Source organism: Hibiscus syriacus, unplaced genomic scaffold, assembly GCF_006381635.1.
Source record: "Hibiscus syriacus cultivar Baekdansim isolate YM2019G1 unplaced genomic scaffold, ASM638163v2 tig00110114_pilon, whole genome shotgun sequence".
Lineage (NCBI taxonomy): Eukaryota > Viridiplantae > Streptophyta > Magnoliopsida > Malvales > Malvaceae > Hibiscus > Hibiscus syriacus.
Genome location: NW_024062594.1, coordinates 675,471 through 740,487, shown reverse-complemented (window position 1 = coordinate 740,487; position 65,017 = coordinate 675,471). Strand labels below are relative to the sequence as shown.

At 35.0% G+C, this 65,017-nt stretch overlaps 2 protein-coding genes and 5 pseudogenes across 2 annotated transcripts; 3 read left to right on the top strand and 4 right to left on the bottom strand.

Moving 5' to 3' along the window:
• Positions 1-8,376: 8,376 nt before the first annotated feature.
• LOC120215226 (probable protein phosphatase 2C 15) lies at positions 8,377-10,977 on the bottom strand. Its single transcript, XM_039212950.1, has 9 exons — positions 10,890-10,977; positions 10,422-10,751; positions 10,112-10,283; positions 9,853-10,006; positions 9,706-9,769; positions 9,506-9,613; positions 9,272-9,397; positions 8,947-9,179; positions 8,377-8,768 (listed from the first exon to the last, which is right to left on the bottom strand). Exons 2-9 carry the CDS (start codon positions 10,629-10,631, stop codon positions 8,549-8,551), a joined length of 1,287 nt encoding a protein of 428 aa, XP_039068881.1. The 5' UTR covers positions 10,632-10,751; positions 10,890-10,977; the 3' UTR covers positions 8,377-8,548.
• Positions 10,978-16,968: 5,991 nt separating this feature from the next.
• LOC120215222 lies at positions 16,969-24,444 on the top strand (annotated as a pseudogene).
• A 4,508-nt stretch (positions 24,445-28,952) lies between these two features.
• LOC120215224 lies at positions 28,953-30,836 on the top strand (annotated as a pseudogene).
• Positions 30,837-31,279: 443 nt separating this feature from the next.
• Positions 31,280-36,383, bottom strand: LOC120215223 (annotated as a pseudogene).
• Positions 36,384-43,669: 7,286 nt separating this feature from the next.
• Positions 43,670-46,762, top strand: LOC120215220 (receptor protein kinase-like protein ZAR1). Its single transcript, XM_039212949.1, has 3 exons — positions 43,670-45,496; positions 45,606-46,251; positions 46,689-46,762. The coding sequence occupies exons 1-3, from the start codon at positions 44,020-44,022 to the stop codon at positions 46,723-46,725; spliced, it is 2,160 nt and encodes a 719-aa protein (XP_039068880.1). The 5' UTR covers positions 43,670-44,019; the 3' UTR covers positions 46,726-46,762.
• Positions 46,763-56,127: 9,365 nt separating this feature from the next.
• Positions 56,128-57,958, bottom strand: LOC120215106 (annotated as a pseudogene).
• Positions 57,959-58,006: 48 nt separating this feature from the next.
• On the bottom strand, positions 58,007-61,466 carry LOC120215221 (annotated as a pseudogene).
• Positions 61,467-65,017: the final 3,551 nt, after the last annotated feature.

The window sequence follows — 65,017 nt, the reverse complement described above, 5'->3', positions numbered from 1 at the left end:
TCCTCCGGGGCTCTAAAAATAACGAAAAAATTTCTAAAAATTATTTTGAGCGATTTCGAAATACTTACAAAGATCGGTTCAAAATTTTGAACGGCGGAGAGCTCGATTTCGACTTGGCCGAATCTTTGACTGATCCACCTCCTCACACGCCGCCGTCAACGGAGATCGAGGATGACACCGGCGGACTCGGAACGGCACAAGGAACACGATGGTGCGGGAGGTGTCGTAAACGGAGCAACGATCGACGATGAATTTAGGATTTTCTAAGCGATTGAGCTTAAAAAAACGTCGATGCTTTGACTTGAAATTCACGACGTTTGGCAGCGTTTCGCTTCAATTAAATTGAAGGGTTTGTTCCTCGCTCTATGATGAACACGATGGTGGTTTTAAAATGACGATCGGAATTCGGACGGCGTCGGGATCGTCGTCGGAAGTTGAGGTTGGGAGAGGGAATTTGGGAGGAATTGGTTTCTGATTTTCAGAAACCAATTCACGTATATAACAACTCATACCTAACATTTTAGGGTAAATTCAGGGCTTGGTCCCTGAATTTTCTTTAACTCTAAAACAAGCTTCAAGTTTTAAAAACTTCCAATTTAGTTCCCAAAAATCCACCAATTTTCACAATTAAAACCTCAATTCTCAATTAAATATTATTTTAAAATTTTTGTGTTGTTACAATTCTCCCCCTCTACAAGAAATTTCGTCCTCGAAATTTACCTTATGAAAACAGATGAGGAAATTGAACCTCCATTGACTCCAATATCTCCCAAGTAGCTTCTGAGGGGCTACGATTACTCCACTGAACTTTGACCATTGGAATACGCCTATTCCGAAGAACTCGCTCATCCCTCTCTAAAACCTGAACGGGCTCCTCCTCATATGACAAATCAGGTCTCAGCTCTACCTCATCAACCTGAATGATGTGATCTGGATCTGGACGGTATCGCCTCAACATAGAAACATGAAAAACATCATGAATACGACTGAGCTGGGAAGGCAACTCAAGCTGATAAGCAACAGGTCCAACTTTCTTCAGAATACGATACGGCCCAATAAATCGCGGACTCAGTTTACCTTTACATCCAAATCTCAATACCTTCTTCCATGGAGATACCTTGAGAAAAACCTGATCTCCAACCTCAAACTCGATATCCTTACGTCGCTTATCTGCGTATGACTTCTGCCTATCAAATGCCTCTCTTAAGCGATCACAGATCAGTCTGACAATATCTTCAGTCTCTCGAATCAAGTCTGGACCCAAAGTTTTTCTATCATGCAACTCTGTCCAACATATAGGAGTACGACATCTACGTCCATACAGAGCCTCATACGGTGCCATGCGAATACTCGCATGATAACTATTATTGTAAGCAAACTCAGCTAACGGTAAGAAATCTTCCCAACTACCACGAAAATCAATCACACAACCCCGTAACATATCCTCCAACACCTGAATCACTCGCTCAGACTGTCCATCAGTTTGAGGATGAAAAGCTGTACTGAAATTCAAACGAGTACCCAGAGCCTCGTGCAAAGCTTTCCAGAACCTGGAGGTGATTCTCAGATCTCGATCAGATATGATAGACAACGGAACACCATGAAGTCTAACGATCTCAGAAATGTACAACTTAGCCAGTTTGCCCAGAGAATAATTAACCCGAATAGGAATAAAGTACGCTGACTTGGTGAGTCGATCAACAATCACCCAGATAGAATCCTTTTTGGAAGGAGTTAAAGGAAGACCAGTAACGAAGTCCATCGTAATCCGCTCCCATTTCCACTCAGGAATCTTAATTGACTGTAACAATCCAGACGGATGTTGGTGCTCTGCCTTAACCTGCTGACAAGTCAAACACCTTGCCACAAAATCTGAAATAGTTTTCTTCATACCAGTCCAAAAGTAGCGCTCTTTGAGATTATTGTACATTTTGTCCCCACCAGGATGCATAGCATAAGGACTACTATGAGCCTCTTGAAGAATAACCCGTTTCAACTCATCATCTTTAGGGACGCAGTAACGACCGTGAAAACACAAAATACCATCCTGGTCTACAGTATACTCCGATCTCGATCCTTGCTTAACTTGTTCAATAATGGGAAGCAACGAGTTATCAAGGAGTTGTTTAGCCTTAATCTCCTCGGCCAAAGTAGGTTTAACCTGTAACTCTGCTAACAAACTATTATCATCAAATAAGCTCAAGTTGGCAAATAAGGCTCTGAGATCTGATATCGCCTTACGGCTCAAGGCGTCTGCCACTACATTAGCCTTCTCTGGATGATATTCTATCTCAAAATCATAGTCCTTTAAAAGCTCCAACCAGCGACGCTGTCTCAAATTTAATTCTTTCTGAGTAAGCAGATACTTCAGACTCTTATATAGATATAACACTTTTCTCCGTAGAGGTAGTGTCTCCAGATCTTTAAAGCAAAAACCAAAGCAGCTAATTCCAGATCGTGAGTAGGATAGTTACGCTCATGCGGCCTTAACTGACGTGACGCATAAGCGACAACCTTCATATCTTGCATCAAAACACATCCTAATCCAGAATGAGAAGCATCACTGTAGACAGAAAAATCCTTCCCAGGTTCAGGCTGAATCAACACTGGGGCTTGAGTTAGAACAGTCTTCAATTTCTCAAAGCTAGCTTGTTGGTCCTCAGACCAGACAAATGGAACATCTTTCCTCAATAGTTTCGTCAGAGGAGCTGCAATAAGGGAGAACCCCTCAACGAAACGACGATAGTAACCAGCTAAGCCCAAGAAACTACGGATCTCAGAGACGTTTCTGGGTTGCTTCCAGTTCAGAATAGCCTCCACTTTGCTTGGATCCACCTGAATGCCATCAGCAGAGACGATATGTCCAAGAAATGTCACTTCGCTGAGCCAGAACTCACACTTGCTCAACTTAGCGTATATCTTATTCTCCCTTAGAGTCTGAAGAACAATCCTTAAATGCTCCTCATGTTCTGCTTCACTTCTAGAATACACCAGTATATCATCAATGAATACAACTACAAACTGGTCCAAATAAGGTCGAAACACCCTATGCATCAGATCCATAAAATTAGCAGGGGCATTAGTTAACCCGAATGACATCACTAAAAACTCATAATGCCCATATCGAGTACGGAAAGCAGTCTTCGGAATATCCGAATCTTTCACTTTAAGTTGATAATAACCAGATCTTAAGTTTATCTTTGAAAAGATAGAAGCCCCTCGAAATTGGTTAAATAGATCGTCGATTCTGGGAAAAGGATATTTGTTTTTCACCGTGAGCTTGTTCAGTTTCCTATAATCGATACAGAGTCTCAACGTCCCATCTTTCTTCTTGACAAAGAGAACTGGGGCTCCCCACGGTGATACACTGGGTCAGATAAATCCCCTGTCCAATAACTGCTGGAGTTGGATTTTCAGTTCTTTAAGCTCTTTTGGGGCCATACGATAAGGAGCCATTGAAACATGGGTGGAACCAGAATAGAATTCAATCACAAACTCGACTTCTCTATCTGGAGGTAATCCAGGCAACTCCTCGGGAAAAACATCGGGAAATTCCTTGACAATTCGGATGCCTTCAATATCGGATTGCGATCTCCTAGTGTCCAAAATATAAGCAAGAAACGCCTCGAAACCCTTCCTGATCATCTTCTCCGCTACCAAAGCAGACACAACATTCGTCAGAAATCCACGTCGTTCCCCGATCATTACAATCTTTCGATTATCTGAGGTCTTCAGAACAGCTCTCTTAGTCTCAAAATCAATATTTACTCGATGTTTGTCCAACTAATCTACGCCAAGAATCAAATCGAACTCTTCAAAGGGTAACTCCATCAGGTCAGCCAGAAAAATCTCCCCATTGATCTCTATAGGGCACTCTCTAAAAATACGATCCAACACGATGGATTGGCCTAAGGGACTTTGAACTATCACTGAACGCTCAGTATTCTCAACAGGAATATTTAGACCCTAAAAAACGGAATGTGATACATAGGAATTTGTAGAGCCACTATCAAACAATGCAAAGTATAGAACTGAATGAATAGTAACAGTACCTGCAGTCACATTAGGCCCATCTCGATCTTGTCGAAGTCTAGCAGTGTAAACCAATGCAGGTTGTCTGGCCTCAGATCTGATTGGACCCCTACTCTGAGATGCTCGGCCTCTATTAGTCGACCCAGGTGCTCTCTCCTGAGTACGACCACCTACAGGAGTCTGAACAGTACTCTGAGTACGAGCGGGAGTACGAGCTGGCGTCTGAACTGTAGTAACTGATAATGGACAATCCCTTATAAAATGGTCACCAGAACCACATTTAAAACATGTACCAAATTTTCTCCTGCATTTCCCAAGATGAGGTTTTCCACAACAATTACATGGCTGCGAACCAGAATCAACAGGTCTAGAAGACTGAACAGCTGGAGAACCGGATGCTACAGGCCTGGCACTTGCACTACCTCTCTAAAAAGATTCACCCCTGCCCCTCTTGCTAGGATGTGCAGAAGAATTAACAGAACCAGAAGGCCTCCTGAATCGGGTTTGAGCTCGATCACTATCTCTCCGGTGCTCCATACCCAGTCGCTCTATTTCCTCAGCAGTCTTGGCTATCTCAACCAAATCATCAAAATTCCTCTCTCGGTGAGTAGCGACTCGACTTCTGATTTCATACCTGAGTCCATTCTCGAACCTCAAGCATCGATCTGTCTCAGTATCCACAAGTCCAGGAGCATATCGGCTCAATCGGATGAACTCCACCTCGTAATCCATAACAGACATATTACCTTGCTCCAGGTTCTGAAACTCCTGGCGTCGCTCCTGTATATATCTCTCTCCAATGTAGCGACTCCAGAAGCGCGTCTTGAAAAGATCCCATGTTAATTGGTTCCTCGGAATACTACCAGAAATGGATTGCCACCATCTGAAGCTTTCTTTCTTCAACATAGTTAGGGCCCCCTTTAACTTTTGCTCAGGTCTGAGGTCCATCTCATCCATAATCCTCTCTGTGTCCTCCAGCCAATACTCAGCGTCTGTCGGAGGTCCACAGTAATACCCTAAAATAGTACTACACCAGCAGCAACCAGAGAATTTGAAATCTCCACTGCAGTCATGTTACTAGGGGCTCTAGCAGCTCTCTGAAACATGCGGAAGATAGCTCTATTAATGGCGTCTTCATTCATCTCAGTATCCTCATCTTCAGTGACGGGAGGGTCTCTCATAGGAGTAAACTGATCATCATGAGAAAGAGTCGGATCTACTTGCGGAACATGAGGATCACGTGCTGACATCGGATCGTCTATCGTAACAGAAGGTCGAGTGACTCGCCCTCTACCACGTCCACGTCCTGTCCTACGACCTCTAGCAGCATTCATCGTTGGATCTATAAGGCTCTACAGAAGAATTTGAAACATATGTCAGATTAACATCAGGGATCTCGAGAAAACTTTAAATCATAACATAAGGTGACATTTTTTTTATTTCTTAAAAATTCAAAGTTTAGGACCCATATACAGTCCGAGTGTTTAAAACCGAAAGCTCTGATACCACCAAATGTAACCCCCCAGACCCGGTCTGTAAGATAGACCCAAACCTAAGCGGGTCACATATCCCATTCAGAGGTTTTTTTATCACTTATAGAACGTTAAATATAATATAGAACATAATATTAATAATACAGATATGTCCAAAACGATAATAAAATACATGTCACCAAACATAACCGAAAAACATATAGATATATATGTTCGTACAAAATAAAGTAGTTGATTTCTCCTGATGCCAAATATGCTAGCTTATGGTATGCTGTTATCTGAAAAAGGGTAAAAACTACAGAATGAGCTAAAAAGCCCAGTGTGTTCCATACAGTGTATATAAAAACATACTGATAAAAATATTCCAGTAAAGTCGGTTTATGCAATCATGTCGTTAAAAAAAAATATGAACACTACCCCCAGCCCATCATAACAGAATGTGTAGGTTCCCCAGAACCATACACCCAGCCCACATAACAAATAAGGCCCTGAGCACAAAGCAGAGGAACCTGCAGATATACTTCTTTCAACAATACCCCCCAATGATGGAGATGTTCATGAATGTATTTGAATGAAAACAATGATTAAATCTTTAAAACATAAAAGTGTTCATGCTTAACAATAATATACAGAAATACGGAAATCAGAAGACAAGTCAGTAGTATACAGAATTTCAGATATCGAATATTCAATATTCAGAAAATCGATATAAAATACCGTAACCAGAAATCATATCAGAAATATGTGGCAAATCAGATGTCATATACATAATGTTCAGATGTATATTTTAAAACAGAAATAATTAACACTGTCGGGAAACACACCTGTAACAGTCTGAGAAATCAGATAGGGAAGCCTATTACTGGGTCTGTCGATCACGTTCTGCTGCAGCGCTAGATCCTACGAATTGGAAAAATCCATATTGGAATCCTAATATAAATAATCTAAATATTATTTAAAAAAATAATATACGGAAACCTACGGGTAATTCTCGTAGTACGCGGTTCAGGCTGATCTAACGAACGGATAATACCGGACCTAATTGATCCTTGTTCAGGTGAAACAAGAGTACCTTCATAAAATATTTTATTGAATAAATCCTTGACCAAATCTCATTTAAATAATCAAAATATTAAAATATTAAGCATTTTGGGTTTACAAGCTCGATTCGGGAATTTTGGGTCAGAATTTGGCAAAACGGACTTCGGAATCAAATTCAGGACGTCAAAAAATATAAAGTATGACCTTCCAAAATTTCGAATTCTTGGTCAAAATTAAAGTCAACGGGGTTGACTGACGATTTGGAGACTTTCGAATTTGAATTTAGCAAAACAGACCCCAAAAACGGATTCGGGACGTCGAAAACTATCAGGATAGGTATTCTTGGTCGAAAACAAAGGTCGTTTAATAGTTGGTCAAAAGCCGGTCAAAGTTCTGGTCAAAGGAGGTCAACAAACTGTCAAACATTTTACACAAATAGCACTTTTTTAAATAATTACCAAAATAGCACCCTTTTCGAATTAATTCCCAAAATAGCACCAATTTCAAATTAATTCCCATAATTTCACTTTTTTAAAAAAAATTACCAAAATAGCACCCATTTCGAATTAATTCCCCGAATAGCACTAAACTGAATTAATTCCCAAAATAACACCGATCAACGGGTCGGGTCGGGTCAACGGGTAAACGGGGCGTGACCGGTCAAACCAGTTCAAAACCGGTTTCCAGCGTTCACTCGCCTGCGGCGGCGCGTGTGGCGCGTGCGACGTCCTCCGGGGCTCTAAAAATCACGGAAAAATTTCTAAAAATTATTTTGAGTGATTTCGAGATACTTACAAAGATCGGTTCAAATTTTTGAACGGCGGAGAGCTCGATTTCGACTTGGCCGAATCTTTGACTGATCCACCTCCCCACGCGCCGCCGTCAACGGAGATCGAGGATGACACCGGCGGACTCGGAACGGCACAAGGAACACGATGGTGCGGGAGGTGTCGTAAACGGAGCAACGATCGGCGATGAATTTAGGATTTTCTAAGCGATTGAGCTTAAAAGAACGTCGATGCTTTGACTTGAAATTCACGACGTTTGGCAGCGTTTCGCTTCAATTAAATTGAAGGGTTTGTTCCTCGCTCGATGATGAACACGATGGTGGTTTTAAAATGACGATCGGAATTTGGACGGCGTCGGGATCGTCGTCGGAAGTTGAGGTTGGGAGAGGGAATTTGGGAGGAATTTGTTTCTGATTTTCAGAAACCAATTCACGTATATAACAACCCATACCTAACATTTCTTTAACTCTAAAACAAGCTTCAAGTTTTAAAAATTTCTAATTTAGTCCCCAAAAATTCACCAATTTTCACAATTAAAATCTCAATTCCTAATTAAATATTATTTTAAAATTTTCGGGTTGTTACAGTTATAAGTTGCATAAACTGGGAAAAACAGGTTTTTCATCCATACCCGAAATCTTATGTAATATCGCAACTTAGATGGATGTTCATGTTCATGCCAATTGCCAAGGGTTAGACGGGAGAAACAGCATTGAGTGGACAAATCTTAAGAACTTCAGCTAGTACTATTTGACATCATTTTTATATTGGAAAATGCACGTTTCAGGAGATTAGGAACACTGAACCGACTAGAGAGAGTCTTCAATTTTGCTTGCTTGGTTTAGTCGTCTTCATCTCTTATACTTTAATTTGTTGGATTGTGCCAAAATTGCAGGCAAGTTAAGCAAGGGAAAGGCTATTCCAAAGCTCTTCAAATGAGAGATTGTTTTGAAACACAGAAATTTTATTACCAAAAGATATGTATTATTAGCATCACTGTCTGAAGGTTTTTGGAAATTTCATATTAGACACCATATATTATTAGATTTATAAATTATTGAGTGGGAATACATATACATTTGCACATCATAGTAGGATTGAAACAATTGCCTAACCTATTGGAAAAAGGACTGCTATCAAAAGAATTAGAATCTGAGGAACAAGGAGGCAAATACTATTACTATAGCTGAAAAGCTATGCCACTTTAACTCCACTGGGGCGTTTACCTTCCATGGCATCCTTTTTATTGCAGCAACCGGCACAAAGGAAGGGCCCTTGCCAAGGCTTTGAGCTGGTCGAGAATATGGAACCTGCATGAACTGAAATGCCTTCACTCGGAGCGAGGTCCACTTGGCATACGCCACATGTGAACATACCCGATGTCATTTTCCCCGCCCACTCATCGTTTCCTAGTCTGCAATAGTACATGAAAACAATACAGTATTTTACTTTCCAAAAATTTGTATCCAACACTCGCATCAGTTTCTTGTATTATATTTCATTTTTATCGATTGTGTTTTAGTCGCAAAGACGACTGTAGATAAGTTATTTGTTTGATCATTTGAGGTCTAGTGCTAGTGCTAAGTGCTAACCTTTCAGCAAGCATTGCGGAGCCTTCTTCAAACAGCTCTTCCACTATACCAACAGCTGAAAGCTTCTTTGCTAATTTATCGGCGGAATCACGAGACTTGCTCCGGAATAAAAAAGCTCTCAGTTTATTCGGCTTTTTGGGAAGAGGAGAAGGCAGCGGTGAATTTTCAGGGGGAATTATGTCGACAACGATGCAAGTCGTGTCATCCTTTAACCCTCGTGACCTTAATGCTTCCTAAACAAAATGATATTAGGAAAACGGGGAAAAGGCAGGTCTAAAACATGGGCAAGAAAAGAGAAACTTTATGACAATGAATTTTGAATCACCTTAACAACTTGTCTAGCGGCGAGTTCAGCCGGTAATCCACGACAAGATTTAGCAGCCATTTCTGATGATAAGGCATCCCAAATGCCATCCGAAGCAATTATAAGCCTCCCACCAGCCTTTGACAGCTTTAACAAACGATAAGATACATCAACAATTTCATTTACAAACTTTAAATGTGTGAGAAAGTGACCATATCATTGATAACAACATATCAAAAGGTCCGAGAAGCTTACCTTTACTTGCTTTACATATGGTACGGGAACTATGAACTCTCCAACATCCATATCTCCTATTGACCTAGAAAGGCATAAACCTCCCGGCCAACATCGAAGAGGACCAATCTGTCACAATCCGAAAAAAAGTTGCATAAACATCCGGTACATGTTATTAGGAGAGAAAAAAAAAACAAAGTTAAGCGTCTAGAAACACCAACCTCAGCACCACCAGCAATGCTAAGCCTCCCAACTTCACCCCCACTAGCAGTTACGCGTTCCCTCCTGCAATAACGAAAATACAGCACCAATTAAGAATTCTGTTCACCGAATTGGAACAAAGGAGATCTATTGAGATAAAGACACACTCTTCCGCGTTGTCTTCAAGTCTGTGATCAACGGTTAAGGTGGAAATTCCACCACCCTGGGTATCTAAAATACAACGAGAATCCCCAACGGAAGCAACAGTCACCGTCCACGCATCAACTATAACGAATGTAGCAGTAGTACCCGATGTTTCTCCTGCAGACAATTCAATAAGGATAGAGAACACCAGTGTTAGATAGAATCAAGTCTATGTATGAATTGGAAAACAGCACGAGACCAAAGAATGCCAAAGTTCCATGCCTCTACTCTGGAATTCCTTGTCGGTCTTCACAAATCCGGCAACTAATGCTCGAGGCAAAGCTTGAAACCACTCCTCCCTCCCAAGGCCACGAGGAACAGCACTCAATACATGATTCAAAAGGTGCTCCTTCGTATAAATCGCTGCAGCGTTACCATTGTGCCCATCGAAGATCTGAAGGCAGAAGACAACAGTTACTACAAATCATTTGAAAATGTTATACATCCTACCAGTCCCTAAGCTAGTCAACCTTGCAAATTATCTAAGAACACTGATCAGACATAGAAACTGCGAAGAGAAAAGATCAATTACCGCAAAAACCGAGAAGGTAGACGACGGATTGCCGGGTACTCGGTGACAATCCGTTTTAACCAAGAAATAATCTTCTCCTTTCCTAGACTGGGCCGAGTGGCCGTATCTCACACTCGGCCTCTCCATCTTCTCATTCTTCATCTCTCTGCTTATCAATGCTGCCAGAGGCACCAGTTCATGACCACGACGCCTGCCTTCTCTAGATGCCATATCCCTCCACTCCAAGATCAATCAATTACCCATTAAAGCTACTCAAATCACTAATTCACAAAGAACGAGATCCCTACAAATCTCAAAACAACAAGCCCCCTTCTTCCGATTCACTTAATTCTAAAATAAGAAAGGGAAAAATGTCAGCACAAGATCCAGTGAAAGCAACAACGCCACACGCAAATCGCAGATCATTAAGCAGAAATAAAGACACTTAAGTTTTCCCAAAACAATGTTGTTAAAAGATGCCAAAGTTACCAGCAAAGAATGTTTGGTTTTGCGTTTCGTACAAACCCAAAATGCAGATCTGGTTGCTACACTAAGCAAGCAAACAAACAAAAAAACAATGAAGAAGAAATAAATCTAACTCTGGAAACTCGACGCGTTTTCGGTGACAAGGCAATGAACTGTCGTATATCCCATTAATCTAAAAACCAAACCCTCATTAAAAAAATATTAGTTTTAGTTATCAAAGAGAGGAAGGCAATTTGTATTTTTAATAATATTTTTTTTAAATAATGCTTGGGATTTGATTATTATGAGACAGAAGAAAGAAGCCAACCCCATGTCAGCGAAAAAAAATGGACAGCTTTCTTCCACAAAGAAAGCACAGAAAGTGGGGTTTGCTGACGATAAAGCAATCTGCCGGCAAAGCCACATTCTGTTTCGGTTGAGAGTCGGTTTCAACAAGCAAATTAGCTGTTTTCATCTTTGTCAGAAAAACCAATCCTTTTCTGGTTTAACACTGAAATCCAGCTTCAACGAGTCTAGGAAAAATCATGTATTAGTACCATAAAACTAAAGAATCTCTGCAAAGCTTGCCTTCTGTTTGTCCTAGATTCCTCCCTCGGTAGATCTGGTTTTTCTTTTTTACCAAAATATACTGTTTCTAAAAATTAAATATTTGGCATAATGCGAAAAAAAATCCTCAACATTATCATGTTAACTGATTTTCCTTTTTATTATAAGTATTTTGACTTTTAATATTTTTTTAAGGTAAAAAGACAATTAACTTTGATTGAATAATCTATTTGACTCTTATTTTTTTTAAAATATTTTAATCCTTAATTTTTATTTTAAAGTAAAAACGAGTCTATTTTAGAGCGTTAAATGCTTATTAACTAAAAAAAATTTATCTAAAGATGAGCATTTTTGCCATAAAATGAAATGTTGCGGATCAAATTGTTCTAAGAAAATAATAGCCAAAAATATCATTTTAATAAACGTTAGAGTGTTAATTTTATCATTATACCTAAATTTTTTATACAATTAGAAATAATTGATTTTATTGAAAACTATTTATAAAATTATAATCAACATATAATTATAACATATTCATATAACTATTAACGTAAAAAACTAACTATTTGAGTCCTTATAAGATATAAAAAAATATTAAAAATCATTTAAAAAACCTCAAACAAAAGTTAAATATAAATAAATTTGACTATATTGATAAATAAACCGCAACATATAATCAAATTATTTTAAAAATATTGACAATCGAAAAAAAAAAGTATCAAAAATACTAATTTGTTGAGTTCAATTTGAAGATTTTTCTTTCAAGGGGAAAAAAGTGAAAAAAAAGAAAATTCTAAACATATATTATAGGACAGTGCATTTAATTTTAAATTCGATTTTGACTCGAATTTAAAATTTTCTTCAAATATTTTAAATTCAAATTTTAAAATAATAATAATAATTTTATTGAGGTTAGCCGTAACTAGTCATATTTAGTTTTTTTTAACATCTTAACACTAAATTAATTGCAATAATTGTATATAATTTTTAGTGTCATATATATTTTCAATATTTTGATTATTATTTTGTTTTGTTTTAGTTATATAGTTATTATTACTTTTAAAACCATATATAATGTTATGTTTCATTTGGTCATCGGTTATTAAAAATTTAACAGGATTGTTGATGTGATATTTTTAAGAAATAATTAATTATGATGTGATATTATCTTACGGTGATACGTCATCATCACTGTTAATTTTTTAACGGTGAGTGATCAAAATGAAACCGAAACATAACATTAAGCATGATTTTAGAACAAAAAATAATTGATTAACCATAATAGAATAAAAATGATAGTTAAAATATTAAACGTGTAGTTTTAAGTTAAAATGGAATCCAAATGCTTAGCACACTACTAAGATACCTAACCTCAGTTGATCCAGATCCAACTTTTTTTTCTTTTCTTTTTTTATCATTGGCATATAAAAGTTTGGAGGAAGACTTGCAATAAGATCGTTACAATTGGGGAGTACAAGTTTTGAAATTGCGATTGCAAATTCGTTTGAAATACTCCCAAAGTCACTAGGATAAAATTAATTTCTAAAACGACCCTTTTACTCAAATACGAGATAATATTTGTTTAAAGATAACTCTGAATCATTTAACATTCACACCCTTGACATTCATGGTGTTTGAACTCAGGACTTCAAAAAATAACAATAATTCATTGACCATCGAAGTCGTTTGGTTACTCTTCTTTCATCTCGATAGAAATGAGAACTTACCTAAATATAAATAGTTTATTCATACATTACATATATGTTTACTTATTTATATTTATGATTATATGAACTATTTGAAATCCTTGTGTATTATTAGAATAGTAAGGTTTGGTGTTCGATTATTTCCCTCCTTTTCAAGATAGTAGATTGTTGATCAAGGGAGCATTGTAAACCCATCATTGTAACAAATCGGATTTAGAGGGTTATAATCGGTATGTTGAATGGTGAAATTTAACATTCGTGTGCCTAAAATAGAAAATTAATTTTTTTAAACTTTAATAAGTAAAATAAAAATAAGAAAAAAATGGAGTGATAAATTTATAATAATAATAATAATAATAAGGCCGAAAGCGCTGGACTAAACAACAATAATGAACATTGGCTCATATGAAAACGAAATAAAATCCAACTAAAAGAGATGAAATTGTACTTGAATTTTAAAACAGGCCCAATGAGAAATTTAATTAAAAGGGCCCAATAATTCAAGATTTTCAAGAATCAATTGTATTTCTAACCAAATGAACAGATGGGTGGCATCATCAAAATAGGAGATGAACTGAAAAGAATATGATTTTATTCCTGCAATGCTCTTTTGTTTATCAAGTTGCCCGTGTTGATGTTCAGAATTTGCACTCTGCTCCTGCTGTAACGTAATTTTTTTAATAGTACGAGATTATTGTAAGATAATATTTATTAAAAAAAAAAATAGATATTAATAACATATATACTACATATGTAATTGTTTGAACCCAAGACATCAAGAAATAATAATATTCCTTTTAATGTAAATTCAAAATATATTGAATCGGGATTAGAGTAAGTAATAAATTTTCTGGAGGTATGAACATATAATAATAATTTTAAATACATCTTATAATTGTAGTTGTTCGAACTTAAATTCTTTAAGAACAACATTCATTACTTTCCTTTATTTCTTTATATTGTATATTTGCTTCTTTTATGGTTTTTTAGTTTTTAATAACTTTATCTTTATGAACCTTTTTTCTCTATCTTTTGATACATTTTCAAATTTCTTTGTCGGTTGTTTAATTGTTATTTTTTTACTTTTTTTTCTTAGGGTTGAATTTGGCATCGTCTCAAATGATTAAGATAACGTTTATTTGTTATCTTGTTGATTTTTCTTTCTTTGGATCCTCATATTATATTTAGATACAGTTTACGTTTGTGGATAGGGATGGAAACATGACTCAAATCCAACGGGTTCCGACCCACTCCACCCTATTGGATCAGATATTTAAAAAAAATCAGGCTTGAGTTGGTTCGGGTCAATTTTTTAGAGGTTATGTTCGAGTCTGGTCGTGTTCAGATTTAAGGTGAAAATATTAGACCTGACTCGACCCAAAAAAATATAATTTTACTTTATATATTTAGGGAAAATTGCAATAATACCCATCTATATATATATATATTTGTTTTTTCAATTAAATTCCTATTTTTATTGAATAAAAATATTTTTATAAATATATTATTTCAGGTTAGGTCGGGTTCGAATTTTATTTCAAAAAGGTAGGTTAGGTTTGGGTAAGGTGAAGGGTGTATATTTTTCAAGTTAGGTGAATGATGTATAATTTTCGGGTCGGATCGGGTTGAGTGGAAATGTAATGGTCAAGAACGACTCGAGTCAACCCTGGATATTGACCCGGATAAAGCAGTCAATAAGGGGTTAAATTGAGTCATTAGAAAATGTAGCTATATTTTCCTTTGAAGCACACATTATAAGCCAAAAAAAGGATGAGTGTATAAAAGCCATGAAGGGGAGGGACTTATAGAGAATTATTCCACTTTGTTAAAAAGGAGAGAAAAATATTTGAGTTTGCCGTGTAGAGTATGGAAGAAGCCAAGTATGAAATATAGTACTTTTACTTATTCCCTTAACCTTATAATTTTTAGCTCTCACTCCTCTCGTTAATCTTGATTTCCTTGTGTTATCGGAGCTTTGGAGAGAGAAAGAAGTCGGGGAAGCATCTAAATCCAAGGGCAAAGGAAAGGTTTAAAGGTTGAAGGAAGGAGCCTTCATCTTAACTATTTTGTGAAGGCAATAAACTTTCGTTCTTTGTGATACCATATAGTTATAAATAAGTAATGATAAGCTAAAGTAAGTGCTTTCTTTGAGGTAAGAATTCTTGAACTTTATCATGAGTAGTTGAAAACGTTTTAATCTTTAAAAAATAAAAAATCTGAGTTTATTATCGATATTATTAGAACAATATCGATACTAATAAGATTTTTATAAAACCTGAGTATACAATATCAAAGTAGTATCGATATTGTTCTTCTTTATATCGATACTAATGAGTGGATATCGATACCAAGACTAACGATATCGATACCCTACAGTAAATTGCAAAAGTTGTGAGATTCCAAAATACTAATTTAGTACCAATACCAGTCTCGATACCAATACTTGTATAAGTTTAGTACCAAAAACTCCCTTATTAGTACCGATACTGCAATATAGACGAATTCTCAGAATGAATCACATAATATTAATTTAGTATCGTTACTGCCTTTGGTATTGATACTTTGGTGGAAATAGTACCGACACTTCCATCTCACTATCGATACTATTTAGTTAAAAAAATCATTAAAAATTTATAAGTTATACAGAAGGAGTGGATATAAAGAAATGATGGTTATTAATGTAGTAATGGAAAAAGAGTAAACTATATGGTAATACAGGAGTGTCGAAGAATTAGAGTGACTTGCATGAGACCACCTAATCATATTTATTTCGGGTGACTTGCACGGGAACTCCGAAGGATTAGAGTGACTCGCATGAGAATATCTAATCATATTTATTCCGGGGTGACTTGCACGAAAACCCCGATGACTCGTACGGGAGTACCTAATCATGCTCACCATAGTGGAGAAGATGGAACAGTAAAGGTCTTAAATTTATAACATATGAATTCCCTAGAATCATTGTTCATTACTTTTAAGTAGGAAGCGCAGTGGAGGAGCGTCGTCATTGTGGGATCCCAACCTCGCTTTCAAATTACATTACTAGATTCTTGTATTTGGGCTATTGTATCCATGTAGATCGTACAGTAATGGTTTTTGTGTATTATTTTGATTGTATAGCGTGTCCTTAAATGTGGCCTTTGCTTTGATTAGAGGAGAAATATAATGGAGCTCCACTTTTGAGCATTTAGCTTTTTGTTGACTGCTTATTTATCCTTCTTATTTCTTTGTAACAATTATTTATCCGTTTTACCAAAACGGTAATTGTCGGGGCCCGGAAAAGTGACACTTGGGCCTGTATAGGCCCAGGGTATTAAGGAAACCGGCCCATGGTCATCCTTATTTGTGGATAGATTTCTCACTACGTTCGATTTTGATTTATAATTATCCGTAGTCTTTCAATGATTTGCATCTATTTTTGTGATTCATTTGTCGTTACAATCAGATTTGTTTGAGTTTTTGATTGATTTTTTAATATTTTCTATGTACGATCCTTGTATGATCTCAAATTACTAGTTTCTTATATCAATGATTATAAAAAAATGTCCTAATTATATGATTAATTTACTTTTATAATTATAAGCATTAATTCTGAATATTTTCCTCTTTTTAATTAAAATAATAATTTCTAAAAAACAACACTCAATTTTATCATTAAAACAACGATTTAATTATTTTTTAATACAACTAATCAGTTCAGTGGATTAATCAACTACTTAAATCGATAATTAGGGTTAACTAGTTTGACTTCTGGTTCGGTTTTTTAAACAGTGACCATTCCAAAACCGTGTCATAGGCGTGGGACCTACACGTCTGCAAATTCAATTCATCCTGCGGTTGTTCTCCTCGAAATTTCCTTTGCCAATAAGAAAACTCCACCCTTCTTTAGTTTCCTTAACTGCGGTTTCATCTTTCTTCTCATCGTCAATTCCGCTTCCCCCTTCGTTAACCAAACACTTGATCTCCACCGACATCGCCGTCGTTATGGCCGCCGCAACCTCATCGGCTACTGCCACCAATATCATGCTAGCAATCTATGAGAAGAAAACCAACTCGATCGATCTTTACCGCCCACTCCGCCAATACATCTCCTACACATACTCCGAACGCGAAGCCGTCAACCTCGAAGATGACCTTTCCACCGTTAAAGCCCTCCGCACCGACATTGAACGCGTTCCGGATCCATCCCCAACAACCCGACGCGACCTTCTCGTCTCTTACTTCAAAGTCCTATGCCTAATTGAAACCCGTTTCCCTATTTCCCCCGATCAAGATCACATAGATACAATCCAATTCACTTGGTTTGACGCATTTAAACAGAAACAAAAAGCGGTTCAACAAAATATCCATTTAGAAAAAGCCGCGATTTTGTTTAACCTCGGAGCGGTTTATAGTCAGCTTGGCTTGTCTTACGATAGGACTACGGTGGAAGGGAGACTGCGTCTCATGCGTTTATCGCGGCAGCGGGGGCGTTTGCTTTCCTTAGAGATAATGCATCGACAAAGGCGTCCATGGGGAACAGTACGACCGTGGATTTGTCGGTGGAGTGTGCTGGTATGTTGGAGAGGCTGATGTTGGCTGAAGCTCAAGAGTGTGTTTTTGAAAATACTATTGCTAAAGGAAGTACTCCTGGAGTTTGCTCTAAGATTTCTAGGCAGGTTGGTTATTATATTTCATTTTTATGCTTTGTTTGTACTTTATTTGACAATTGGAATCTGAATTTTCTGGGATGAATGGGTAGTGTTTTTTCTTTTTCTGGGAATCATTAGTTTATCGTTTTAAGATTAAATGTAGTTTACCTTTTACTGATTATTTATACTAAAATTGGTTTTGTATTTGATCATATGGTTTGGTTTTTGATTTTTTTTTCTTGCTGTACTCTATCTTTGTTGCCCTCTTTTGAAGTAAAACCAAACCCAAATTGGGAATCCCCTATAATTTTGTTCATCACTTTTCGAGTTCTGTATCATTATCATTTATAGGTGTAGAGAATACACATACCGATTGTGAAAACCATACTTGTGAATGGTGATTGATTGTGTATTAGAAGTAATGGAAGGGAGAGTACTCCCAGATGTAGTTTTTTAGTTATTTCACTTAAGGGATCATTTCAACTAGTAGAAAATTAAATACACAGGATTATGTTATTGTTCTTTCATGTTTACTTGTGGGAATTTGAATTAATTTATAGTTAGGATTAATGAGATTATTTTCAGGTTGGATTATACTATGAGGAAGCTTTAGCCGCACTAAATGCAGCTCCTTTGAAGGACCATTTTGAAAAAGCATGGATTGCACATGTGCAGCTTAAGGCAGCTCTTTTCTATGCAGAAGCTTGCTATAGGTATAGTTTAGAGCTACATGAGAAAGAGGAGATTGCAGAAGAAATTGCACGTTTGAAGGGTGGTGTTAGTGCTTTGGCTGAGGCAAAGAAATCATCGAAAGGGGCTCCTGTACAGATTCTGGATGCAATTAGCAAGTTAGAAGTTAATCTTAACCGCAATCTGGATAGGGCTATGAAGGAAAATGACAGGGTTTATCTTATGAGGGTTCCTTCTCCTAGTTCCTTAGCAGCTCTCCCTGCATTTTCTATGGTGAAGCCTATGCAGATGAATGATGTGTTAGATGCAAGCAAAGAGAAGATGTTTGCAAGTCTTGTTCCTGACAGTAGTGCAAAGGCTCTTCCAGGTATACTGAAATGGTTGACGATGTCATCAGGACACAGGCTGAGAAATTGCAGCAAGCAAGTGAGCTAACCCGAGTTAGGCTTAAGGAAATGGACTTGCCAGATTCAATTCTTGCTCTGGAAGGGAATTTTAGTCTTCCAGAAGATCTTAAGAATGAGGTAGAAATGGTGCAAGCTAGTGGCGGCCCTACTGGTCTGGAGGCTGAGTTACAACAACTTAAGGATCTAAGGAGGGTGAATCAGGAATTGCTGGTACAGACTGAGGAGCTTTTACAGAAAGAAGCTGCAGAGGATGCTCAATTTAGAAGTCAGTTTGGAACCCGATGGACTAGGCCACAGTCCAGCACTCTGACAAAGACTTTGCAGGAAAGGTTAAACAAATTTGCTACTAACTTAAAACAAGCTGGAGATAGTGATGCGCGAATTGAGCGTTCAGTGAGAGAGCATTCTGCACTGATGTCAATCCTTAATCACCGACCGGTATGTCGAATTGTTGTTAGTTGTTTCTGTGTTTATCGACTTACAGTTAATATAAGCTATTTTCCTGGTCTTTTAGGATGCATTTGTTGTTGGCATATTCTAATTTGGCTCTGTTTCTGTAAGGGGTGTTTTTCTTTGTTTTATTTCTTGTAACTTTCTTGTGATGAATAAAATCTTAAGGCACTATTTTCCTCCTTCCGCTGATTAAGGAGCTTCCCTACGAGCTCCATTAATCAAGAAGGGGGTTTCTAACGAGGCCTGCAATTCTTATAAAAAATTTTTTGGCTTGTATTGCCTTTTGCTATTGTTTTGCTTATGTATATATGAGTGTGGGATACCTTATTGCTAATTCTTTTTAATAACATACTTGGAAGTGATAAACTGACTATTCTTTTCTCTGTGCATCTTTTTTGCTTTCGTGTTCATATTGCTGTTATCAGATAGAGGCTGCCCTACCAAGTCTTTCGAGGCCAATAATGTCTTTGGATGCCAATGAAGATGCCATAGTCGGGGCCCTGAAGCAGAGCTTGGTAACTTATTTTCTAACCTAAATATCTTGAATATTTACTCTACATTTACCCCCTCAAGTTCCCTTACCCCAAGGCTAAAAAAACAGAAATGGAAAAAGTGGAAAGTGTTATTTTATTTGATATTACTTTTGCACCCTTAAGCTACTATGCAAGTCATTGAGTTGACTCATTGTCATTTTCCTGTTTTACAAGTCAAACAGAATTCTATTTTTATGTTTATAACATGTTTAATATCTACTATAATTTTCTTTGCAGAGGCAACTAGAGACTCTTGGTGCTCAGAGGGCAGGCCTTGAGGACATGCTTAAAGAGATGAAAAGAAAGGTGTAGTTATCTGTTTGTGATATGAATCTTCTGCATTTTTGTTTTATATACATCACCTTAACAAGTGCTATTAGGCATTCTGTTCTACTACTTTTTTCTCTAAATGGTGCCTGAAGGGTGTCTAACACAATATAATTCCATATGTAGACTTAACTTATAATCTTCTTTTTAGCCCTTTGAGCGTAAAATCTTCTTATATGTTTCCCAGGTTTTTGGGGGTTGGGGGGAGGGTGGAGAGAGGATCATTTAACTACATCTGTGATCTAGGATTATATCCATGCCTCCTGTCCTTGTCACTTTTGTTATGAAGATGGTAGAGAAAGATGTGCTGTCCCTGCCCCATCCCTGAAATTGAACCTGAACGCCTTTCTTGCCCTGCATTTCCAATTACAATTACTTTTGTAATTCTCCTATCTGTAACTTCACTAACTTGACAATTAGCGGGTACTTCTCTGCATAATTATATTAAATTTTGTTAGTTGAAAGAAAAGCTCAAGAGGCAGGCCCTTTGGCTTTACATTTTCTTTTTTAAAAAAAAAAACCTTTCAAGTGCCTTCCTTTCTCACAGTGTCTCTTTACCTCCAGCAGCTCACTACTTCCGTTCTCCATGGCATTTTTGCAATATCTTTTGGTTCGGTTCATCACTTGCCATGCCTTCCTATTTTCTTTTTTCTTCCCCCCCCCCCTCTGTGTGCCAACACTTTCATCAACAAGCCCCACTTGCTCTCACTCTCTAAAGTGTAAAGCTCATTTCTCAACTTTTTGTTTTTTCTTCTTTGGCCATTAGAAACACCCCTTTGATTTCACTTGGTCTTGCTATTTCTTTCAGGCTGCATTGTATGGGTAAACTTTGAATTGGTATTTTTTTCCTGTCCTTTTCTTGCTTTTTGGAACCAGAGAAGAAAAATGGAACATGTCACAAACAAGATCTAAACAAATGTCTAGACAAGTTGAGAGTTATTCACTGCTTGAAATTTGTGCAAGCAAGACATCTCCTTTTTCAAAGATGTAAATTTGCTTTATGTGATAAAATCTTGATTTGTGGTGGAATATTTGTTTTTTGGAACTAAACTTGAGTTTATGCGTGGCTAATGTGGGTCACATGATTCTGTGAAGGTGTTTGATGGAGTGTTTCTTTGAGAGAGATATAAGTTTCAAATGTGAGATTATTGGTATTTCAAATTGTGTTGTCGAGCTTATAGGCAAATGGCAAATGAGGTTTTCTGGTTTTATTTCACATTTTTTCTTTCCCTTCTATTTTTTAAAATAATTATTTTCTTTGAACCTATATTGGGGTTGAAACTCATGGTCTGGATGTCTGGCAATGATGTCTGATGGTTGTTATGATTCAACAATGATTGTTCTTGACTCACTAGTACCCATGTCTGCAGTGCAAGAGATTCTTCAAAAGAACGATCTCTAGGCCACCAGGCTTGCTGGGGACTAATGATGCATGTGAAAGCATCTGAAAAAGAGACTTGAAATTGAACAGAAAATGTTCCCCCCTGTTTTCGAGCTCCATCTTTTGTAATAATAATAAAATATTAATGTAATGAATTACAAAACACTGATTAACATCTCTTTCCATCTAGCAAGGTAACGACTGAGCTAATTGTTCCACACTCAGAAGGCATGTTAGATTCAAATTGGAAACATGAGGATTAAAATGAGATATTTTGATCTGTGAGGACGAAAACAATTTTTGGTTTTCTTAATGGACAGCCAGAGCAATTAACCAGGGAAAATAATTCAATGTTGATTTTCTCACTATTGTTCTATGTTTGCTGATTGTATTGTGGAAGGGGATTCATGTTGGTTTTGTTGTAATTTTGTTTTAGATTGATTGCATCAAATTTGTCTTTTCTGGCAATTTCCTTACCTCAAGCTTTCTCTTTGTTTGTTAGATCTTTCAGGCTCCATATTAGCATAGAAGTTATATTTAATGATCATAATAATGCTCATTTATGTAATCTCTTTTTTGTCTAGTTATTGATTTCTTTGCTGAATTGTCGGCATTTATCATAAACTTCAGTAGTCTTACATGATAAATTGGTTCAGGATGACATACTACCCAAGTTGATGACATCAACTGGCTCCTATGAGGATCTTTTCAGGAAGGAGATAGCGAAGTATGATCATATTTGTGAGGAAATCGCCCAAAACATTGAGGCACAAGAACAATTGTTGATGCAAATTCAGGTCTAATCATTTCTTCTTTTCCATTTTCGCTGCTCATTTGGATTTTCACAACATTAGCATTTAGTATTTTGAAACACCTGTGTAAATTGATGTAAAAACTAAGTTTAGTTTGCAATCAAGTGAATATCACATATCTCATTTTTCCTTGTCATTGCTTGGCACTCATAAGGCAATGGAACATATGGTTCAAAAGACATCGTGTCTTAGTTGTAATGGTAAAAGAAGTTGAGCCGTTCTTTCTGGGGGTGGCTGTGTTGTTTGCTCCGTGTGGCTGGTTGCATATAATAACTCCTTATCCTTCACACTGAATGATAAACTTATTTAAATGAGCTTTCATGCCTTATGAAATGAATTATTTCTCGTGAATATAAAAAACAGAAGGAAAAAGAGAACTTTGGTGAACATGAGTGCATTTATTGGAGAATTTTATAAATATGTCATCTTTTGGGTCTTCCATAAGCCTTTTTCTTTTATTTAAGAAAAATGATTGTAAATGAAAGATTCCTTCTTTCTCCCTCACTTTCTTCTTCTTCTCTCTTCCTCTAGTAAATATACAACGATAGAGAGAGTCTCACATGCATCAACTTTAGTCCTGACATAAAGTTAATATGCATGATATTGTAGTTTCTTTCAGCTTCTAACGCTATAATTTTTAGATTTTCATTTTTTATGATTATTAGGAAATGAACCCTGAATGATCGGCACTGGTAACTGGTTTTTATTTTATTGATTTGCCTTCTGCAGGCTCAGAATGAAGAATTCGGTGCTGTCTTTAATCTTGAAGATTATAAAGGTACATGTCTCTTTGCATGTATATTCGAGATTAATTAAACCTATTATTATTATCTTTATGAGGGAATCTCATATGCATGCATTGAACTTTTTGTACTTGACGTGTTTAGTACAACACTGAAGATGTTATATCTGTATTCTTATAGTTTGTCTAAATATGTAAATTCTAATTACATTGAAGTTTTTGATACACCGACATGTGCCCTTAATTATTTATTGAATATTAAGGACACATGGTGGTTAAATTCTAATTACATGTTCAATTTGTTATATCAGTTATGTTCATTGTTTAGTTCAATGGTTTGTATGGTTATTTCAGTCTTAAGTTTTGATGTTCGCACACTTTGTTTCTTTTTCTGACAAGATCTGTGGTTTAATGTTTTATTTCACTTTTTTGTTTCAGCATCGCGAGAGAAGTGTTACAAACAAATTCTAGCTGCTTTAGCAAAGTGTAAAGAAATCAAGGACAATATTAACGAGGGAATGAAATTTTATGTTACTCTTCAGGTAAAGATCTATTACTTTAGGCAACATTTTAAAGTCGGTTCAATAATGTGGCATATGTATTAAGTTGCTTTTGTTAAACAGGATGCAATCAATAATATCAAGCAGCAATGCAGCGATTTTGTGATGACTCGAAACATCCAGTGTCGAGAAATGATGGAAGATGTTCAAAGGCAAATGGCGGGTTTCAGCTTTCAAGAGCGTGAGAGCGCAGGTCCATACCCTTCAATTGGACAGCCCCGTCCGACTCCAAGATCCAGTCCTCAGCAGGTAACAGAACCTCAGACTATGCCCCATCCTTCACCACAAACTGCTTACTATAGACCCCCCGAGCAGCCAATGCATGGGTATGGTCATCCTCCTCCGCCTTATACTGTCCCACAGCAACCGCCTCCTTACCATGTTCCTCCATCTACCGCTGCTCCTTATCCTCCCCCACATGCCCAACAACGTGCACCAGTCGGACATGACTATGGCCAACCTGCCTATCCTGGGTGGCGTGGGCCGTATTATAATGCCCCTGCGGAGCAACCTGGGTCTCTTCCTCGACCTCCGTATACCGTTCCGAATCCATATAATCCCTACCAAAGTGGTTATTATAAGCAGTGATCATTCAGTCCAACCTTTTTTTTCGTAAAATAATTTTTTTTTATTATACATAATGATCTACTGTGTTTCTATTCTTCTCATCTGCTATTCAATGGAGTGGATTCAAGTAGATCTTCCTTGTTGTGTGGCATATTCATTGCGAGTATTTGACGACAGTTGGTTCCCCGAATAATTTGTGCGTGGGGCCTGGTTTTCTTTAATAATTTTCTATATGTAGTTAATGATCTTTCCCCTCTTACTGTAGAGATTCGTGTGAGATTAGCACCATCTACCACTTTATTTCTGGTTTATTTTGTTTCCATTGTTAGTAATGTATATTTGAAGTCATTATTTATGGTGATTTACATGTGAAAATATTATATCAATAATGCATTCATTACTAGTTAATTAATGATTTATACTGAAAAAGTCATTTTGATCAAAAATAAAAAATTGAGAATTAAAATGCTTTTAAAAAATAAAGATCAATAAATATTCGGACAAATATTATGAAATTATACCTATTTTTATTAATAATATCTTCTAAAATATGTTTTCAATGAAAGTTTCCGTTGTAAATAGTTTTTCTTTCCACGAAAATTTGTTGGTAGAAGAAATCTATCTCCTAAAACTACTTCACCCTTTCCGCCAAATTTATCCTCAATGATTTTACATTCGTTTCCATCTCCTTCTTCTAGCGACGGAGATAATACAAATAAATACTTCAAACTGTGACCGTTGCCCTTCTTTTTCTCGGCTGGAATGCCGATAAAACTCTACGGATACGGCATTTCCCTAGTGTTTGATGATTTCCGATTACCGGTACTGGTGAGGAGCATTCGCAATGTGGTTTTGGGGCGACGGAAGTTGACGAGGGGACTCGTCCTTGGACTTCTCGTTGGGCTATGGGTGACGCCACAGTGCGTCGCTAATAGGTTGAATTTCTGCAATGTCGTCATATTTGGTTCAAGGTACCTCCCTCTGTCTCTCTTCTTCTTTGGATGTTAGATATATGATGAGACGACGATTCAAGTGAAGTGATTGGGAGGGTTTGAAATTTGAAAGTTGGCAGAATGATTGAGAGGGTCGGTTTGCCTCAGAGCAAAAGAAAAGAATCTGATGCTGGAAATTTCTCTGTTTCTTCGGCATCTTTTTCATGCTTTTTTCTTTTTCCTACACTTTCAAAAGTGAGTCCTTTGAATGGAATTTTCTTTTCCCTTGGAAGAGATGAAAAGAGGCATCGGAGGGTGCATTTTCCCCAAAAAAATAAAATAAAATAAAACTACTTTGGAGATCTGGAAATGAGAAGCCCAATCACTTCTACAATTATTTTATACTACCAAGTAACCTTCTTTTAATGTATTTTATATAAAATTAATATATTTATTTTTAGGTTAAATTATAACTATGATCGTTTAGTTATTTATCCTTTTTATTTTGATTATTAATATTTCAATTTTATCAACCAAACTACTTAATTAATTAGATGTTGCCTGATTTAATTGAGGGATGAAGTGACTCTTAAAAAATCAATATAACTCATCCAATTGTGCATTGAGCGGGATTTAAACCTCTGGTAAGAGGAACCACTCAGTTAAGTCCACCCTTTAATAATATATTACAACATTTTATATATATATGTTATTTCAGTTAATGATGAAAAAGAAGAGAAAAAAAATGCTAATTGGGAGACTCAAACCTAAGATTCTTAGTAAGGATCAGATTACCTTAACTACTAAATCAAATCATATATAATTTTTTAATTTATAATATTTTTCATTTATTTTTAATTCTTATTAATAACCGAAATAATTCTATATATATTTTTATTTTTTATGGCTTCTGTTTCGAGAGGAATCTGAGAGCTCTTGCATATGAATACATGAAAAATGGTTCACTCGAAAAGTTCTTATTCGGTGAGGACAAGAAACTGGGATTCAACAGCTTCAGGCCATCGCAGTTGGCACTGCCAAAGGGATTGCTTACTTTGCATGAAGAATGCCAGCAGCGATTTATCCACTACGACATAAAATCAGGAAATATTCTTTTGGATGCCAATATCTTCCCTAAACTGGCCGATTTCGGATTGGCCATGCTTTGTAACAGGGATAACACTCACGTCACGTTGACCGGAGGAAGGGGTACTCCGGAATTCGCAGCACCAGAGCTTTAGATGCCATATCCTATCACTCATAAATGTGATGCAGGCCCGTCGAAATAGACTTGGAGGCGTTCTGCTACATTTTAAAATAAAAATCTTTAAAATATTTTATAATAAGATAAAATTTTAAAATATCAAAATTTATCATATTACAATTATTTTTTTTAAAAATAAAATAAAAATCTAAACATATGAAGCTAATAAAATATCACAAAACAATTTTATAATTGTGACATTTTATTTAAAAAATGTCATACTTCAAACGCTCTTAGAAATAAAATCAAGATATTTTTTAAAGTTTACAACTTTCAGATTTTAAACTCATGTGACGTATCACAATTTACACTTACCGATGGACGAGCCTGATGCGATGTTTACAGCTTTGGGACGCTACTGTTTGAGATCATTGGTAAGAGAATGAAGCTTGACCGAAGCCATCCTAAACCGGTTTTGGTTCCCTCTTCCAATTTTACACTTTTTGGTATATTATTATACAGCGTCATTCGTATTTTACAAGATGAATTATATCTCTCTTCCTTACGTTGCAAATTGTTTGTCTTGTGTCCCGGTTCCTATTTAATGCAAAAATGGCAAGCACAATCTAGCCATCTTTGTGTTTATATTAATAGTTTTTAAGTGAATCAGTTGCTTTTCTATAAAATATTATTTATGAACTTGAGTTGCTTCCATGGGAGATGAGCAGATACCTCAAGAAGACTTATCCAGTAATGAGGGTGAATCTGTCGATTGTCAAAGAAGTTTGATTTTTTACTACTTTGAACGAGACCCTCCATGTAGCCGAGAACCTTTAGCTGACAAGGTTAATATGCATTTCTCTCATTCTGCATCTCTCTTTTACAGCGGTATCCAATTTACAGAATACCTACGTCAAAGGATCTCAATGCTTGATTTTTGACTTACCATTATCTTCATACACCAGTAGGAGGTAGTAAAGAAATCCATTTGGTAACTTTTTTTCTTTCTAATGTGTCTAAACCAAGGGATGCGCTGACTAATCACTTATAGTTTGTACTTGCATAAGCTCCAGTAGAAATATTTTTAGGTGGACAAATTGCTCAAGAACCGGTTGTAACACGTCCCGATGACATGGATGGTGTTCCACCGATGCCATTGCCTTTTTTGGTCTTGTGTAGGAGTTCATTTTGGGCACCCTAATGGAGCAATCCGTCATCTCGGTTGTTTTTCGGTATTGCATATTTATGACACGTTTTTATCTGCATTTGTAGTACGTTTTTCGTTTTCTTTTTCAGTTGTTTGGCCGTTCTTTTTATTTTATGTTTTCTCGGAGTTGGATTTGACGACACAATGACTAATCAAGATGGCGCTTATTTGCAATTCAATTGATCTTTCCTGCTATGAACCCTTAGATTGAATTTGGATACGCGATTTTACGATCGTGAATAGTTTCTCACAACGTTCGACTCTGATTTACAGTTCTTGGTGTCTTTCAAAAACTTAATTCCTTTTTGTGGTGCATTTGTCGATGCAGTTAGATTTGCTTTATCTATTTTTTGTTCGAGTCTTTTGGATGGGTTTTTTTAACATTTCCATGTATGTCCTTATATAATTTAAAATGACTAGTTCAATGCTATAATAAAATGTTTAAATTATGTATTTAATTTACGATGATAATTATAAACTCTTCTTGTAATTTTAAATATTCACTTTTTAATAAGACTAATGTATTTTATTAAAAAAACATTGCACACCTTTTTTAATAAGAAATAGAGACAAAGGGAAAGGGAGGATCCCATCCCATCATTTCATACAAGTTACGGTATATATCGATGTTTTAGAGACACTAAAAAATTTAATAAATTATATTAAAAATTCTGTATAATATAAGAATATTATCATTGAATCTAAATTATATATTATTATTTGAAAATTATTTAAATTTATGAAGAAAAAAATTAAACTATATCTTGAATATTTAAATATGTATAAATTCTTTGAATCTGTTAAAAATTAGATGATCGATATTTGAATCTCTTTAGAATCATCATATTATATATTTTGTAATCTAAAATTAAATCTAACTATCTAGATATATAATTTAAATTAATATATATAATGTAGATTTCTTTTGGTTTATTATATAATGTAGATTTTAACAATAAATTTTTAATATTATCTATTTATATAGTAATATATAAAATCATAAAAAATAAATTAAATATTCATAAATATCTAAATTTATGTTCTGAATCTCATAAATGCGAGTGGAAATATATATTGTTTTTGACTAATTTATATATATGATAATTTAGTTTTTATTATATTGATAAATTTAATTTTAAAAATTTACGAATTAAAATCACCATTTAAGTAATTAGTGTTATATATGAGCTGTATCAAATATTAATTATTTAATATAATTTTTCAATTGAGTATTTCTTCGTTGCCTGTAATTTATTGAATAATGGATTAAAATTGAACTTATGGAAAAGGAAAGAAAAGGACATTTTATCTACTTTAGCCGCATAAGCCAACAGCACCAATTTCATTTTGCCCCTTTTAAGCCCAAAAGCAGAGGCCACCCCCGATCAATTTAGCCCTCTTTTCGCCCCTTAAGCCTGGACAAACAAGCTCGTAACAATGGCGATGTCCGTTCCCATTTTAGCCATCATCACCGCCCTCCACCTCATCGCCTTCGTCTTCGCCGTCGGCGCCGAACGACGCCGTAGCTTCGTACTCGCTCTCGCTATCACTTATAAGACTGTATTTTTTTGCGTTGCGTTAACTTAACGTGGTGGGTTTGTTTTTTTTTTCTTTTTATCTTTGAAGGCTGATGTGGAGCCTGATCAGTACGACGAGAGGACCTATTGCCACTACAGTACGGATGCGTCGACGGTGTACGGACTGTGTGCTTTTGGCTTGCTTCTTCTTAGCCAGGTTATAGTTAATGGCGTCACTAGATGTCTCTGCTTTGGGAAAGGCCTAGTCTCCGCCACTTCATCCACCACTTGCGCCATCTTCTTCTTCGTTTTCTCCTGGTAATTTTTCTGTGCTACTTTGATTTACTATATTTATTACTTGCTTTGCCTGAGTTAATTTTGTAAGATCTATCTGGTTTTACTGTAAGTAGTTTCTCTTCTTAAAACATCTCATGGACAAGATTTAGGGGATCGGTTTTTCCAAATTAGAAACTGATTATGTAAATGGTGTATTTTTCTGAAAGGGAAATGGTTGATTTTGTCTGGACGCACCGAAATTTCCCCACCGCCAGTCACATGTAAAGGAGCCCACTAAGTTAACTTAGAGGCTAACAGGTTGCACAGACATGCTAGTTGTTGAATTACTATTACTTGATAATGATTACAAAGTCCAAATATTATACTATTTGTTAAGAGACTCAAATTTCATTTGATCCAACTAGAAAAGTACACACTACGGTATGGTATAGTTTTACTCAATTAGGATTATTGTGTCTATATAATTATATATATGTATTTACAATTAAGGTTATTGTCTCTGCAATTATATATATGTATCTAAATTTTTAGAATTTGATGTACTCATATCATCTTCTTGTAATTTGCTGCCGCTTATAACCAGTTTTTTCTCCTATTATTCTATCCATATGCATCTTATGCGGCTAACCTTTGTCCCCTAATCGAGCTATCCTAGCTTGCAGGTGAATATCTCATTTCTCACTATCTACTCAGTCTTGCCACTCAACCATCTAAACATTTGCACCTTCAAGCTCAATGCTATATTCACAGAAACTTAAGCCCCGCTCTCTTAATTTTTGAGCTTTTTGTGTTTGTTTTAGCAAATCTCGTATCTAAGACCTAAACCCTAAACCATACTTTGACCCCACTCACGATATAGGCAGCTAGGCAAGTAGCTTCGTATCTTCAATGTACTAAAATCATCTTGAATGTTTTTGTTGTTTTATAACAAAATATGAACGATGAATCAGGTTAAGCTTTCTGGGAGCTGAGGCATGTTTACTGGCGGGGTCAGCACGGAATGCATACCACACCAAGTATCGAGGGATATTCGGTGGAGATCACTTATCATGCGCTACACTCAGGAAAGGGGTTGTTTGCTGCTGGAGCTGCTCTAACTCTGTTGTCATTGGTGGGTTCGATCTTGTATTACTGGGCTCACTCCAGAGCTGATACTGGTGGATGGGAGAAACATCAGAATGAAGGCCTCGGGATGACACAGCAACCTCGTGAATTTGAGAAGGTCTAACTCTATTCTGATTGAGGCTGTTTAATGTCCCCCAAAATTTTTGGTGATTTCTGTAAGAGAAGTATGCGTTTAGATCAAAAGAATCAATGGACCGAATGAGCTGTGGATGAATATATATATATATAAGTTGTGTAGCTTGAAAGACATTGTATCATATGGGATGCTTTTATAGTTGATATTTACCCGTGTATTTGGCCATGTTTTCATCGATGATTTGGTGCATGTTTAAGTACTCTCAACCCTAATACTAATACAACGGTCGAGGCCTATAAAATTCTGAATCTTTTGAATTTCTCGAAGTTTTTAGAGTTTCACATCTTCCAACCATCTACAGTAATTCTATATAATTATTGTTAATCTTATCACAAACTAAATTTATTATATAATAATCAAATCTATTTATCTTGTCAATTTATAAATAATTATTATGACTCGGAGAAAAGAGAATGCTCTCTTTTAATCTCGTTCTCTTGAATGATTATTCAATTTTTCGACTCATTTGTTTTCCCTTTCCTCTTGCCTGAGAGGTTGTATATGACATTCCGTCCAAATCAAAAGAAGTAAACCGTTAGAAACTACCATAATCCTATTTATCACATCAACAATATCCCTTTTATGAGTTATATTTGGAATCTATAGTTATTTCTTCCAAAAATCTCGTAAAAAGTAAAACATACTTTGGCGTTTTTCTTATTGTGTGTGTAAAGTAAGTGTTACATTCCACGGCTTTTCCTTATTTCGGTTGAGGAGGCATCCATGCGGAACCTTTCAGCTGGTATTGGGACAAGCATATCTTTCAACACTTCAGGAACATCAAAATCCTCAAGAACCTGCACCAAATATTAAAAAACCATACGAGGACCGAAATCCTCGGAACAATAAAAGAGGAGCTAAAATCTATGATTTGGATAAATAATATGAACGTGTATGTGTTTTAACCATATTTCCGATGTTTGGCATACCTTAAAAGCTCCATCAACATTACGACCAGCCACGATGATGATGCATCCTGTTCTTTTACATCCAGAGAGTGTCTCTATCATCCTATTATAGCTCCCATCATAGTATTTAGGCTGCCAAAGTAAGAGAGATAAGTAGCAAAACTCAACATATCATTCAACACTTCCAACACAAGTACACGTTGCGTCAAAATGAATGTACAACCCTGAATACATTAAACATTAATTATTTCAGTCACTAGCTATCAATTGTGTGCATGTGTGTGTGTGTATATAGCAAGCTCATCAAACTTCTCACGAATATAAATAAGGGTCCATAAGATTTGGTGTCTAAAAAGCAGCCAAATTCAATCACGATTAGCATACTTTTCATCCGCAAATGTCCCAACAGCAATATTCATGGATAGCAAAGGGTTTGGAGCAGTAGCAAAACCTGAACATCCAGTTTTGTTTTATCACCCTATTTGATACAGCAATATCTGACCCTAAACCATGCCCCGAGGAACAATTATGAATAAAGGTTGATGCAATATTTTCATTAAATCATATATCTCTCATACCTAATTAAGCATCCAAGGCAAGTAAACATTTATCTTTAAAGTTTGTAGCCAGTCTTTAGATGAGAAACTATTAAAGGTATAATTATGCAAATAACCATTTTGTGCCTCTAATATTTCTGCTTCACCACCTGCAACAGCTTAGACAATACAATGGGGTACTTTTCTTCTCATCGAAGTAGCAGTAATTATACTTGAAAGAGACAGGGACAAAAGGTAGCTAATTCAACAAGTCATATATAGGAAAGGGAATGGAGACTCGAGCTGTACTCAAGACAATGCAAAATCCATCTTCTCTATATTAAGTGTTCCCTTAACAGTCGGGTCTTGCACCTTAATTATCAGAATAGACACATTATACTGAAAAACAATGCATAAATATTTTAACAGAAATTTTGAACTTTAAACCTGTATATGAAACTATCCTATGACTTGACGTCTAACAAACTTAACAAAAAAGATCAGGATATAATGTCAGTTTTAAAAGAATTCAAAGTGTCGTACATTAATAAGCCTCACTGCAGTGTCAGCACCAATGACAAAAGCACTACCGGGGAAAAGTTCAGCTTTCTTATAGAAATAAGGCTGATTGGAAACAATTACCGTCTTTCCTGCCATTAGAGAAACACGAGCCTCTTATTAATCATTATAGAAGTTGTAAACTCAAAATGGTAGCAGTTAGGGAACCATGCAAAAATTGTATATGGATCAAGGATACAAGCAAAAACTGATCCAACATACTGTCCTCATACAAGAAATAAAAATTGCTATATGAAAAAATTACATACAAGCAACCAAATGCCTGAAGCACATCGAATATAACTACTTGTTACCTCATCCACGTACCATGCATCAAAATCCTCCGGTATATGAGAAAAATTGTGTTCAGATACCTTTCTAAAAGAGCATACATGCAGAGTAGTTAATGGAGAAAATATATGATACATGTAACATGTTATAAACTCAAGTGTTCAAACATTCTGTCCAACTCTGTTTCACTTCCAAGGAAGCCAACCACCATTAAAATATGCATTCTATAAACAAACAAAATAAGCATGAACTCTCTAACCAAAACATCTAGCGATTCCAATATGATTTCCTAACTCAGGGTCCATGCTCACTCCTACAGCCAATTATGTTTTTACCCCTTAGTATCACCAAGCTTTTAACATTCAAGGAATCACAATTACCACCGGGTATACATTAAGACAATCAGAGAGATAATAAAGTAAAGAGCCTCACCAATTTTTTCAAATTGCATGACTCGCTCTTTGATTTGTGGTATTGACAATGGAGGTTTGTCCGCATTAATGGCAGATAATTCAAAGCAAGGATATCCATCACCACAAATGCTGCATCATAATGAGTAACTTATTATGTATGGCCTAGAAATCTCAATCAATGGGCAAAAAGGAGTGTTGGAATGCATAATAAAGAAGGCAGAAATGAGAGGCCTATTAGATCTTTGATCTTAAACTTTAACAGGCTCCACAACAGCAAAATTCACCTTTCCTTTCATAACATATATGGACAGCTCTATAAGGTTCATTTTGGATGCTACAAACAACAACAACAAAACCCTATTCCCATATGCAATGGGGTAAGATTTTGGATGCTACAAAGAACAGGCGAAGTGCATATCCACTAGCAAGCAAGAACCAGTTTAATGAAAATGGCATCTGAATTATGAATAGACAGCCCTTTGAAGTTTGTTTCAGAGACAACAAGTAGGCAACTACATATCCAGTTGCTAGCTAGAACCAGCTTGATGAAAATGACCAAAGCAAATAATTTCTAAAACAGATGAGATAGTAAAATGAATCAAAACCAAGTTAAAACTTCCGGAAATTTAAGTTACTAAAACACATTCACTAACCTGGTGGCAACTTCCAAGAGCTTGAGGTGACCATCATGTAATGGATTAAACGATCCAGAGACTATAATCTTCCTATCACTGTTCAACTTATCTGTTTCAGCAAAGCAGTTTCCATACTGTAAATAACAGATCAAGATACTTCAAGAAAAAAAGAACAAAAAGGTGTCATACTCGAATTGTAATTGGGATTTAATTCATAAGACATTTAAACCTACCGCTTGAAAATGGATAAACCTTAAAGCAAATTTGCTCATTTATAAGTTGCTCTAACTCCTGATCTTCATCAAAGAACCTTTCACATTCATCAACAACATCTGATTCAGTCAACGCTGAGTCAAATGAGGAGACTTTGCAGGCATTAGCAATTGCCTATAGACACATTACCGAAAGAATTAAATCTAGAACAGATGTTGAAAAAGAAATAAACTACAGTATTTATCAAGAGATGCAACATGACAGTCGACAACACAAGAACTATCAGAAACTTTCCCTTTCCCATCTTTTCAAGATATTTTAAGTGTCATTAATTTTTATAAAAAAAATAGTGGACAAAAAAAGCAATGAGTAGCAGATTCTTGAGACATGTCATTAAATAAAGCACACGTACATATCACACACCTTAAGTAGGAAGTAACTTGAAACCTTTTCTTCTTGATCTCGACTCCTCAAGCCCTAGATTACTCCATATCAGATAAGAGAAATGCAAATATAGTGCCCAAGAGCAAATTTCTAAATAAAAATAAATAATCAAATATTAATTACCTTTCATAGGGTAACTGTAGATGCCCAGTGTAGATCAGAGGTTCTTGTTGACAAGTGAAACCTACACATCGAGAAAAGGATAGCTAATAATCACCTTGCAAACAAGTAAAAATTGCACCCTCTATGCATAAGATTCAAGCATTTCCATGTGGAACTTTGAGGAAATCCAAAGAATTACTTCTTTCAAGTCTAAAAATGGCATTTTCCATATATATTTATAATTTTGTGTGAGTGAATTATTGCCTCAAAGACTTTCAAACAATCCGTTGCACTCTTGACAACATTGAATGAAACCACTAACATTCTGAATGATTGGCCATTTGTGTGGTTTTTATGTTTGATTTTCTTGATTGGTTTCAGCTACTAGTGACCAAAACTTAATATCAAACCAAGCCGCAAGGGCAAGTCAAAAGGCTATTGTTACAAGGTACAACTTAGGAAAGCATTATTCAATCAGAAATAGTTAAATCACTTAACCAAACTGCAAATGGATCATTATATATCAGTTCACTAAAGGTAGATATGAAGAAACATACCTATGGTTCCCCAGTTTTGGACGGGAGGTAGCTAAAGAACCACTAAAGCCGACACCAAGAACTGGAGAACCTATTCAGATAGTTGAATATGACCCATGTCAAACAAACTGACCAGAATCCAAACAATTAAAGACGTAAAGCCTGTTCGCTTTTGCAACTATATTCCAATTCCCTCAACTATTTTACTCCTAGTATATTCAATAACATATGGTAAATAACTAGATAAGGATTACGAAATTCAATAGAATAATTTAAAATTACTGTGCAGTCTTCTAGAAAATAAGCATTTCCCAACTTACGAAATTTCCAGTTTTATTATTGATCATATATAGAGTGAAAGTTGGAATAGATAATAGAAGCATTTCCAAAACTAGACGGAACTTCATGTTTTACAATCTTTTAATTTCAAATTGAAAATTGAAAATAAAGCAAAACCAAAATATGAACTATAGAACCTGGAGAAGAAAGCTTCAGCGCGCGATTATAAGCAAGCAAAGCCATTTCATCGGCAGTTTGTTGGCTACAATACTGGGCAGGAATCTGCACCGAAAAATCTGATTTACTAATTATTATTTTAAATTAAAAAATGAGATTTCAAATTAAAGAATGAGAAGAGGAGAACCTTGGTGAGTAATTGGATCATGGACATCCTGGAGTATGGAACAACAGTTTCCAGAACCGTATTTGAAGCTCCAGGAACCGACATTAACAACCCTAAGGTCTGCTCAGAATTGTTGATTAATCAATGTAATTAGTGATAATTATCATTTAGAAAGAAAGAAAAGAATAATTATGAAGAGAGACGAGAGAGGCGCCGCCGGAGAGGTAGAGGATGGCCTGTGTGGGAGAACAGTGGATAGATTCAACCACCGCTCTTATGCAAGCGTCTGTCATTTTTGTGATTCACAGTTAGTCTGACTCTCTCTTTTTTCTTCCGGATAGCCGATCGTTCAGCTCCACAATTCAGCTTGGAGTCTTGGACTAATCACTCACCATCCTACACATCCGTACCAGATGCGAAAGCCAATTGATCTGAAAACCAAACGAAGCATGGTTTCGGGTTGGCCTTTCTTCAGTTCGTATTTAATTAAAATCATTGTCCTTTATTTTTTTAATTATATAAATATAGTTTTCAAGCTTACTGAATTATATTAGCCTTAACTTTTAATCGATAAAAACTATTATTGATTATTACGGTGCTAATATGATAATTGATTATATTGATATGATGATTTTTCTATATAATAAAACAATTCACGTATAATGATATAATAGAAAGAATTAATTGATTTTATTGATCGAATTTAAAGACATAATTAATAGTTATAAAAAGTTTGAAGATTTATTTGATCTTAACAAAATAAATCTTAACAAAAATTTAAAAAATATATTAAAAATAAAAATAATATTAAATCTATTAAAAAAGTTAAGTAAAACTAAAAAATAGCATGATGGATTCTAAATTATTAAAAATATAAAAATAAATAAAAATACTTATATTTTCATGCCAATAGTATTTTTTAACTTGGTTTGAAAAATGCTTTTGAAAAGCTGAAAATTCTAGCTTCTAGTTTATATCGTTGATTATTTTATATTTTTTTAAAAAATGTCTAAAACAAGCATTTTATCTACTTAAAAAGTACTTTTTAACATCAACTCTAAACACTCAATTTTTAAATAAAACAATTTAAAAATACTTTTTAAAACCACTTCTTAGAAAAAGTTATTCAACCTTATACTTTAAAAACGGCAAAATCTCGTTGATAGTGCGTTGAAATTTTTTTTTTCACGAAATAGTGGGATCGTCAGATTAATTGCTCAAGTGGTGTCCTCTACAGTACCGGGGGTAGGTCGCCATGCACGCCCGGCGACCTACCAGGTCGCCATGCACGCCCAGCGACCTGGTAGGTCGCCATGCATGCCCTGCGACCTACCAGCCAACGACCTCCATGCCCATGCACGCCCATCTCGCCAAAGGAGCACGCCCATGCACGCCCATCCATGCCCTGCTGCATGCTCGCCTGCTCGCGACCTTGCCGGGACTCCATGGCCCCGAGTGTCCCATGCATGAACCGTTCCTTGGTCGCCTCGAGTGCCCCATGCATGAACCGAGCCCCGAGTGCATGGCACGATCTCCCCATGCATGAATCCTTGGTCGCCCCGAGTGCATGGCGACCTCCTTGGTCGCCGGGCGTGCATGGCGACCTACGGCCACACTGTTGATTTCGCCCTATTTCAGCAAATAATGTTGGGATAACGTTATTTCGTGAATTATTTATTTTGAGGGCATTATATCGTGAGTTTAGCCCTTTAAAAACATTACCAAAGTGAAATCGGAATATTCAAAAGTTTAAAGACTAATTTAGAAAGAGGGTCATAGTTTAGGGATGAAATTAGAATATTCAAAAGTTTAAAGACTAATTTAAAATGAGAGTTATAGTTTAGGGATGAAATTAAAATATTTAAAACTTTAAAGATCAATTTAAAATGAAGATTATAGTTTAGGGACATATAATACAATTAACTCTTTCTATGAAAATAAATTATACTCTCAAACTCGACCAAAAATATCATAAACTATCATTATTTGGGGGTTATTTGATTTCATATAATAGAAGCCCTTATTACTATTCATTTCATCTATTTGGTATGTTTGGTATGAGATTCTGCATAAAACCATGATTGAAATCGTAATTCATTGTAAATTATTAGAGGGGTGTACTTGGATATAATATAACATAAAACCCTAAACCTGAGCTAACACATGCATGCCCCTAAAAAACACAACATTATGATGATTTTCACGTACACATGATATCACATAGAAAAAGGGTGAGGAAACCATGTGATCCTTTGTTCTTTGTTCCCAACAAAAGTCGTCTTGTACAGCTATGAAGTTGGTTTTGGGCAGCACCAACACAACAAATTGTAAAGAAAAAAGGCAGCTTTATGATAAGACTTCAATGGAAGTCGGGTATTTTGAAGGCCATTTTTATGAGGCTGTAAAGCTTGGTCGATGGATTGTTTTCTCGGATGTGAGTTCCAAATAGAGATGGACACAGGATTTCATATTATTAAATGGCTGCTGCTGCTGCTTCTTGTGCCCTTTTGCTACCACATGGACAGATGTTCAAGGCTTGGCAATGGTCTAAAATTTTATGGTGCAGTGCTGTTCGCTTGCACCAATCATTGGATCATCGGTTCTTAGCTGGGGACTTTACCTTTTGACTGCTCTTAGAATTGAAGCTCTCTCGACAACAACCAGCGGCGGATGTAGACACTGCTCAGGTAGACATATGTTTATTCTGAAAATCTAGATTTCTTTATATTAATCGTCTATTTTTTTATAGTGTCTATGCTAAGATTTTATTTATATCTATCTCGTAAAAAATTATATTATTAATATATAAAGTATACCATAAAAAATAGTTTTAGATTACAATAACAGCTTTTGACATTTGAAGAATAGAGCATGGGAGGACTTTTATGAGAATGCTTTCTAATTGTATTGGATTTTATCTATCGGCAAGAGATTTTAGGCATGTAAACATATTGCAAAAATAACTTCAACTTCCAACACAGAAACAATCTTATTGATAAAAATTTATACATTTTATTTAAAATTATTTGGGGTCGATTTAAAAATATGAGTTGGAGGTTAATTACTGAGAAGAGAATGAAAGGATTTATAAAATATTATAGCTTATATAATTAACGTAAATACGTGCATTATGTATAGAAAATATGCAATTGAATCATGTAAGGTTCAACACATATATTTAGAGAAAGGGATGGATATAAGGTTTTATGTTAAAGAAGATAAAACTATAAAATTTTAAGAAATAATAAATTATAAAATTTTAGAAGTGACGAAAAAGAATTTTTAATAAAAAAACATAATGAAAATATTAATAATATATAAAATTTTGAGACTTTAGTAAGGGACAACCGCTACCACTTGTTTCCACCTCGATCTATTCATGCTTAGAAATTATGTAAAATCTTATCAACTTAAATTATACGATTAGACAATGAGTACATGTAAGAGAAAAAGAAACATATATTTGTTACCGTACATACCAAGTATTCTTTCTTGATAAAGTGTACTCAATGAACTAATTTATATATATATATATATATATATATATATATTAATAAAAAAACAAAACATTCCTTAAGAATGATGTTCAATATAAAAAAAACCAATAATCTTAATAAAAACTCTTTGTTTCTGTCAGATGAAACGTTTTACAAAATAGTAAAGTGATAAATGAGTGGTGAGTGAACTAAAATATTTGGCATGCTATTTCACTATACAATTATGATTATATTAGTATACAATATTTTACTAAAGAGGGAATTTGACTATACGTGACTGTCGATAAAAACAAATACCGTGAGTGTATTTATGATCCATTGTTGTATGCCTTACTTCTTAGTGCATTTTTTCCTATTCGGACCCGCCGTACTTCCTTTGAGTACTACTGATTGATTTAATCGTCCACACCGCCATCCAACCTCAGGTAGTCGGAGCCAAAGCAAGAGTATAGAACCATATTTATACTTCTCGTGTGATACGGCATCAGGGGTTGCTCGAGAATAGGGACGATAACAGCCTGTGCTATTTCAGGATCAGTCAGGGAACAGAGTTCCGCACCAGGACCCAAACCATACCTCTCCGAGAATGTAAGTGGTCGAAAGCTTTTCCGAGAGACATGGTTCGTTAAGGTGCACCATCCCCCCAAACCTTTCCTCAGTAATCCTAGGAATAAATAACCGCGGCCAAAAAGTAAAATAGGTCGGGAAGAAAGAGTCTGAGGTTGGGTCGGACGACACACTAATTCTTTCTCAAATCAAGCGGACTGGGATGTGAATGGATCAGTGGGTAGGAGCCCTTGGGATTACAGGGAGAAATCAACCCTTTTTTTTAGTTTATATATATAATATTTTTTAACGGATCTTTTTTACCGGGATCCAATCCCGGAGGAGATCTTTCATGGCAGTCCCATCCAACTGATGTGTCATATTCTATTCTATCCCCGTCTGGCGCAGCGGATTTCCATCAAGCGGTCCAACCGCGCACTCCCGAGGCCCCTGACTGATCCTTAAATAGAAAGCAGATACGGGATTAGACACACGAGCCCTTGATCCTCTTTGATTAACCAAAGACCCTACCACTCACGAATACTTGTGATTGTTACGGGCTCAGAAAACGGAATGGCTCGTGCTGGAAATGGGTTCCTCCCTTTCATTTCCTTCCAGCTTCGCTTTGAACTTGGGGTGGATTAACCCACAATCGGCCATGGGGTCACGAGGATCTGATCCTCACAATCATAAATTTTTTTATTCAAAATTGAAAATCCTCCTAACAAAGTATACTCGTGTAACATTTAACTAGAAAATTAATATGAGAGTAAATTTCATTGGGCATCAAAAAAATAGAGAAAGGGACCAATATCACAACTTTACCCCCTTTTTTATTTATCAAAATATCACTTTACCTTTGTTTTTAACTTTTTAGCTAAGCATAATATGAAAACCACGTCACGAGTACATGATTATCAAATTCTTTTTCATGCCTATGAGATATGGGGTATCAGAATGAGTTGAAATAACTCGGGTAAAATATACAAACGGTTATTCGATTATAGGGTACTACTTTATTGAATCTCTAAATTATTTAAAGTTATAAAATAATCTCATAGTTATAGTGAATTATTTTATTCAATCCCCTAACTATTAAAAATTTTTTAAAAAAATTATCATCTGACTATTCATATGCTCCAAATTCATTATTTTCAATTAAAAAAATTAATGGTCGTATAATAAAATTATATTTTAATGATATCTACTAGTATCATCGTTACTTTCAAGAACTGATTCGATAGTATAATATTTCATGTATTGACTCGATAACATAATATAAATGAAGATTTGGTCCATAAAATACAATTTTAACAGTTATGAGATCAAATTTTGTTATATATAAATCAATATGTTAACATCTAACTCAAACGAATATCAAATCTTTAATGAGAAAGGATAAGTTTCAAATATACAAATACATAGTTGTTTATTTTATATTTTTTAATAATTGAATTACTTATTAAAATAACGTCTTATAATTAAAGAACTATTTTATAAATTTTAATAATTTATATAATTAACAAAATAACACTATATAAGTGGACCATTTGGTGTACTTTAGCTTATAAACTTTATAAAAGGGTTGGGGTACAAGCTTCAGAGTGGTGAGCCCACAGCCGCACACTGACAAACGGCTACCTCGTCTCCACTCTAACCTAAGTTCACATGCCAATTTATCTTCCATTCCCTAAAAGAAAACTCGCGATAAATTGGAAGATAAATAAGCTGAGTTGTCGAGCTGACCTGGTATGAACCTAATCAATTTTACACGTGGACGGTATTCGAGAGGCCTACCTATTGGCCCCACTGCTTAGGACACATCACGAGCGTGTCTTTCTGTTTTTTTATCCCTTCATTTTTTGTTAGGATTAGATGGCATGTCGAATCCTAGGCGTTTTAAAAAGCTTGTAGGATTGTAGGAATAATAATCTGATTTAATGTCAATTAATTCTTATTCATGACATATACCTAATTATTTTTAGGGTAAACTATACGTTTAGTACTTAAATTATCAGTTTTATTTTGATTTAATATATAAACTTTCATTTGTTTTAAAATTATATTTAACATTTACCTTTTGTTTCGTTTTGATATTTCGTTGTCAAAAATTTAGCGGAACTATTACACCATGACAATTTTTATTGGTAAATTATATCATTCATCACTCAATTATCTTTTCACTCTTATTTTGGTCATTGGAGTTTAATTTTTTAAATTTAATTACTTAACTTTCAAATTACTCCTATTTAATCACTATAACTTTCAAATTCAATTTTTTATTTTAATCATATATTAATAGATTAATAATAAAAATGTCACACCATAAAAATTATTAATAAAATAAATTAGAGTGATTAAAGCATGATCAATTTGAAAGTTAAGTAGTTAAATTGAAAATTTTTAAACTTTAGTAAACAAAATAAGAGTGCTAAGATAATTAAGTGATAAATTATATAATTTACCCATAAAAATAATTTGGAACTCCTTTAAGTTTTTAATGGCAATATATTAAAATAAAACAAAAGATAAATGTTACGTATGATTTTGAAATAAATGAAAGTTTAAGTACTAAAATGAAATAAATTTGATAATTTAGGTACTAAACATATAGTTTACCCTTATTTTTAAAAGAAACATAGAATATTTTTTTATTTTTGAATTTATTAATTCGTACCAATTTTTTATTTAATTTTAATCATTATTAATTTAATTCCTTATTTATTTTACATCAATCATTGAGTTTAATATATATATTTGAGAATGTGGTTAGGGGAGTTAAAAATTACTCTATTTGAATAATCTAGATAGTTGACTCACCGATTCGTTCTAAAATTATTGAATATTTATAATGAAAATATCTAAATTTTAGGGTCGAGTATTTGACCAATTATTTTTGGCAGGTTTCTATGTCAGACCACGGTCATGAAATAATGCTTAATAGGATATACGTCGATTCGGTACCCGATTTCTTATACAATTTTTAATTTTTATTATTAATTCTTAAATTATTTCACTATAACATTCTAAATTCTTAATTTATTAAATTATTTCATAATAACATTCTAAATTCTTTATTTCTTAAATTATTTCATCTCAATGTTATAAATTATTTTTTAAAATATTTGTCTTAACTTAAATACATTTAATTGTTTTTCTTTATTTTAAATTTTAATAAATTTTATGTCTCAATTATATAATTTGAACTTTTAAACTTTACGTATGGATTATGTATTATAGATTTTTAAATTTTAAATTTGTTCTATGTGAATTCTTTTAAAATAATTTAATTAAAAAATAAATTAAAAATAAAAGTATATACTCATAACCCAAAAATATAAATATTTGAGTTTCACGGGTACCCAACTTAACGGATCGAGATACATGCTGATATTGGTACCAGAAATATAAATTATGTGTTTATTGATGATGAAAAATTGAAGGAAAAGCAGGAAAAGACAGCATAATCATAAAACATGTCTCCTAAACAGTTAATGAGGAATGTGGAGGTAATAATGATCGACCCCTGACTCACTGACTCACCAACTCACCCGCCTCTGCTCTGTCTTATATTTTCTGTTTCTTCTTCACCCTCTAAGTGACACAAACCTATTAACCAATAACCTGATCTGACTAAAGTTTCCTTGCAAAATATAATGATAAATTGCAGCAAAAGCAGAATGCATCGCAATATAGTTTTTACCAAAGTCTCACCAGCTTTCATCTATTTTCCTACTTACCCTAATTAAAGTGAAGGTTTTTACACTATTTTCCCAAGGTCTTGCAAGCTGAAAAGCTTTACCATTCTTCAACATATAATATTAACTCTCCTTTTATTTCTTATCAGTACTACCGCACCATACTCTCTCTCCCCTCCTTCCTTCTTTATCTGTCCGTCTCCTCTTCTTTTGTGTCTCCGTTGCTCTCTCTTTCCAATCTTTCTCATTCATTACTTGTTTTTTCTTCAGGTAGACACAAAAGGTAAGGCCTTTGAATCCTCAAAGTTTTGCATTTTCCTCTCAACGGTCATATATTTAGTTTCTCTTTGTTTATGTGGAGATGTTTTGTTTGGTTGTGGTGGTTCTAGCTCTGTTGGACTTTCACGGTGGAGTGAGTGGGTTGAACAGTGAAGGGTATGCTCTTATTTCATTTAAGCAGTCCATTTACGAGGATCCCGAAGGGTCTCTAAGTAACTGGAACTCTTCTGATGACAACCCTTGTTCATGGAACGGGGTTACATGCAAGCAACAAAGAGTTGTTTCCGTTAGCATTCCGAAGAAGAAGCTCTATGGGTTTCTTCCTTCTTCTTTAGGTTCTTTATCTGATCTTCGCCATGTGAATTTGAGGAACAATAAATTCTTTGGGGTTTTGCCTGTTGAGCTCCTCGAAGCTCAGGGGTTGCAGAGTTTGGTTCTTTATGGGAATTCCTTCTCTGGGTCTTTGCCGAAAGATATAGGGAAGCTGAAGTATCTTCAAACATTGGCTTTGTCTGATAATTTCTTCAATGGTTCATTACCTTCATCAATTGTTCAGTGCAAGATACTGAAGACCCTTGATTTCAGCAAGAACAATTTCACTGGTTCTCTGCCAGATGGGTTCGGAACTGGCTTGGTAACTCTTGAAAAACTTGATCTTTCTTTCAATAAGTTCGTTGGAACGATTCCCAGTGACTTGGGAAATCTTTCTAGCTTGCAAGGAACTGTTGATTTGTCTCATAATCTTTTCTCAGGTTTGATTCCGGCTAGCCTTGGAAATCTTCCTGAGAAGGTTTACATTGATCTTACTTTTAACAATTTGAGTGGGCCAATACCCCAAACTGGTGCTCTAATTAATAGAGGACCGACAGCATTTCTAGGGAACCCAGGGCTTTGTGGCCCCCCTTTGAGGAACCCCTGTTCCTCGGATGCTCCGGGTGCGAGTTCGCCTTCTTCGCATCCGTTTCTGCCGAATAATTACCCACCTGGGATGTCGGATGACAATGAAGGTAAATACGAGAGAGGGAGAGGACTCAGTAAAGGAGCTGTCATTGCTATAATAGTGAGTGATATAATTGGAATATGCCTTGTTGGGTTGCTATTCTCCTTTTTTTATTTGAGGATCTGCCCGTGTAGCAAGAACAAGGACGACCATGGTTATGGTCTTGAAAAGGGAAGTAAGGGAAAGGAGTGTTTCTGCTTCAGAAAAGATGAATCCGAGACTTTATCGGATAACGTTGAGCAGTACGATCTTGTACCACTGGATACGCAGGTGGCATTCGATTTGGATGAGCTGCTCAAAGCCTCTGCTTTTGTTCTGGGAAAGAGCGGGATCGGTATCGTTTACAAAGTCGTGCTCGAAGATGGGCTGTCCTTAGCGGTGAGAAGATTGGGTGAAGGAGGCTCTCAAAGGTTTAAGGAATTCCAGACAGAAGTAGAAGCAATAGGAAAGCTGAGGCATCCTAATATTGTTACTCTAAGAGCTTATTATTGGTCGGTCGATGAGAAGCTTCTCATATATGATTACATGCCTAATGGAAGTCTTGCCACTGCATTGCATGGTATATTTCACCTAGCCTTCTTTCAGTACTATAATTTTTTATATATACATATATATTGGTATTGTTTTTAATGAGTATTGATTTGTCTCTGTTTTCTTACTGTTATCAGGGAAGGCAGGAATGACATCATTCACACCATTATCGTGGTCTGCTCGACTAAAAATCATCAAGGGTATAGCCAAAGGCTTGGTTTATCTGCATGAATTCAGCCCCAAAAAATATGTCCATGGAGATTTGAAGCCAAGCAATATATTACTCGACCAGAACATGGAAGCTCACATATCTGATTTTGGACTTGGACGACTTGCCAATATTGCCGGAGGGTCCCCGACCGAGCAATCTAACCGAATACCTTCAGAAAAACCACAAGAGAGACATCAAAAGAGTGCTTCCTCGGAAGCTAATCCCATTTACTCCTCGAACTTGGGATCTTATTACCAGGCTCCCGAAGCACTGAAAGTGGTAAAACCATCGCAGAAGTGGGATGTCTACTCATATGGTGTAGTCTTGCTAGAAATGATCACAGGAAGATCACCTGTGGTTCATTTGGGTACCACAGAAATGGATCTTGTTCAGTGGATTCAGCTATGCATCGAAGAGAAGAAACCACTTTCGGATGTCTTGGATCCTTATTTAGCCCCAGATGCAGATAAAGAGGAGGAGATCATTGCGGTTCTGAAGATCACAATGGCATGTGTGCATAGCAGTCCTGAAAAGAGACCAACCATGAGGCATGTCTTGGATGCTTTGGACAGGTCGATCACATCTCTCGATCAAAAAACAACCTATTAAAACCGAGAATTGTTTCGAGATTATGGTTAGTTCTACTAGAATCGAAGCTATGTAGTGTTATAACAATTGCTAGTGGAGAGAAACCATGCAATTGTTGCTCCAAAGCAAAATTGTCAATGTCTTTTTTTTTTTTGTGTAGGATTCCCTTGTTTGTGAGTAGGGCTAGGTGATGATAGGTCTGCTACAAAAGCTGCTGTTGAGTTTTTTCTTTTATTGTTTTGTGCCTTTGCATGAATTTGAGCGTCTGTTATTACAGTGTATGTGATGGATGTTTTGTTCTTGCTCTTGTAGCCAGCCCTGTTTGTCACTTTCTTTTGTTGCTGCAATGTTGTTTGCCTTGTCAATACATTAACTTGTGCTTTACATATTGTTGATGACAACAATTTTGTGACGGTCGCAGGCGATTCACTTCTTATGGTTTGGATAGAGAGTTGTGATCAGTAGATTTACAGCCGATGGTCAATTGAAGACGATAAATTATGTTCTCTATCTCCAGGTAGGGGGAGAGGAAGAAAAATAGGTTGAACCCTTTTCTCAGTCTTAGTTGACGGGTTTTACATTCACCCTTGGTGTCAACTGTCAGGATTAAGATTACAATTATGATAACTATTTGTAAGCTGACAAAATAAATATAGTTGTCAAATAGTATATTTGAGCTTTGACATATCTCGTGACCCTGTTAAGAGCCATGTCAATGGCTGTTTATTGCTCGGGGATGTGATATTTTGGGGACTTCGAAATTTTTTGAAAGATATCAAGTACTCCATAGGTCTCGACGTTCGGTAAACAGGAGTGACAGTGAGAATATCTGGAGGAAATAATATATATATATATATATATCCCCAAGGCGCACCACGTTGGGGTCATTTAAAGAAACGAAACGCAAGTTGCGCAGAGCCATCATTGGAATAAATAGAGAGTTGCTTACAAAGAATGATATGTGTTGGAGTTGCTTTTCTTTTACTCTCCGGTCTCATTCACACCCAAAATGGACGTAATGAGGGAGATATGATTTAGTCGAGAATTGACAATTGAGTATGCTTTTCACACATTTGGCCCCGCTGGATATAACGTGGATGCTTTGACTGATGCCGATGTGGGATATATCTGCATTTTAATCATGACTTGATAAAGTAGGACTGTAGTTAGAAACTAATGGTAAGTTAATTTATCCATACAAATGCAATCAATCTCCCGGCGCGAATGAAGGGAGTAAAACGAAAACGAAAGTAAAGACAACAAGATAAACAGAATCAAAGAGCGATAGCTGTCCATTGAGACATAAAATGTCAGCGAATCTTGTCTGTTTTCATGACGTTTAACCTTTTCTTTCTTGTCCGAATGTATTTCCTAAAGCAACTCCAGCCAGGCTATACTGCCAGCTTTTACCCATCACTCACCAATTTAACGCCCTCTTAATTTGAGCAATTATAGGCTTTTCATCAATTAGATTACCTCGCCTTGAATTTGACCACCAAACCAATTTATTTCATTTTCTTAAGATTATGAAAAGTATTAGATATATTACTTGAATTATATATTTTCTCTCAAATTAATAAACTGATTAATTTAAATTGAGTATTATAAATGTTTATTATAAATATTCCTATATATTTTGTTTCAGTTAGAACTTATATTTCAAATTTTTAATGTCTTATCTTGTTAAATCAATTTATTATTGGTTATATCATACAACTATTGATGGTCGAATTGAAAAATCCAATGACCTTGAATTTTATCTAATTTAATTTATTTATCATATCATTTATCATATTATTAGTCATCATAAATTATCACATCATCATAAATTATCACGTCAATATCCTAATAATTAACGATAAAATCCTTTATCCAAAAAAATCACATTAAATTTATTTTTTGAATTAAATTATCATTTTAAAATTAAAAACCAACATCAAAATTTTCTTTCTAAATTACAATGAACTGAACTCAGATACCTTTTGCCAAATATTTTTAAGGTAAAAAAAAAAATAGAGAGTAAAAGTGAGCTTTCGAGCATAATTTCAAGGGTGAAAAATCAGTAAGGCGTCCTACCCTACTAGGGCTTTCGTCAGCGTCGGTGCAAAAACAATATAAAAGGAAAAGCCCTGCCGAATGGTGCGATTAGCTTAAAAGCCGAAGAATAAGGGCAAACTTAGGGTGGGGGGAACAACGGCTGCCGAAGAGGGAAACGGAGAGAGAGTTACAGGAAATTTCTGGAAGTGGGGTGCTAGGAAAGATGCTTTCTCTTCTCGCTTGTTTAATAAATACGCAGAGAGATTAAATCAAATCTTTCCTATGCCCCCCATTCCACTGATTTCCTGTTCTTCCTCTCCACTTTCTTTCTTCTTTTTCTTCTTCAATCCTTTTTCCCATTTCATGCATGCACTCGGTAAGTTAAATCGCTAGATCTTATCTTGTTTTCCCATCATTCCTTTTATATTTAAATACATCTGTTTTTTTTTTCTTTTACTCAATTGTGGTATTACACTCATCTTTCCACGAGTAAACGATGCATCTTTATCCAAGTATTATCATTTAAAAATAAAAATAACTTTTAAAAGGGTAAACAACACCTTTAGTACTCTAAGTATCACTTTTATCCTGTATGATCACTTAATTATTATTTTTTGAAATCATATTTAAAGTTATTTTTTTTGATTTTATTGTGATGAATTAACAGTACTGCTACCGTATTTTTTTTAAAATTTCAATTGGTGATATTATATTTTTTTTTATGTTGACATGTTAACATTATTGTAATTTTTTATTTAGTGATTAAAATAAAATTAAAATATAATATTAAATACGATTTTAAAATAAAAAATATTCATTTAATCATATGCTAAATAAAAGTGATAGTTGAAGTCTAAAGTGTATTTACTCTTTTTGAAATTATATATTGGATTATGGTACTTATTGAGCGAGCTAATTACGAGTTGGATAATATTTTATTTGTGCTTGTTAAAATGTTTTATTTTTTACTTGTGTTTGATAAAAACATTATTGTTTGACTTGTTAAATTTATTAAAAAAATTAAATAGGATGATTAGAGTTTGATTTTTAGGTGTCGTAAATTAATAATTTAATATTACTATTTATTTAAAATTTAATATATTTCTTGTTATCTGTTAGTAAATTAATACTTATTATTTAGATTTTTTAATGTAATAAAATTTAAAATAATTATAAAAAATTAACAAATTGATGACGAACTTATAAAGTATATTTTGTGCTAGTGATATTCAAATCTGGAAAAGGTACAATTAATATAATGGGAATGTGTTTTTACTCAGGTGACATGACATGATTATGGAAAGATCAATATATATATTTTTATTAAGTAAATAAAAATAAAATTAATATATATTATCGTTATTTATTTTGGTTTGTATCTTTAACACGTACATACATCTTTTTAACAAAATTTGTTTTTTTTTTAAATTTTTTTTCTATTTGATCCTTAAATTTATCACTTTTTTAATTCTATACGATAAATACAATGTAATATCTGTTTAAAAATAACTCTCAACAATTTAATATTGATTGTTCTTACTTATAATATTATTGATATTTAAACTCGTGATCTCAAAGAATTAAATATATCATTTTAATTTTTTTATGTTACACATTAGTGTTTCGCGAATTAAAAATACATCATTAAAAAAATTTATCACAAAAAATGCGTATGACATAATGTATCAACATGTGATACTAAAAGTATGATTTCATAAATAACTAAACATAAGTATTATTTTTGTATTTATTCTTTAGCAATAATATATGTCAACAAAATAATTGTAAGAAAATGATGTGAAAATTTTAAAGTTTATAATTATTGTTAATTAATGAAAAAAATTACACATTTAAAAATGACTTATCATTAAAGTCAAGATGATTTGGATTGTCATGGTCTGGCAATGAATGTCAAGGCAACCTTAATATACGGTTAAAAAAGTTGTTATCGATTTTGTTATTGTTTAAATAATAAAATCGATAAAAAATGATCAGAAACATTATTAGGTTCTACCGATTTTGTTATTATTTGACGTTTTAACTGAATTTTCGAAAAAGTGTCTGAAAATATTATTAAACACTAAAAAATGATCGAAAATATTATTAGACGCTAGAGGTGCACAAAAAATCCGAATATCCGATTTTACGTAAAAAATATCCGAAACCGGATTTGGGAAAAATTGGTTTTTTTAAACCAGATCGGATATTTTAAAACCGGATAGTATAACCGGTTTGGGAAAAACCGGATAAAAAACTGGTTTTTTATCCGGAAAAAAATCCGTTCTGGGGTTTAAAAATCCGGTATGGGGTTTAAAAAATTGAATGACCGGATTTTTTACCAAATTAAAAACCAGTTTTTTTAAAAAATCGGATTTTTTCAAACCGAAACCGGTTACATCATCCGACCCTCTAAATCGGTTATGATCCGAACCAGTTTTTTTATAAACTGGTTTTTTGGCTTGGTGAAAAAACCGGATCGGTTTTTATTCGATCCGGATCGGATTTAAATCCGGCTATGTGCATCTCTATTAGACGCTATCAATTTTATTATTTTTGGGCACTTTTATCAAAAATGTTAAAAATATAATGTTTTAAATAAAAATAATAATATTTTAAATAATTTTTAATTAATTTTATTATTTAAATAATAATAAAATCAATAACATCTTATTTTAGTCTATGGCAAGGAGAACTACCCCGCCAAAGCTTTTATTGAATTTGAAAACTTTTCCGCAATCCCGCGGTTCCTTCTTCTCACTTTCCTTCCACGCGGTTTCCTAGAATTTTTTTTAAAAATAGTTTCCTAGAAATAAAGAAAAAAGAAAAAGCGAATCCCACTCGTAATCTCACTCGTTTTCTCGCCCTTTATATTACACTGGCCAAACCCTCGCTAACCATCGTCCGGTGATATACGTTAGAGAGAGGGGTAGAGACCGGCGTTGGATGTTTTTGGAGATAGAATCTGTTTTGCCGACAACGCCCATTCCAAACAATTCCTCTGCTTTCTCTGTGTCCCTTGTTGTTTCTCTCTTCAAAATACTAGTGAAAATGGAGTGTTAAGGAGAGGGAGAGACTGTTGTTGGGAGTAATAGGCATGGGGGGAGTGGGCAGTGTTAATCTTTCTGCCATTTGTGAGCAGAACTAATTCTTCCCAACACCTCCCATGCCCTTCATTTCCAACCCTAGCCCCCCTCCCCTTCTCACTTCCCCTGCTCTCATAATGTTGGCCTCGTTCAGGTTTGGTTTTCATTTCACTATTTTCTTATTTGGATCTTGTAATTTAGTATCAGTAACTACATAATCAAAATATATTAAATTAATTCAGAATAAATATAGATAACATTTTTATGTAATGGGATTTAAGATTCTTGGGTGGTTGTACACACAGGGAAGACCATCTGTGTCGCAATCCTACATAACTGTTCTCAGATCAAACCCTGATGCAAGCAACTTCAAGGTCGTTTCTTTAAGGGTAATTCTACTCAGTTTCCGAGCTTGTGGGAACCATTGAAATGACCTTGCAAGTTCCTTTTACTGAATTTGACAAACGAACAAGTTCTTGATTTGACAAATATTTTTCTCTGTAAAATCTGGGATCGTATGAGTGATTCATGTATCGTAACACGGCTTCCAACATTCAGAAGGTCCCATTATTGACATTGCAGAATAAAAAATATGCTCTTGTAAAATTAGGAAATGGCGAGACAAATATGGCTTGCATGCACGTAATGCACTTGCCTTTCGAGGTAGACTCTATCGTAATTAGGTTGTGGCTGGAGCTATGGCCGAAGCCATTGTAGTTCATGCTCCATCCCCTACCCCAAGATTAGTTCCATCTCTTACTACTGTTGGTGTTCAATGGCTGCCACCATCCTTAACCTGAATACTGATGGCTAGACACTATCCAATCCTGGGAGGGCTGGTGCGGAAGCAGTTCTCAGAAACTGCAATGGTGACTACTGTATGCGGTTCCTATAGACACATTCCTCATGCTACAAGCGTTCAAGCCTAGTTATGGGCCTTGCGGGATGACCTTCACATTGCTAAAGATGGAAATATCAGAAAGATTATAGTTGAATTGGATGCTACTGCAGTTATATCTTTGATTTCTAATAATGATATTCCTAATCCCTTGCTACACCCATTACTGACTGCAGGTTTTGAGCATAATGGATATGCTAACGCGCTCGCAAATATTGGCAGCGAAGCTTTAAGTCCATCAACTGACAACTTTTATAACTCTAATATGTTGTATATTTCTTACCAGCCACCGGACTGTATCACTTTTGCATGCCAACGCTTCTGCCATTCATTTGTAACGTGACAGTATCAATCCTTAATTCTTATCTAAGTTCCATTTCAGATGAAAATGGCGACACCAACAAACACAATGTTGCTTTTAAAGCCACTACTGAAGTAAATGAGCTAAGAGTTCCTTCTATGCATGATAGATTTGTGACTTCTTGCTTGATTGCTGGTGTAATTTTGTTCATTTACAGGTGTGTTAGCTTGCGAAGGGGATTGCTAATTGATATTGGGTGCTTCATTCGTGTACTATGCTTGCGATGGTGGGATTAGAGAACGAATATACAAGGAAGGAAGCGGCTGGGGTATAGATGAAGATCAGTATGGATCCTCCCATCTTGTTTTTGGTTGAAGTTTGGAACTTTAGCCGGGCGAGTGTGGTTATTGTATTTTAAAGATCGTATGTGGTGGTATGCATTTGGGACAAAATGGTGTTATTGCAGGGCTCTGTTCATTCTTTGGTGTGTGTTTTGGTTCGATTGGTGAGATCGTGGTTGAGAATTTTGTTGAGAATAAGTTGTCTATTGAATTGGCGCACTCTTTCTCCTCCAAATAAGTTTAGGGAAGGTTTTTTTTAATGAGACTTATCTATGTCCATGTTTTGTAGGCGTTGTTATCTAATCATACAAAAAACCCCTTTCAATAAATAAATAAGATTAATGATTACTTTTATCCTTGTAGTAGACTTAATTTATTATTTTTGTTCATATCGTATTTTCATATCAATTTAATCCTTAATTTATTTAATTGTATTATTTTATACCTTACTCCTAATTTAAAATATTAAATTGATAACTTTAAACCTTAAATCATAATCTCATAACCTCTAAACCTTATCTAATTTAAAACTACCGTTTTAGAGTTTTAAGTGAGAGATAAAATATAAAATGATGTAATTGAACATCTTTAAAAATTAAATTAATACGAAAATAATAAATTGAATATATTACATCAGCAAAAGTTACATTTTGTCAATAAATAAAATATGATTGGATTGTAATTCTGGGAAAATTCCATAAAAAAGGCTTGTCATTTGATTTGATCGGTTTGATGATGTAAAGCTAGAGATGTTTTTATTTATTTATTTCTACGTATAATATTGACCTATACCTAAACGATGTAAGATCAGCTTCTCCTATCCAATAAATCCGAGTTCGTATGAAGAATCGAATAATAGACTGACATGATAATCTTAAGATCCAACTCAGTGTAGTTAATGACGGAAGAATCAGTTCACCTTAAAGCATGTTTTCAGAACCGAACCGGTTAGCGAATCGGTCATGTTATCAGTTCACTGGTTTAATTGGTCGAATCGATTCGATCAGTCGGAAGAACTGGTTCGATCGGTCGGAAGAACCAGACGACGTTATAATTATTTAAAAAATAAAATAAAAATACCAAAAATATTTAATAAAAATAATTTTGTATATCACAAGTCAAATTCAAAACAAATGAAACAAAATGATTCAAATTAACTACAACATAATATTTAAGATAAAACATATTAAATAATAAATATAATTATATAACTATAATTAAAAAATAAATTTGGGGTTAAAAAAATCATAACAAAATGATATTGTTTGGTTTAATTTTTTAAAAAAAAACAATCTCACATGGCTAATAAACATAGAAGAACATCCCAAAAGTTTAAAGAGTAAAAATATGAGAACAAAACAATCCACATGGGGTAAGAAACATAGAAGAGCATCCCAACTAAATTATATAAATAATAGAGGTAATTTGACATTCAAATCATGGAGCCTTTTGGTGAGCATAGAGTGAACTATTCTTTCACTTCAATCAAGCTCGAATTTTAGGCTTCAATCGAGCTTCTAATTTTTTTTTGAGTTCAAGCCTTTTCGAGTTCAAGTTTCAATATTATATTTCGAGTTCGAGTTGAAATTGATAATTTTTAGTTCGTAAGTTTGAGTCGAGTTGAGCTTACTTTTAAAGTTAGAGTCGAGCTCAGCAATACTCGAGTTCGACTTGGCTCGTTTAACAAACGACGCCGTTTGGTTTAATTTAAAAAAAAAAACTAAATTAGCGTTTTTTTTTTTCAGTTTTTCTCGATTTTTTTCGATTTTCAGCCGGTTCGGTTCGAACGGTTCAATGGTTCCGGCCGGTTCACTAATAGCGGTTCAACCGGTTTAGTTTGAACCGAACTAGGTAACGGCTCCCGGTTAAACCGGCCGATCCGATCCGGTTTTCAAAACAATGCCTTAAAGGGAAAAAGAAAAAGCTATTAGGCACCCATGCCTGTACTTAATCAAATGCAACTCGGCCAAATAGCCGAACCACTTTTGTTCACTTGCTCTAAGGTGCATGCATCGACAATATTTCTAATCACTAAGGTGTCCGTTTAGGGACAGGATCTTGTGATAGATGGCTAGAAATATGATAGCAAATATAAACTAAATTTGAAATAGAAGAGGACAAATCAGCAATTAGAATTGAAGAATCCTATTGAAACAAAACCACCAAGTCCAAAAAGTATAAGACAATATAAATCCCAAATAACATGATCCAGACCTGTGAAAAGCAGTAAAAATTTTTTAAAAAAAAGTTACAATAAAGAACCTTAAATTAACAAGGCTGAAAGTAAACCAATTTATTTCCATGCAACCAATTAATAGACACTCACCAGGTTCATGGTTTCCTAGAATACTGCTGTAAAGGGTCATTCTATTTGAACTGGAACGCCATGGTAGTCTGCACATCATGAGTGTAAGCCAGAATTCAGGAGAGGGGATACCTCGGTGGCCTCGGCGGCAATGTCCCGGATTGACCATGAAAAGGGTTCCACTACAGTCTCAGGTAACCAATGAATGCAAATAGAAACAAGAAGCACTGCATATATGGTTACCAAAGGTGGCGACTAATTTTAATAGATATTGCTGGCCTTTAACTATCAAACAATTTGATTCATAACATAAAAGGAAGTTAATTTGACAATGACCACTAAAATATTACAAAAGAGGGCCCCTACCCCATCTCCAATTACACTTTTCTCATTTCTCAAAAATGTTGAAAGAATGAATAAATAAATAAATTTTATCAGAGATTTATTTGAAACAACTTGATATAGTACTAAATTTCATCTGCATACTTCTTTCTCACTTTCTGTGCAATATTATATCCAAAGACTGGTCCCAAGCACTCCCAACAAGAGGATATCAAGGAGATCTGCATACTCAGCTAACTGACAAGTTGCAGCTCTGCTCCATAATCTACCTATAGAAGGCATAAGTTAAATTGTTAAATTAATTATAACTCAGCAACTATACAAGGTGCATATCATATGCTGTAATCCCAACCCCCGCAACCCCTCCTCTTCCACTTGCACAAACGATAATAATATTATAAATAATGAGAGAGAAGCAGATGAAGCTTACTGTCCAATGGTATTTATATAATGACATTGAAGTTGCTTTAAATTGAATGCGACAATTCTCCAAAGCCAAGTATGTGTCAATCCCACCATCTACATGGGGAATCCAAAACTCTTAAAGGCTATATCAAGTCTTAGAACTGCAAGATTCTTTACATTCTAAAATTAAATTCTCTGGGTGACGAACTGCATGCAAATTACAATCCTTGTCAAGTTGCTTCAAGAGTGCACTGTGTACAAGAATCGGGCAGAATTTGTCTGTCTAGCATTTCATGGTACAATCTCAAGGACTCTTGCCAATTCCCAGTGTTGCAGTTCTCATTTATTAATATGGTGTAGCTATACTTATTAGGAAGTATTCCTTTTGCTTCCAACTCAGCAAAAAACTTGTAAGGGTGACGTATTTTCCTCACTTTGCAAAGGCCGTTTATCATAGCATTGTAGGTTATAACATTTGGCAGAACACCTCCTGCATCTCTGAGAAATACATAAATGCCAAAGCTAAAAACCCCTTAGCTGCATGTCCATTAATTAATACAGTGTATGTTACCACTGATGGGGATAAGCCTTTGCTCAGCATCCCATGGAACATTTCTCTAGCTTTCCTCAGATGTCCACTTTCTAGGTAAGCATGAATGATGGTAGTGTAAGTTACATGATCTGGTATAAGACCGATGCTAATCATCTTGTGCAACAAATTACAGGCTTCTTTGAGATCATGCAATTTGGAATGACAATGCACAAAAACATTATAGCTGATCAAATCAGGAGGTAATTCCTTTGCTACCAGTTGTTCTTCGATACTAAATGCTCTTGCAGGATCACCAAGCTTCAACTCGCCTATTATTTGAGTTGTATATGCAAAACGATCAGGCTCCAAACAATTATGCAACATTTCATTGAAAAGATCCCTTGCTGTAAATAGATTGCCCAGCTTGTAGGATCCATTTACCAAAATCGTATATGTAAAAACATCAGGGGAAATTCCTTTACTGATCATGGTATCCTTGAGATACTGAGCAAGGTCCAGGTCCCCCACTCTACATAGACCATCAATGAGAGTATTATACGTAACAACAGTAGGAACAAGGCCTCGACATCTAAACTCATTGAACAAGAGAAAGCCTCCCAAATGTTTCCTATCCTACAATACCCATATATTAGAGTATTATATGAAACAACGTCTGGTATCATATTCATCTTCCACATATCATTGAACTGCTGTCTGGCATCATCCATTCTCCCCCACCTGCAAAGGCCATACATGAATGTATTATATGTTGTCACCGTATGATCAGCTCCTTTGTTTACCATCTCTTCCCTAAGGCTTAAGGCCTCAAGAAGCAACCCTCTCTTTACACACCCACAAATCAAAAGATTATATGTTGTCACCGAATTAACTGAATGTATAAGTTTTGATATTAAAATTATTATTATGCGAGGACTTGTTTGTAATCAAACTATTAACTGAGTGAGTTAGAAAGTAGTTTGGCCTAATTATTTTAGAACAATTACATAACATACCACTCTAGTACCAGTAAGTTAATAATTGGATCACTTTATTCTAAAAAGTTAAAATCAAGTCAGTCAATTAAATAATTGTAACGATCGTATTATTATGTCGTATAATTAAATTATTGTATTTCAAGAAATTATAATCGACTCACTTAATTAATCCACTGTAACAATTAAATTATTGTGTTCCTAAATCTCAAACGGACATAATCATTTTTAGTAAAGTTACGTTTTGATCATCCGATTAAGAGTTTACATTTTGATTACTCAACTTTAGATTGTGAGTTAATTTCTTTAGATTTGTTTCCTTCTAATTTCTTATAGGTTGATTCCTCATCGATTGGTTTAGTGTTCTTTTCGGATACAAGTTTATGTTTTTCTTGTTTTTAATTATTTATTGTTTCGCTTTAAATTGAAGATTCTTAATTACAAAATGAAGTCATGGTTTAGTTTCCATTCTTGATTTCAAGCACTTGAGGAGGGCATGAGGATGATCAAAAACCAATTTTATTCAGTCAGTATTTTCTATTACAGAGGTAATAATAAGTATCTTATAGTAACAAAATTTCTCAGCTCCTAAATTATATCTCATTAATTCTGCTTTCTTACTGGCTTCCGATCTCCATTGATGAGCTTCCTTGGCTTATAGTAATAAATTTCTCTGTTCCAAACTATAATCCCATTAATTCTGTTTTCTTACATGTCTCCATACTCTGGTGTTGATCTTCCATGGAACAGCCTGTCCCTTGCTTCAATAGCCTGCAGTTTTGGAACAATCCAGAAAGTAATATATAAGCGATGAAGAAGACTCAATGCTGAAATTCTTAAGATAACAAATAAAAGTTGTTGATGGTCTGAGTAGGAAGGTGGTGGTTTTAGGCGGTTTACTCTTTGTGGATTGAACGGAGAATTGTAACAAGTAGTTTGGAGAAATGAGAGAAAGATCGGAGAAAACGATGAACAATGAGTGTAGGGTTGAAGATCCTCCAGAACATTGACCACGGCTCTTTGTTCAATTCAGAGAGAGTGAACCGTCTAAGACCACCACCTCCCTATTCAGACTATCAACAATAGTAGTTGAAAATCTTAACATTAGTCCACTCAATGCTGTTTCTCCTGCCTAACCCTTGGCATGAACATATATAATCAAGCTAATTTGCAGTATCATAAAAGATTTCAAGAATGTAAGATGAACCTGTTTTTCCCAATTTATACAACTTGTAACAATGGCGAGCAGAATATTTTGTGTTAAAGCACCGGATTGTATACCGAGCCACAGGCCAAGCCCTCTCCACCGCATCCAGAAGGCAAGGGTGGCAGCGACAGGGATTCCGACAAGATAAAATGCTGTCAGGTTGACATAAGCTCCTATATGTTGCCATCCACATCCCCTTGCAATACCTGATCCAATCAAGCAACCATTTGTCAAAAGACTACATCTATAACATACATAATTGTTCACCAAAAGGATAACGAGTTTAACCTGAAAGAACCGCATGTATGCTGTCAAGAATAACAGACACACAAACATAGGGAGCCATGATCGTCACATAATCCACCACTTCCTTCTCGTTGCTATAAACGTAACCGAAACTCGTCGGGTCGTGAACAGGGTTCCGGATACTATAACGGTCTCTAAAACCGCGAGAGCTATAGCGGCATACAACGCTCCACGCGCTGCTTGGTGGTTCCCTGCCCCGAGTTCATTCGAAACTCGAGTACTATTTATACAAATCGAAAAGGATTCTTAGTTAAATTAACTGTTGGAAAATAAGTATGTGCATGCATATCAGGGCATACCTTGCTCCAGCAGCAAGTCCATATGGTATGGAATAAAGTGTTGTGATGGTGTTGAGACTGCTTGGGAAAGTTGAAAAGCTTAGTAGTAGAATACTTACTATGATGCAATTGAAAAAATCATACAACTACAAATGAACATACCACACAGATAAGACAGATGTTTCCAGCTCAGGATGAGGTAAAAGCCCAGACAGCAGGATAAGTAGCTCAAATGACCACCATTCAAGGCTGCAATTGTTTGAATGAACAAGAAAATACTGATCTTGAACAGCTTAGGCGTACATATTCAGGTAATGAAAAGAGGAGATAACAGATAACATACCAAACCATGATAGTGGAAGGGATAGCGAAGCGAAAAAATCGGTAATTCCATCGAATATCTCCATCGTAACAGGCACACGAGTTTTCGTGCAGGTAGGAGAGTAGCGCATATAAAGTACAAGGAAAATGGTATTCAACCAGTTTGAGATACTAATGGCTAATGCTCCTCCTATATTTTCTAATCCAAACTTGAAGACCAGAGCCCAACATAGAGGTATATGTACTAAAAGACTGATACAAGAGCATATGAGCAAGGGAGTGATCAAACTTTGTGTTTGAAAGTAGCGAACAAGTGGTTGAAAAGTAGCGTAGGCAAATAGTGCAGGGATAAGCCCCGAATGAATTTACCGGCTTCTTGTGAAATCAAGGGATCTTGACCGATGTAACAAGTATCCTTCCCATGTATAGCCATAGGAGCGACAGAGGGATGCATACTAAGGTCAAACAAAATATTGCAGTGTAGGTATGGATCCCCACTTTTTCGTACTGTTGAGCTCCAAAAGCCTGCCCGCACAGCGTTTCCAATGCACAAGCCATTCCTAGCTGATAATCACATACAAATTACAAATTTTGTCATTTCCACATGTAAAATATTCTATTAATGGGTAAATTATATCACATACCACTGAACTTTAGACAGTGTATCGTTTATACCATTAAACTTTTAATTTCTCCAATTATAGCACTAATTTTAGTTTTAACTTCAATTATACAACTTGACCGTTAAATTTTATTGGCATGATGACATGGACATATCTTTCCGACGTTGTGATGACAGGAAAAAAACGATATCGTTTTAGACATTGAACTTAGGGGTGTAATGATTTTGTCACTTTAGTGGTATACTACTAAACTTTAGACATTGTATCATTTATATCATTGAATTTTTAATTTCTCTAATTATAGCCTTAATTTTGATTTTAACTTCATGGACTGTTAAATTCTAATGGCATGATGACGTTTTCATATTTTTATGTCACTGTGGCGATATGGATAAAACGACGTGGTTTTAGGCACTGAATTTTACGGGTGTATCGATTTTGTCACTAAATTTTTAAATATATCCATTTTTGGCACTGCATTTTTTTGTCGTCACTGACAACCAATCACATCTCATTACCTGTTAAAAGTTCGATGAAAATCTAAAATGTTCGCATTTCACTCAATTTGATATTCATTTTCAGTGGGTCTCTTATAAAATCAATCATATGAGAAGAAAGAGTAGTGAAATACAAACGTTTTGTACCGATATTGTCACGAAAAACGACCAATGAAGGGCGGTTGTTAACTATCAACTATGGTTTAAAGAGTACAGTGCTAAAAATACAAATATTTAAAAATTTAGTAATAGTGCATAAAATGATGTCATTTTAAACATCAATAATTACCGTCAAAACTATATCGTTTTGTCTAAATCATCTTATTGTGTGAATTTTAAAACTCCAATAAGATAATTAGCGTCACAACCAAAGTTGAGTAGTATGTGGTGTCGTTTAATGTTAATGTTCCAACTTGATTAAGCAAATAGAAGCAAAATGGAAATAGACTTACAAGAACACAGAAGCCGGAGACGGAGGAGAGAGATATCGCAATGGAAGAGCTAGCGAGAGCAAGCTCGCCCAGATGACCCACCATCATCGTTGATATAACTTGCAAGAGGTACTGCGATATGGTCACAGCCACCATAGGCCCAGCAAGGTAACCCACCTTCTTTGTTTCTTCAAAGAAAGCAGGCCATGTTAACCACCCATAACCTGTCTCCTCCTTCTCTAATTTGGGTATCAAGCTCTCTTCCATGCTCTTCTTCTTCTTCTTCGGCGTGTCTGCCATGATGCCCATGTCTGTTTAAGTTTTAATAGCTCCCTCGCTTTACGAAAACGGGGAGACGCAACAGAAAGATGATGGGATTAGGAGTTTGTTTGGATTTATAATTCTATAATAAAATAAACGGGTGTATCGCATCACGTGAATGCGACATACGTTCTGTTGTCGTCGACCATAGATCTATGGGCCATAGAGAATATATAAACCTCGAACCGGAGTTTTGCTAAGAGAAAGGACATCCCTAGCTTTCTTTAGAAAACAACATGCGAGGAAAGAATGGGTCGTTCTGCGGTGCGGCGCCTAAAAAACGGCTAATATACGGCGTGACCGGTTAAACAAGTGACCGGTTAAAATTTAGACCGGTTATGTTATATTATTTAACCGGAAATATTATAAAGTACAATAACATACTAGGTAGCGCTTATATAATGTAATAGGTAGCGCTTATATTTACCTATTTTTATAAACCATATATTTATACCGATAGCATTGCAAATTTACCTATTACATTATATTATTGAAAGTGTCCATACTTTTATAAAAAGGATCGATACTTTAACAGTGTTTCATGTTTTCCACCTACAATATTGATTTAATAATTTCATTTGCACAAAAAATTATTTGATTGTTTTGATATTTTATAAAATATTATTTAGAATTTTTAATTTAATAATAATATATACCGTAACGTAAAAAATAAATCATTAGACGCCTATAATTACTAAATTAATATCTTAAAACTCACTCAAAAGATAACCTTAAATTAATGTTTTCCACAGTGAAAAAAGTATGGACACTTTTATAAAAAGGATAGACACTTTACAATATAACCACTACTATTGCTTGGCATCATATGAGATTTGGATTTTGATTTCCTTTTGCTTGGCACCAAATGAGCTTTGGATTTTGATGAGCATCGGAAGTATTTCAGACTTATGATTTGGGTGGTACTCAACTTATGATTTTAGTTGCTATTTGTTACATTTCTTGTATACCACCCAGATCATACGCCCGAAACGTTTCTGACGCTTTAAAGTTGACCAAAAATAAAATGGTCGGGATTTCCCTCGCGTTTATACGTTGGAAAAAAAACAATGGAAATTAGGAATAATCAATGATAACATGCATATTGCTTGGGCTAATATTTATAGTGGAGCCGAAATATATATTGAAATTCAAACTCAAATTGAAATTTAAATTCAAACTCCAATTACATATGAAATGAATTTGAAATGCAGTGTTAAATTGAACATGAAAATTGCATAATTGATTCATATGTTCAAGTAACATGCTTTATGAACCATCAAGCTAAAAGACAATATTGATTGAGTTCAAAGCTGAGTTGTGAGTTGATGGAGTTGTCACACTTGTCACATGGTTGGAATAAAGTACTCACATGCGAGATAGATACCTATTACATTATATAAACGATACATATTACATTATATAAGGGCTACCTATTACATCATATGTTTACCTATTATATTGAAAGTGTCCATACTTTTATAAAAAGGATCGATACTTTTTTTAAACTTATGTAATTTATGTTTCAATTTTTTAACAGTGTTTCATGTTTTCCACCTACAATATTGATTTAATAATTTCATTTGCACAAAAAATTATTTGATTGTTTTTATATTTATAAATATTATTTAGAATTTTAATTTAATAATAATATATACCGTAACGTAAAAAATAAATCATTAGACGCCTATAATTACTAATTAATATCTTAAACTCACTCAAAAGATAACCTTAAATTAATGTTTTCCACAGTGAAAAAAGTATGGACACTTTATAAAAAGGATAGACACTTTACAATATAACCATTACCTATTACATTATATAAACGATACCTATTACATTATATAAGGGCTACCTATTACATCATATGTTTACCTATTATATTGAAAGTGTCCATATTTTTTATAAAAAGGATCGATACTTTTTTTAAAACTTATGTAATTTATGTTTCAATTTTTTTAACAGTGTTTCATGTTTTCCACCTACAATATTGATTTAATAATTTCATTTGCACAAAAAATTATTTGATTGTTTTATATTTTATAAAATATTATTTAGAATTTTTAATTTAATAATAATATATACCGTAACGTAAAAAATAAATCATTAGACGCCTATAATTACTAAATTAATATCTTAAAACTCACTCAAAAGATAACCTTAAATTAATGTTTTCCACAGTGAAAAAAGTATGGACACTTTTATAAAAGGATAGACACTTTACATATAACCATTACCTATTACATTATATAAACGATACCTATTACATTATATAAGGGCTACCTATTACATCATATGTTTACCTATTATATTGAAAGTGTCCATACTTTTTATAAAAAGGATCGATACTTTTTTAAAACTTATGTAATTTATGTTTCAATTTTTTTAACAGTGTACTGCGAATTTAAAATGATAATATACTTGTAGTTATTGTACATACCTAAATATGTACTGCGAATTTAATGTTGTACCCACCCTTTAACTACAGAAACATGTTCAAAATGAACCTTCGTTTACATATCCATCAACTCCTGGAGCACTGAACTTGCACAACAAAATTTTTGCCATGGATAATACTGATGTAGACAATGTTAAGCCAACCGAGGAATGCCATGAAGTACATAATGTTGATGAATCTGACAGATTGGTTGGTCAGCTCTTCTGTTCACGTGATCAAGCTTGGCACTTTTACAAGGGATTCGCACGGGAACATGGGTTTAGTGCACGTAAGGGAACAACACGGCTTGACGTGGAAGGGAATGTGAAGACACAAGAATTTTGTTGTTCCAAAGAAGGGTTTCGAGTATCAAAAGTCAATACTGTTGATCGTCAACGTGCTCATACGCCAGTCACAAGAACAGGATGTAAGGCTAGAGTCGTAGTTACAGCAACAAATACAAACGATCAGTGGGTTATAAGTAAGTCTGATCAGAAACATAATCATGCATTGTGCACATCTGCTATGACACCATTTATGCGTTCTAATCGAGCTGTAAGTAAGGCTGATATCGATGAGGCAACAACATTGAAAGAGGTCGGTGTTGGCACGTCACAAGTAATGAACTATTTAACGCAGCAGGCAGGGGGCTATCATAATGTTGGATTTACATAAAGACCTCTACAATGCACTTCAAAGAGGTAAAGCAAAGGAAATCGTCGATGGGGATGTGAATGCGCTTATTGCCTACTTTGATTATAAGAAACATGATGATCCCGGGTTTTTTATGACATACTCGGTAGACGAATCGGGGGCATTGTATAATCTTATTTGGTCGGATTCTACATCGAGATCGGATTACACATGCTTCGGTGATGTAATTGCGTTCGACACAACGTACAAAGATAATTTGTATGGTCGACCAATTATGCCTATTGTTGGTGTCAATCATCACCATAACACAATTGTGTTTGCCACTGCCATAATCGCTGACGAAACGTCTCAATCTTTCGAGTGGGTGCTACAGAATTTTTTAGAAGCCATGATGAATAAATCACCTATTTCTGTTGTAACCGATGGGGATAGGGCAATGCAG

What these genes read in the sequence shown, in the direction of transcription:
- LOC120215226 (XM_039212950.1), bottom strand. Translation starts at nt 10,631, where the DNA reads ATGGCATCTAGAGAAGGCAGGCGTCGTGGTCATGAACTGGTGCCTCTG. An exon ending in CCGCTAGACAAGTTGTTAAG is followed by an intron (nt 9,180 to 9,271) that starts GTGATTCAAAAT and finishes CATTTTGTTTAG; the next exon opens with GAAGCATTAAGGTCACGAGG. An exon ending in TCCGCAATGCTTGCTGAAAG is followed by an intron (nt 8,769 to 8,946) that starts GTTAGCACTTAG and finishes GTACTATTGCAG; the next exon opens with ACTAGGAAACGATGAGTGGG.
- LOC120215220 (XM_039212949.1), top strand. Translation starts at nt 44,020, where the DNA reads ATGTTTTGTTTGGTTGTGGTGGTTCTAGCTCTGTTGGACTTTCACGGT. An exon ending in TCTTGCCACTGCATTGCATG is followed by an intron (nt 45,497 to 45,605) that starts GTATATTTCACC and finishes TACTGTTATCAG; the next exon opens with GGAAGGCAGGAATGACATCA. An exon ending in GTCTTGGATGCTTTGGACAG is followed by an intron (nt 46,252 to 46,688) that starts GTCGATCACATC and finishes TGACGGTCGCAG; the next exon opens with GCGATTCACTTCTTATGGTT.